We start from the raw sequence: 69,583 nt of genomic DNA, 5'->3' as shown, positions 1-69,583 counted from the left end.
CTGCCCAAGTGACATCTTTTGGTCCCCTGAAAAAGTCAGAGGGAGGTGGGAGGCGGCCTGAGACCTGCCTGGGGCGGGGAGGGCCTGCCTTCCTGGCTGCGGGCTCAGCGGGGAGTCTCATTCTTGGAACCTCACTGCAGCTTTGGGACCAAAGTCTTGCTTTCCTGCCGGCTTTCCTGTCGCCCTCCACAGCTGGAACCTCCCCATGGCAGAGCCAGCAGCAGGCCACAATCCTTCATTATACCTGCAAAGCTCCTTTTGTTTTTATGACATAGTCACAAATTCTGCGGGTGCCTTAAGGGTTAAGGTTAAGGGTCTGCCTTCCGCTCAGGGGTCCTGGGATTGAGCCCTGCCTTGGGCTCCCTATTCAGCAGGGAGTCTGCTTCTCCTTCAGCTTCCCCCTCCCCCACTCATGCTTGCTCTCTCTCTCTCAAACAAATAAATAAAATCTTAAAAAAAAAAAACATATTCATAAATTCCAGGGATTAAGGCATGGGCATCTGTGAGGGCCATTTTACCTTCCATAAAACCCCTGGTCTTCCCCTTGGCCCCCGGATTGCTGCTCTCTAGGCAAGACATTGTAACATCCTTCTCTGGTAATCTGAGCCCCCCAAGAGAAAAGACCCCAAAATACTGGCATCAGCAGTTCTCCCAATAGAACGGTCCATCTGGTCTACCTTACAGTAACTCCCACGCGCATGCACCCCGGGCAGGGGCCCAGAGTGCAAACAGGACGTGCCGGTGCCCCCTCCTTAAGTATGGGCGGACGCTGAGGGTCACCAGACGCTTTGGGGATGTACATAAAGTGAAGAATGAACACAGTCATAAACAGGAAGATGTGGAAGGAGGTGATGCTGCAGGAGATTAAAAAATTTTTAATATAATTAGAATCCTCAGAGAGGGGTGCCTGGGTGGCTCAGTCGTGAAGCCTCTGCCTTCAGCTCAGGTCCTGATCTCAGGGTCCTGGGATCGAGCCCCGCATCGGGCTCCTTGCTCAGCAGGAAGCCTGCTTCCCTCTCTTCAGCTCCCCCTGCCTGTGTTCCCTCTCTCACTGTGTCTTTCACTGTCAAATAAATAAATAAAATCTTGGGGAAAAAAAAAAAGAATCCTCAGCGAGATAGGAAACAGTACTGCATCTCTTAAACAAGCACGGGATTCCAGCAAGAGAAACAGTCGGAGAACAAGAAGAGGGTTAAGTCTGGTGACATTTGGGACCACTTGGGGCTTCTTAACTCCGGGGCAGGACTGACCTGGATCTTGGATATAATCCAGCCACTGGGCAGTGAGCTGGAGCAGACCCTCCCTGTGACATTTGACAAGATGGAGCGAGACCCCACCTGACCCAGGAGGGCCCCCCGCCCCCGCCGGCATCCCTAAGGAACCCTTGGCAACTACAGGAAGGGCACAGCCCGACACTACACGGACTGTCTGGATGCCTCTTTCTGAGAGAAAAAGATGCAAAACCGTGAATGCCAGATGAGGTACTGAAGTGAATATTAAGAGTAAAGAAATAATGATAAGATCCAAAAACTTAACACGGTTTCACCAGAGGTGCCCAATGCATCTCTATGATACTTTTTTTTGACCTATATACTCTCTGATCACCTCTTTGTAAAATGACCATCTTGAAATATCATTTTTAATAGACAGAACAGAATGCTAATTCAGCCTGATTCCAGCATGGTCGATTGAAGGTATTATTATTATTATTATTTTATTATTGATAGTTTTGACCACGCGTTGGTGACCGTTTAGTTCCCTGCATATGCTTTGACCTCCTGGTGTTTGGGAGAATATTCCTCCAACTGGCCTGTGGCTCTGTATGTTTCAAGCTTCGTTGAACACTGTACATTACACACCGCTGGGAGTGCCACATGCCTCCCCCGTTCCCCGTATGTCTTCTGGGCCTGGCCTGGGGGATGCCGTCACCATGGGACACCATTTGTGTGGCTGCACCTGGGGGGCCAGAGCGGTGAGTACAAACCACACAAATGCATCCCACCCAACCCAAACCGTAGACACCCAGACTCCGCTTCTCTGTAGCTGGGTATCAACATACTTTTGCCCACCCCAAAGCTCACCCGATGCCCACACCCAGGGAGAGCTGCAGAGGCAGGTGGGGTCAAGTGTGGAAAAAGACGGTGGGATTGACCGATTGCGATAGGAATGTCTCACTTCCTCGAATTTTGCAGAGAATATGCCTGTGTGCGTGCCTTCTCAGGGCGCTCCCCATGGTGTGTCGCAAGGTTTGAGTTTTGTGGGTTTTGCATAAATGCCCCTCTGGCTCAGGGCTGTGTGAAGTCATTTGGTCAAGGCAGTTCAAGAAACTTTCTTATAAAGTCGTGTGCTGAGTGGAAGCCAGAACAACACCACATCTGAAGTCAGACACGAGCAGACTGTGGGTAGATGGGCAGCGGACATGCTCCGGTCCGCAATTCAGGCCCTTGTCAAGCTGCCCGCCCAGTCAGCCCCACCGGCCAAGGCTCGGAGCCTCTGATCGGCCCTCGGGCAGGTCTCAGAGGCAGAACATGCTCAGGGGAGTAGAGGGCCAGGAGGGGAGGCTGTGGTTACCTTAAGAACCAAGTCACCAAAAAGGCCCCAGACGACAGGGCTCAGAGGTACACTAATGACAGACCACCAGGAAGGCCTGGGGACTCAGAGTCACGAAGTCACGAAGTTGTGTCCCAGGGGCCCAATGCCCAACAGCTCTCGGCAGGGACATGGCTAGTGTTGGGACAGTGCCTGAGATCCCTGAATTTCTCTCAGACCAGAGAAACCTGTGGCTAGCCCCAAAGGGTGATGGAGAAGCTTGCTTGGCCGGAGGTGGCCAGGGGACAGCAGTTTAGAGAGACGTGTCCTGTAGGAACCTGGGGACTTCACCAAAGACCCAGAGGCCACCCCACTCCTAGCTTCCTCTGTCAATGAGACTCATTTAAGAAAGAGAGCTGTTCAAGAACAAAGCCGCATGTCAGGGCTGTGGCATTAGTGGTCCCTGGAGGCCCTAAGGTGGGCACCGCAGCCTGGTCCCATCAGACATCTCAACCTGAGTCTATTCCCACCGAGCCAGCTTGGCCACGGGCCACCTGGGCACCACCTGCTGAGTCCTCCAAGGCCCTGGCAGGCAGAAGACAAAGTCAGGGACAAAGAGGGCTTCCCAGGGGTAGGAGGAGGGCACGCCACCTTGTTCCACTCCTTGTGCGACGCTGGGCATTACCCAGGAGGCCTCACCCTGCGACTTGCCTTTCAGGAGCCAAGGGAGGGCCCAAGCCACCAGGGCACAGGAGCCAAGACTCCCATGAAATGGACTGCGAGGCCTGGCTCCCCCCTGCCACAGCCACCTGTCCTGCCAGGCTCAGCAGAAAGCGCAGGCCCCAGCTATGGTTCCCGGGGGAACACTGCACAGCCTCTCTGGGTGGAGAACCCCAATTCCTCCAGGGTTGGGCGTCAGGTGAATAAAGAAGCTAGGTTCCTGTTTGCAGAACCTTGGGTGGTCCCCGTGGGCGACTCAGGCTGGCTTTGGTGCTTTGTGCAAAGAGGAGGGTTTGGGGGCAGTGGGGGAGAGGGCCTGGGACAGCGGTGTGTGCTGGTGGGGGTGGGGGTGGCGGCAGGGGGCGACAGGGAACGACATGGGAGTCCTTGCACGGTGGCCTGTCACCCGCTGAATCTCCCAGAAAACCGACTTTATCCACGCAAACTGTGTGGGGGAAGATTGGGGCAGAGGCCGAGGGTGGCCTCCCAGGGGGGTGAATGAGAGCGGAGTCTGCCGTGGGGGTCCCCCCAGACCCCGTGGAGGGGCTGGGGAGCGAATCTGAAGCTGGGAGAGCACAGATGGCTATACGGGCCTCAGAAATAGCCAGACGCCAGCGCTCCCGCGTGGGCGGCACCTTCTCCCAGAGTTTCTCCCCTGCCCCGGTCCCTCCCCCCGGACTGCTTCCTTGAACCGCAGGAGCCCCTGGCCTGCAACTCCTGGACTTGCCGCCAGGCGTCGCCCTCTGCGCCAGCCCTCCTGGTTCCGGGCTGGCAAGGACTTCCAGGAAAGGACTCTGATTGGCTTTCATCCAGTTGGAACCCGCCCCCCAACCAATCAAAAGTGACCTGAGGGTGGTGTCTCAGCTCCCAGAGTGCCTGGGTAGCTCAGTAGGTTAGGCATCGGACTTGGGCTCGGTTGTGTGTGATGTTGGGGTCCTGGGATGGAGCCTGCCTAGAGCTCTGCACTCAGCAGGGAGTCTGTCTCCTTCTCCCTCTGCCCCTTCCTCCCATTCATGCTCTGCTTCTTTCTCTCCGTCATATAAATAAATAAAATCTTAAGAAGAAGAAGGAGGAGGAGGAGAAGAACTGGGGCTCCCATGGGCCCACGCTGTTGGGTAGGGGTGCTCTGGGATGAAGGGGGAGGGTTCAGGGCAGCAGAGTGGTGGGTGCCCTCCAGAGGGAGGGGGCACATTGCCTGAGCATCTACTCTGTGCAGGGACTTTGAAACCCCATGAGATATTCTCACCCTCAAGACGCAGGTGAAGGAAGGAACCAAGGCTGTTAGACCATATGGGGTAGAACAGTTAGTAAATGGAGGAGCCCAGCTCAGAGCCCCCGTCTCTGGCTGCCAAGGCCTGCCTGGCCCCGAAGCACCCCTGCCTCATCTTTACAAACTTTTTTCCGGAGCCACATGCCTCCTTGCAAAATCGTGAGACTCCCAAGGTGGAGAAACCACAGCGGATCTGGTCTCCAGCCCCTAGAGCAAGGCGATTCAACAATCTGGGCAGACCCCTAGTCGTCTATCCAGGGGTCCTCTAGGGAGTTCACCCTCGTAGAGAAAAAAGCAACAAACATTTTGTGATATAAATTCACCAATGTGTGATGCGAAGTTGATAACGATACTTCGCAGACATCTTCCTGTGTTCTTAATAATCATTGCCCTCGATAATCATAGCACGGGGGGGCGCCTGGGTGGTTCAGTGGGTTAAGCCGCTGCCTTCGGCTCGAGTCATGATCTCAGGGTCCTGGGATCAAGTCCTGCATGGGGCTCTCTGCTCATCGGGGAGCCTGCTTCCCTCTCTCTCTCTCTCTCTGCCTGCCTCTCTGTCTACTTGTGATCTCTCTCTGTCAAATAAATAAATAAAATCTTTTATTAAAAAAAAATAATCATAGCACGGGAGCCCCAAGGACTGTCCTGGCCGGTTCACCTCAGCCAGATGCATTTGCATGTCATTTGCCTGTTAGAGTTTGCATGTGTGAAATCTGAGTTTTCTTTATCACTATAATATTGCATTATAGCCCTCCAACTCAGAGCCGGAATCCATGGCTCCATGTGACTCCCTCAGTCATAAATGTGGGGCTGCAATGAAACATAGGGATTCTAGAACTCCAAACAACAGGGTGAGCATGAACACGGAAGCAGGAGAAGGCTGGAAAACCAGACAATGAACTGCGTGCCCCGGGCAGCAAACCCGCAGGTGCAATGCTTCCCCAGAGCAGCCGGAGGTGGAAGGAGCTGGAAGGATGACAATGGGAAATAGACTGATTTAATCAGACCCTGCCCCCCACTGCGGTAGGGATGCAACTCTGCCAGTTAGGATAGGAGAGCTGGTGGCTTGTTTTTGAAGACGGCACCATGGCTTCTTCCCGTAAAGCCATAGCCTAGTGTGATTTCTGGAACAAGCAAAAAAAAAAAAAAAATCCTTGTTTCTACTACAAAATTGATTAATTTTGATGCCAAAGGCAGAGGAGATGTCCAAACTCTAGAGAGACACCAGGCAACGCTCCCTTCCTTCTAGCAGAAAAAGAGAAACTGATCTGAGAAGGTAGAAAAACTCTGTAGCTCAATTGTGACCCCACCCAAATTCGGAAGTTGAAATCCTAAACCCTGGTACCTCTGAGCGTGATCGTGTTTGCACATAGGGTCTTCAGATGCACCCAAAGGTCAAGGAGAAGGCGGCCGTCTACAAGCCAATGAGAGAGGAGGCCTCAGAAGAAGCCACCTTAGTCTTGGACTTCTGACCTTCAGAACTGGGGGACATAAATTTCTGTTGCTTACGTGCCCTGCGCATGCTGTTTTGCCACGGGGACCTGAGGACATGCATACACCCCAAGACAGACTGTCAGGTGTCATGTCCAGGAAGTATGACATGCGGCTTGCAGAATTCCTTAATGCAAATACGTGGTTGGAGGTCCCAGAATGTCAACTACGTACTGGGTGGAATGGGAAGGAAGACCACGTGAGGGGACTAGTAGACACTCTTGTCTTTTGGACGAAACCACTGGCGTCTCAGTTCTTGGCCTCTGACAGTTTGCAGATGAGCGAGAAGTGCTTGATGGCTTCTGAGTGTCACCGAGAACCCAGGCTCGGGAGAAAGCGTGTGTGTGTGTGTGCTGCGTGTATGAACCACCCCCTTTGTTTCAACAGAGGAAAAGTCATACTGACCTCGGTCTTGAGGGAGCACCAAATACAACTGGAATGAGAGGTCATGCACAAAGGTCTTTCCATTTTTCCATGACGCAACAGAGCCCTCCTTGCCTTGCTTTGGTGGGGAGGGAGATGGGGAAAGATAAGAATCAAAACAAATTGAATCCAGGGGCACCTGGGTAGCTCAGTGGGTTAAAGCCTCTGCCTTCAGCTCAGGTCATGATCCCAGGGTTCTGGGATGGAGCCCCGCATCAGGCTCTCTGCTCAGCAGGGAGCCTGCTTCCCCCCTCTCTCTTTCTGTCTGCCTCTCTGCCTACTTGTGATCTCTGTCTGTCAAATAAATACATAAAATCTTTAAAAAAAAATTGAATCAAGTGACGATGTGTCTTTCTAGCTTGCTGGAATGCCCCCCTATTTCAGGACTGGATTTCCACAGTCAGGTGTAAGCCTTGCGCGGGAACTCTGGAAACACCGGATGTGCTCCTTTTTTTTTCCCTTCCTGACACTGTTAATTCCCGTAAAAGCCATTTCCCCAATTTCAAATGACTTGCAAGCATGACATTTTTTAGAAGTAGTCTTGTTTTGCCTGACTGTGTAGATATCACAATTTTCATGTAAAGACAAGCTGTGGGAACTTCTAGAAGAGAGAAGAGAGACTGGAAATAGCTCAGTCGCAGACAGTTTGGTTCTTTCCCAATCTGCTCCAGCAAAACCAAAATAATAGTAATTTCAGCTAGCATTTAGCAAAGACGCCATTCCTGCGTGCAACGCACGGTTTGAGGCACCTCTTACTTCCACACTCGTGTGAACGTGAGTGTTGGAGGCAGGCACTTTTGTCTGGATTCCCGGATGAAGTGGGCTGACTTGCCCACAGTCCCTCAGCCATGAAGCCGGGACCATGGAAGCACCCTGGCCATCTGGCTCCACTGGGAAACTGATACTCTTCCTTTTGTCTAAGGGGCCGAGGATTACTCAATGACACAAATTATTAGCTGTATCTGAATGTTGTGGCAGAGGGACGTCCGGAGGCTCAGTTGGTTAAGCCTCTGCTTTCAGCTCAGGTCTGATCCCAGGGTCCTGGGATCGAGCCCCACATCAGGCTCCCTGCTCAGGGGGGTCGGCTTCTCCCTCTCCCTCTGCCCCTCCCACCCCTGCTTGCGCTCATTCTCTCTCTCTCTCTTTCTTTTTTTTTTTTTTTTTTTTAAAGATTTTATTTATTTATTTGACAGAGAGATATTACATGTAGGCAGAGAGGCAGGCAGAGAGAAAGAGGAGGAAGCAGGCTCCCTGCTGAGCAGAGAGCCCGATGTGGGACTCAATCCCAGGACCCTGGGATCATGACCTGAGCTGAAAGCAGTGGCTTAACCCACTGAGCCACCCAGGCACCCCCCCTCTCTCTCTTTCTAATAAATAAATAAAATTAAAAATAAAAGTAAAAATAAATGCTGCTGCAGAGCTTAAAGAAACCCTCTCCAAACTCAAATGCCGCTGGAAAGGCTCAGGACTCTGCTGGCCTGACACACCCCCAGAAGGGGGATGTGCGGCAGGTATAGTGGCCACACTGTGGCCTTGGGGACACACTGCAGGCTATCTCCTGGGGAGCCATCCCCAGCCTCGGAGCCCAGATGTGACCTGAACTCCCAGAGGGCCGTGTGTGAGTCGTGTTCTGGAACGCATAGGGCAAGCCCCCAGGAAGGGCGAGCAGGAACCTCCTTCGTGATCAGGAGCTGACACTGCTGTCCGCAGCTGGTTTCTTCATCCTCCCGGAAGCTTCCCTCAGCTCTGAAGCCCTTACAGTTGATGGGATCAAGAACCCCACCTCATCAAGTCAGCTGATCGCTGATGTTAATCACATCTACAAAATACCTTCTCCCTGGCACGTGGATCCCCATTTCATTGAATGACGGGGACTATGGTCCTGCCAAGGACTGCCGTGAAACTGATAGGAAACTGATCATCACAGGCTGAGAGTCAACCCCAAGAGCCTATGGGATTTTCCAATTTAGTAGGAATGAAGAATCAGGAACCATGATCTGAGTAAGGCTTATCAGGCAGCCTAAAGTGGGTACAGATGCACTCAGGAAAAGACTTTTGTCCTTATCAGCTGTGCCCCAGGGACAGGAACTGAAGCTGTTTTCCAAATTATTGCAGTGACTTTTTTCAAGGAAGTTTTTGAACTGCAGAATTCCACAAATACAGACATACCTATAGGATGAATTTTCACAAACGATGCCCTCTATGAGCAGCCCTGAGCCCCCCTGAGCTCCCCGCCAAGTCACGCTCCCCATGGGGTCTTCTCGAATACCCATCACCATCATCTGCTTGGCACTTTCTGTGCATCTGGCTTTCCTCACTCAATATGTCGTCCCCGAGCTCTGTCCTTGCTGGTGCTGGGTCACTCCTTCTCAGTGTTGTCCTCGGTTCCAAGGTGTGAAGACACCACAGTCTGTGGGCCCATTCTCTTGCTGATAGCCTTACGGGTGTTTCTGATCTGGGGTTATTATGCATGGAGCTGCGATGAACGATCAGATTCAAAACCCCGGGGCAGGGGTGGGGGGACATCGGTGAGATTCCTAGTGTACAGACCCGGGAGTGAGATGCTCTAGGTCAACGGGCGGGTGTCTTTGGTGGATGTTGCTAAAAGGTCTTCCAAAGCAGTCAGTGCACACTTAGCTGTCTCTTCCCTGGAACCCTGCTGGGGGGTAGGCATTGCTATGACCTTCCCTTGTGCTTTTACTTCTCACCTCCTTGCTGACTAACTCATTTGCTCTGCTCTGCGCCATTGCTTGCCGGCCACGTCCGGAGCCCCTTCTATGCGGTCATCAGTTCCCTTCTCCTGTTTCCCCTTGCTTTGTAGGACTCCCCCACAGATTCGAGAGGCAGAGACCTTCGCCATGCGATTCTGCGGCACACATCTTTTCTCCCTCTGTGGGGGACCTTCTTCTCTCTCTTCTGGAACAGAAATTCTTAAATTTAACCTAGCCCAATTAATCGATCATTTCCTTTACGTGGATGATTTCTGTGTCCTTTTAAGATGTCGCTGTATAACCCAAGTAATGAAGATACTCACTTGCGTTTTCTTCCAGAAGGTTAATTGTTTTACCTTTCTCATTGTTTGATCCTCAGTCCACTTGGAAGTCGTTTTTACATACGGTGTGGGGGATGGTGTCCAAATTCACTTCTGTCCCTAGGGCTACCGCCCGACACCCCCCCACCCTCGCCGAGTCAACATCATTTATTAAAGGCAGGTGTTTCTGTCACTATTGTTAGTTTTTGAACTCTTACCTTTTCTTACTCTTATCGCAACAACTGCGAGTCTTCCTAAAAATTTACTTAAAACTGAAGGAGCACAGTGACAAGCAGGGGCTGGGCGGCTGGCACCACGGAGACCTGTCCCCTTCACTCTGAGCCTGCGCCGTAGGGCTGGCACCGGCCGGGGCCATACACTTGCCTTCCTGGTAACAGCTCACCCTGCCTGCTGCCCACGGCTGCACCATTCTGCAGGGGAGAAGACTGAGGCTCGGAAGCCGGGGGACATGGCTCGTGCCCAGCAGCTCCAAGGCGATCGTGAAGGAGAATGGTGGTGACGAGCCTGGCCTCTGGGGTGAGGTTTCAGTTCTCAGAGCACTGTGCCTCCAGAAGGGGGCTGGTGACCCCGGGGAACTGGTCCTGGCAGGCCCTGGATAAGAGAGTGGGAGCTCAGAGCCCACGGTGGGAGGCAGAGCCGGAGGAGCAGGGCACACATGCGGAGACATTCCTGGGGTTTCCTGGAGGAGGCGTGGACATGACTTGTGGGATGAATCTTCCTGGACAGGATTCCCCAGCACAGCAAAGGCACTTGGAAATGACAGGAGCCTGCCTCTTTGATTTCTTCCTCTTACTCGGAAAAACCCCACCTCGAGCCAGGGAAACCCCGCCACGGGTCATAGAGACATAATTGCTACTTAATCCATTTGGAAGGGGCGGAGCCTCGAGGGAACTGGCCCTGGAGCGGATGCCGAGATAATCTGGTTAGGACTGCTGCGACCCAGACAGCCGGACCAGTCCTGGGAGGGCTGATGGAGGGAGGCTGTGGGCTGCAGAAACACAGGCCCCTGTGGCTGGTGGGTGGCCCTGTCCGGCTCCATGGGGCCCCCCTACACACGCCCCCCCCCCAACCAGTGCACATCCTGAGTCCAGGGGGAGGGGGGAGGGATGAGCCTTCTTCCTGGTTTTCCGATGAGGAGGGGGAGGCTCTGAGCACCCATAGTCTCCTGGAGGAGGAAGAGCTGAGTGGGCCCACACTGGGGTGCGCGCACGGTGGGGAAGACCGCGGGGTGGGTGGTGGGGAGTCCGCAGAGGCCTCCAGTCCCCTGCCCTGTCTTCCTCCTCCGGCTTAGAGGGACCGCAGGGCCCTGGCATTTCTACCACTCTTCTCCCCCCCCTACCCCCAAAGGAGACCAGGGAGGCGGCCTCTCCATGCTGCCTGAGGGAGTTCTGGGGGACACCTGCCACACCCTCCCACAAAGGTCTGTGACTCAGGGGACAGCTTAAAGTCCTCTCTTGGTTCCGGAATGATCGATGCACACTTGGCTGTGCTGTCCTCTGGCCTGCTTTTCTGAGGAACAATTTTTTAAGTTGATTAGGGGACATTCCTATCTCCTGATTGTTCTGTTTTGTTTCAAATAGAAAGTCAAAGCCATTTGGACTGGGGCAGTCGGGGAGAAAGCCAGATACACCCCAGGGGTGGCTTCATTCTGCACTTGGGTAGGAGACACCCACCCTGCTGAGGCTTCCCCTGGAGACTGGTGGGGTCCCCACAGAGCAGCACTGGGCAGCTGGTGAGTGTGGCCGGCTGGCACCCCACTCTCCACTCACCCTGGCCTTGCCCTCTGTTTTGGGGGTAGGGGGGCCTCTACTTCATAGGAGGAATTTCCTAAAACAAAATGTTGGCCATCGTGGGCTTGGTCTCGCTCCTTCCCGCTGGGTCTGGGCCCAGCTGCACAAACCTAGGGTTAAGAAGAGCCCGGCACTCAGCTTTCTCACCGAGCCCTGGGGCCCTGGCACCTGGCCCCTCGCCGGCTGCACCTGGATCTCTGTCCATCATCTGCATCACAGACCGTTGTCCAGTCCCACTGTCAAGGCTGTAGAAGAAGCAAAGCGAGCTGGGTGTCAGGCTCCCTCCCTGTGCGCTCCCGGTTTGTCCTCCTGGAGACTCATCTGTTTGATGAACAGACACTCAGAAGGCCTTGGAGCCCAGCCAGCCCCCCATGGACGCTCCGTTGCCAAGGGCCATGAACAGTCGGCAGGAGCCAGCGCTCTGGCCGATGGGAGAGCAGAACTCATGAGGTTACAGTTCGTAGTGATAATGGATGGGCTCTCTGGGTGCCAGGCTGAGGTCATTGGTCTCTGGGCCGCTGCGGGCTTTCCCCCGCCCGCCCACAAGAGGCCTGGCTGGGTCTGTGCCCAGCCCTTGGCAGAGGCACCCAGGCACCTAGAGAGACCACCCAGTGTGAGGGGACATGCTGGGGACACTGTCATTCCAAAGCGAGGATGGGCTGGATGGTGCACGGGCAGGAACGGGGTTACCCCGGACACGCACTGCTCTCGGCCTCACACCTGCCTCCACCTGGGGGACCCCGAGTCCACGACTGTGCAGACACGCGCCATCTGTGACACGGGGTCCAAGCTTAGCCAGAAGCTCCCATTCGATCGTGACAGCAGCCCTAGGAGAGACCCACTGAGGAAGCTGAGGAACAACGCGTGCTCTGCCAGGTTCCCAATTCCTAGCCCAAGCCGGGAGCGTCCCGCATGGGCCGCTCAGAGCCTCTGCCTCATCAGAAAACCGGGAAGAAGGCTCTTCCTTCCCTCCTGGACTCAGGATGCAGCACTGGTTACCCCGGGGGCCTGGCTAGTGACTCCTTCCGGCGAACGTTCCTTTCCCTGTGCCCGGCCCCAGCGGACCTGAGACCTTAGGGCTGGAAGGAGTCACTTTCAGCTCCCTGGGAAGGGTCAGGGTCAGCGCTCCCCACTCCTCCCTCCTTCCCTCACCAAAGAATCTGACCCTTGTTCTGGGGGGGGTGGCACCCCCGGCTGCACCCCAGTTGTTCTCCCCACAGCCCTTCCAGCAAGCAGGCCAAGGAGCCAAATTTCATCTTCAGGAGAGCAAAGCTCAGGTCCAGAGAGGGCAATGGGCTTGGCAAGGACCACACAGCGTCAGTGGCAGGACTCGGACCCAAGAAGCCTCCTGAGGTTGAGGACAGAGTGGGCCCAGCCAGGCCAGGGACTGGGCAGGGATGCAGGCCCCCCCCCCCCCCGACCCCGTGCGGGGCATGGTAAGAGCCACTGGGCACATGAGGCTGGGAAGGGTGCGTAGGCAGCTCTCAGGAGAGGACGGGGCTGGGGTGGCCCCAGAACAACCCCCGCAAGTCCCTGTGCTTGCAGGCTGCCAGGCTCGGAAGCCAGGGGTGCTGGCTCTGCAGGAGGGAGCCGCGTGGGGGTGCACAGGCCGCAGGAGCCCAGAGCAGGGGTTCGATCGTCACAGCTTTGTGAAAACACATCTAAGTTGAGGGTATTTTAAGTTACCCTGCTCGGTATATGTTGTGAATCTTCTATTTGTTGATACATGACTTGCACCATTTCTGGAAAATTTTCAGCCATAATCTCATTTGTCACCTGTCCTCCAAGCCTGCCTTCTGGAACTCAGGCCCCACGGTACCTTCTTATTCTATGCGATGTCCCTTAGTCTCCTTCACAGGTTCGATCTCCTTGCCTCTCTGAGCTGCCCGACAAGAAGCGTTTTTTCATCCCTGTCTCGTGGCCCGTCATTCATCCTGTCCCAGCGGTCAACAAAGCCCTTGTCCGCTGAGAATTTAATTTTTCTTAATTGTATTTTTAATACCTGCGGGTTCCATTTGTTCTAATTTTCAAGCACCCTGACCATGGCTGATGGTGTCTTGTCCCCTGATCACTAGTTAATTTCATGTTATGTTTCTAAATATTTGGTACTTGGCTGTTTCATGCTCTGCATCTGATGTCCACTGTCTGTAGTCCTCGGTGGGGACAGGGAGTTACGTCTGTATTTCCAGCATGTTTTACTTCAGCTGACTCATTCCTAATGGCTTATTTCCATGTGCATGCGTGTGTGTGTGTGTGTTTTGTAAACTCATATGTTGTTGAGCTTAATCTGGAAATGCAGACAGCCCAAACCAGGGATGCCTTCCCTTTAAGAGGCTTTGTACTTGCTTCTGCCAGGAGCTGGGCTCCTGGGTCATTGCTAACCTGAGACGGTCAGGAGTTAGCTGGACAGTGAGGTAGTCAGAGCCGGGGTCCCCAGCAACAGCAGATGGGGTAGGGACAGCCAGGATCAAGTAGCACTGACATCCTGTGCTGTAGCTTAGAGGGGACACGCAGTGACCTTCTGCTTTGCAGCCCTTGCAGAAGGAACTTCTGCAAAACACCCTAGAATAAGACAATTAACCACAAAGCAGTTGTCAATATCGCTGGCAAGGGGCAGTTAGGACCTAAGCCCCCTGAAACCAGCCACAAAAGCCCATCAGCGCACAGATGTTAACCGAACACGCACACAGATACGTGACCAGAGCCCTATTGGCACGACTCAGCACAGCCTGGGTCCTTAGGATAGTTCCGCAAGAGAGCTCGTAAAAACCCCTAAACTTAGAAAGTCTGGGGGCAGCCCTCTTAGGCCGCCTCCCTCTCCGCGAGCTTTGTCCTCTGACTCAGGAAACCTGGCCTTGCCGCCCCCCGCTCATCGTCGGCCATCTACCTCTTCATTCTTCGACGCGGCGGGACCAAGAGCTGCGGGCACTAAAGGCAGAGAAACCCTGCAGCGGGACCCCCGTGCCTTTCGAGGATCCTAGCTTCCTGTGGGGGGAACAGGTTTCCTTGCCCCTTTCACCCCACCTGGCCCCAGGCTGCTTCTCTGGGGTGTCCTCGGGTCCCCTCCACGCTCGCTCTCTGCCGTCCTCCTGTTGTGAGGGTCATCCTGCTCTCGGCTCGTCTCTTAATTTGAGAATTCCAGCCGTCGGGGGCTTCTGCACGCACCTCGCTGCTTCCCACCTCTGGGCTTTTGCTCAGCCTGTTCTTCCTGCCTGGAACAACTTTTTTTTTTTTGGAAGACTTTATTTATTTGTTTATTTGAGGGAGAGAGAGCGAGCCCGCAAACTTGTAAGGAAGGAGCAGAGGAGAGCGACAAGCGGACTCCATGCTCCGTGTGGAGCCCGATGCGGGACTCAATCCCACGACCCTTGAGATCATGACCAGAGCCGAAATCAAGAGTCGTCCGATGCTTCACCGAAGGAGCCACCCAGGCACCCGCTAGAACACGTTTTCCAGCCACTTTTCCTCTGCTTTCTCACCAGAAGCTTTCCGCCGCATGCCTTGCTGGGACAGACACCTCCTCTGGTCTTCTGTGGCCCCTGGACACACAACCCTGCCCCGTCCGCTGGCTCGCCGGTGCCCTCCCTAAACCGTGAGCCCCGGCCGCACAGAGCCTGCTCGGAGGCGCTCAGCATGGGTTTGCTGGATGAGTGAGTGAGCCGGGCTCGCCCCGTCCGCACCCTGGGAGGCTACGGACAGAATGACAGCTGGTCTGGCCCCAGCGCCCCCCTCAGCAGTGCTGGGCGTCCGGTCACACCAGGGAGCCCCGGAGCCTGTGGTCGATGCCTGGGAGTTGCGGGGGGGTGGGGGGTGGTCACAGGCCGCGTGGCGGGAGGCCTGGCTCCATCCAGTAAGAGGGGCTCCTGCTCCCATCAGGTGGCGGTGCCCCGGGAGCCTGGCTCCCACCTGTGTCCATCCCAGGAGGCCTGAGGCCCAAGCTTGGCTGTCACCCTCTTTCCCTCTGGGCTCTGGGGACCAGAGGCGGCACCCGGGGTCTTCAGTGTCTGGCCCAAACAGCAAAAAACCTCAGTCATACTTGGGGGCCAGAGTCAGTCTCTGGGGCTCCCTCCCTCAGCGCCTACCACCGGACCGTTTCCACATGCATCTCTCGCTCTCCGCCCCATCTCTGGGCCTCCGTGTCTCTTTACCGGCATTTCTTCCCACCCCCATCTCTCTCTCTCACTCGCTCTCTTGTCACACTCTCCAGTCCCTGTACCCCTCCTGGCTTCCCTACGCTCTCCAGACTGGGCCAGGGCCGCACCCAGCCTCCGGGGATGCTCCTGGGCCCCAGCCTGCCAGGCCAGAGGGAGGCCCACGGACACAAGCGCTGTCCTCTAGGCTCAGCTGAGACCAGCTGGAATCCCCCAAAGAAAATTTCCTGGGAAACTGCGGGCAAACAAAGGCCAAACAACGGAAAGGTCAGAGGTTCCAAAAGGGAGAGGCCAAGCGGGTCCCCCGCCAGGGCGTCCCCAGGGCTGAGCCTGAGCCTGGCTCCAGGGAGTATCCCAGGGGGGCCCCGGAGGCCCTCTCTGTTCCCCGGGGGACACTGGCAGGGGAGGTGAGCAGAGTAGGGCCAGCAGGGCAGGGGTGAAACCCCCAGAAGAACAAAGTGTCCTCTGAGTAATCAGGAGGCAGGCCCAGACAGAGAGCATCTGGCGCCCACCCAGTCTGAGGGTCCCCCTGGCCCAGACCCTCACAGTTGTTCAATCTCCGGGCCTGCAGGGCCCTCCCAGGGGGAGAGGGGGCTCCAAGTAGCCCCCAGGCGGGAGGGGCTCCAAATCATGGGTGTGCTGGCCCTGAGGTGCAAACGGGGAACCAGCCTCAGGGCCCCCCAAATCACCCTGGGCCTGCGGGAACCTCTGCCCGCACTGTAGCTGAAGGCCAGTCAGAGCCCAGACCCGGTGTCGCTGCGGACACGGCGTTAGTGTTTGCCAGGGGTGTAGAAGGTCAGAGGCGGAACCCAGAAGCCCTGGGAGGTGTCTTTCTGATGACACAGAGGTGGGATCTCAGGAAACAGGATGGCACCCCATGGGAGACAAGCCATAGGAGGTCTCCTTTCTCCTGCCTGGGAGGCTGCATGCGTGGGGTGCTCCTGCCTTCCCAAGATCTGGTTTTGAACGAGTTCAGAACACACCGCCCCCCAGTATGTCCCTTTGCCATATCGATTCTTTTGAGCTAAAGGTATAGCCGGGCAGGCCGGGGAGCAAGAGTGCCTGAGTCCGGGGACCCAGATAGACCAGGCGTGGCCACTCACTGCCGACAAGATCCTGAGGCCCGGAGAAGAGCGGTGGTGACACAGGAAAGGAGTTTATGTCAGCGAGGCCGATGCCGGGAAGACAGCACCCTGACATCTCAAACACTGTCCCCAGAGAGCTGGCAAGACGTCCGGGTTTACGGAGGGAAAAGGTGGGACAAAGATCCGTGGGAACGTGCAGGTGGGCGGTACAGGTCAAGCCGGTCATTGTCATGGGCTCAGTCACCGGGGGGACTTGCCGGCTCAAGGGGTGGTGGCTTGAGGTGGTAGTTGCCGTTCTGTCCCCGGCTGCTTTGCCCGTCGGTCTTCTGCCTGCGTTAGGAGAGACTCTGGAAAGAAGAACTTCATCAATGAGAAAGTTCTAGATCAAAATGGCAGCAGCTGATGGGCTCACTCTCAAAGGCGCTTAAGAAGCAGCTCTCCGGGGCGCCTGGGTGGCTCAGTGGGTTAAGCCGCTGCCTTCGGCTCGGGTCATGATCTCAGGATCCTGGGATCGAGCCCTGCATCGGGCTCTCTGCTCAGCGGGGAGTTGCTTCCTTTCCTCTCTCTCTCTGCCTGCCTCTCTGCCTACTTGTGATCTCCATCTGTCAAATAAATAAATAAAATCTTAAAAAAAAAAAAAAAAGAAGCAGCTCTCCGCCCTCCCCCTTTCTACCTAAAAGCCTGTCATCACATTTCCCTGGAGAAAGGTGCCCTCCCTCCACCAAGAAGAGAAAATTCGTATCACCAGAGCCCAGGGGGCGGATGCCAAATCGGAGGTGTACAAACAAATCTGCTAAGACAAGCCTCGAGCTTCTTGTGGACACTTCCTGGTTGGTGTCCCACAGCCTATGGCCCAGCCAAGCCCCTCGGTCTTGTCACATCCCTACAAGGTGTCATTCTTTGTCTCGGAAAGTATATAAGCCTTGGCGCCTAAGGACTTCTTAGATCCTTTTTTTCTTCTGAAGACTCCTGTGTATGCCTAGAAACATTGTAGAAACCTGTGCGCTTCTCTCCTGCTAATCTGTCTCATGTGCGGTAAATCTCAGGCCAGCCACGGAACCTGAGGGGAGCAGCAAGTTCTCTCTCTCCTACCGCTTGGAATCCTCTGCAGATGCCACCCAGCCCATGAATCCCGTTTGTGTCTAAGGAAATGAGATGGGTTGCTGAGTCAAGGCCTCCCAACCCTCAAACAAAACAATGGGGGTCGGGGAAAAGCCTTGCTGGAACTACATCAGAATAAAAACTCCTGCACAATGAAGGAACCAATCAACAAAACTAAAAGGCAACCTACTGAAGAGGAGAAGATATTTGCAGATGACCTAGCTGGTAGAGGGTTAGTATGCATAGTATATAAAGAACAGATACAACTCAACATCCGAAAACAAGCAATCCAACTAAAAAATGGGCAGGAGATGTGAACAGACATATCTCCAGAGACATCCAGATGGCCAACAGACACACGAAAAGATGCCCCACATCACTCATTGTCAGGGACATGCAAATCAAAACTACAGTGAGATATGACCTCATACCTGTCATAATCACTAAAATCAAAAACAAGGAAATAAGAGGTGTCGGCGAGAATGCGAGGAAAAAGGAACCCTTGTGCACTGCGGGTGGGAAGGCACACTGGGGTGGCCACTGTGGAAAACAGTATGGAGCTGCCTCAAAAAACTATAAATGGACCTACCCTATGACCCAGCAATTGCATTACTGGGTATTTACTCAGAGAATACAAAACTACTCATTCGAAGGCAGACACACACCCGAGATTTACTGCAACATTATTTCCAATAGCCGAGATATAGAGGCAGCTCAAGTATCCATCAATAGACAAACAGATAACAAAGATGTGGTGCATATCTGGAACGGAATATTACTCAGCCATAAAAAGGAATGAGAGCTTGCCGTTCATACCAACATGGATGGAGCTAGAAAGTATTACTTTGAGTGAAATAAGCCAGTCAGAGAAAGACAAATACCATATGATTCCATTCGTTTGTGGAATTTAAGAAATAAAATAAATGAGCAAAGGAAAAAGAGAGAGAGAGAGAGAGAGAAAAGAGAGAGACGAACCCAGAAACAGACTCTAAGCTCTAAAGGACACACTGCTGGTCACCGGGGGGGGGGGGGGGCATTGGCAGAAGCAGATAATGGGGATGAAGAACATGTTTCTCATGACGAGCACAGTTTAAGGTATAAGGTCTTGAATCACTAAATAAAGAAAAATGAAAACAAAAGCCTTCCTCCTTGCGCTCTGGCTCCTGACCCATCGTTCCTCCCTTTTGCATTTGAACTTGCACCGGGGGTAGACACTTGCTGTCTCCCCCTCATCCCTCCAGCTTCTCCTCCCTGAGGCCCACAGCACAGGAACATCTGCCCTTTTCCTCCTAGCCCCCCGCAGGGTCTGATGCTGGGACCCCCTCCCTCCCCTAAGGCCTCTCCCCCAGCCCCACTCCCGTCACTTGAGGGCATTCTCCCCCTTGCTCTGGGCCCCTCCTGGACTGTTGCTGGGCTTTGGGGCTCTTTCTGGGCCTTTCATTTCTTCTGGTCACTATCACCACTCCCGGCACAATCACAGACATCGAGTCTCCGTCACCAGCCCAGCCGGCTCTGCGGACCCCCATCTTCACAGGTGCCCCATGGACGTCCCTCAGAGGAGTCACAGCTCAGAGGCGACACCCCAAAACTGAACTCACTGTCCTTCCGGGAGCAGCTCCTCCTGCCCCTGTGCCCTTGTCTGGGCTGTCCCCGCTGCCAGGCACTCCCTCGCCACACTGACTGGCTAAGAACAAAAGCTTTTCATGCTTCAGGACTCAGCTCTAGAGCAGAGATGGTGGGTGCCCCCTGGAGCTGATGGAGCCCAGCCTCACGGACACGGGTCATCTCTGGCGACAGCTCGATCCAGGCTGCCAGTGTCTTCATCTGTAGGACGGGGACCACAACCTCCAACTCATCTGCTTCCCTGAGCCGACCTTTCAAGTGGGGAGTGTGGTTACGGTTCTTTTTCTTAGACCCGAGCAAGGGGCTTGAAACCAAACTGCTTACTTTGAGAAAGGCACTTTAAGTTGACTTTTGGGGGCGCCTGGGTGGCTCAGTGGGTTAAAGCCTCTGCCTTTGGCTCAGGTCATGATCCCAGGGTCCTGGGATCGAGCCCCCAATCGGGCTCTCTGCTCAGTGGGGAGCCTGCTTCCTCCTCTCTCTCTCTCTCTCTCTCTGCCTGCCTCTCTGCCTATTTGTGATCTCTATCAAATAAATAAATAAAATCTTTAAAAAAAAACAAGTTGACTTTTGGGGGGAAACCTCACTTCATTCATTCAGTCATTCATTCAACACTGCTGGGCTCCAATCGAAGCCCGACCCTCCCTCTAGGAGCCCTTGCTTAGGGCTGAGAAGGGAGAAAGAGACGGAGCCTCTGTTGAGTCACCAGGGCGGGGGTGGGGCAGGGAGAGGTGAAGCGGGGCCGAAAGGGGAGCTTCTGGGCCCCCGGAAGGACGTGAAGGCTGGCCTGCTGCGGTCCCCGTGTTGGGAGGCAGAGCTGGAAGGTAAACCCAGTTTCCTCTAAGACCTGCCGATGCTGGCCGGGCCGGTCTAGAGCAGTCATCTCCCGGCCCAGACAGCTGCGGGACCCTGTGGGATTTCGTTTCCCAGGGTGGGGCTCCCGGACTCGCAGCGGCGGCAGCCCCGCCCCCTCCGAACCTGCGGGAATGCAAGTCCCCAGGCCCCGCCCCAGGCCTCTCCCGAGTCTGAAACTCCAGGCGGTGGGGCGCCCCATCTGTGCGTTAACAAGCCCGCGGGAGGGCTCTGGTGTGCGCCCCTCGTTCGAAAGCCACAGTCCACGAGGCCAGAGGACCGTCCGAGGGGGAGGAGCAGATGGGCCCAACGTATGCGCGGGGGTTCTGAACCCGTGAGCTCCGGCAGTAGCTCCGACAACGTGCGCACCGTCACCGGCATGGGCCTCCGACGCTCGACGGGGTCCCGTGGCTAGCCCGGGGCAGAATCCGCCCTCAACTCCGGTGACTGTGACCAAGAAGCCTGGCCTTAGCTCAAGCCTTAACCATCAGACCCAGCTCTGTGCAGGAACCAGCGCGCAGACAGGCCCTGCCCAGCTGCAAACGGCCTTCCCGGGCCTGCGGCTTCTGTTCCGTCTTCTCGAAGCGCTGCGGCCAGGAAGGCGGCTCTGTGTGCTGCTGGGCTGCTGAACCGGTGACTCACAGCGCGCACAGCGACCCTGACAGAGGGGGCAGGGCAGACAGACGTGCAGCCACATGCCACGTCGGGTGTGCTGAACTCGGGCAGGTCAGGTGACCTCCCTGGGGTTCAGTTTCTTCATCTGTAAGCCAGGGTGGTAATGGCTCCCACAGAAGCTGGCGGGGAGACAGATCATAGAGGAAGGAACCACGTCCAGGGCGCCTTGATGGCTCAGTCCATGGAGCACCTGCCTTCGGTTCTCTGGGATCGAGTCCTGCCTCGGGCTCCTTGCTCAGGGCCAGAGTCTGCTCCTCCCTCTGCCCCTCCACGCCCCGCCCCCTGCTCACTTCTGTCTGTCTCTCTCTCTCTCTCAAATATAAATAAATAAAAATCTTAAAAAGAAAGAAAAAAACCACTTCCACTTTCTTCCAAAGTTCAACCAAAGTGACGCAAAGAGGGTGTCTTTAAAGGCAGGACTCCTCAGGGACAGAGCCCCCAGGAAAGCGAGGGTGGAAATACTTGGGAAGCCAGAAGGCAGAGAATGAGACTAATTCCTCTAACAGACCCCCTAAAAGGGGAACGCCAGACTGATGCGGGCCACGCCCAGGGGCTGCAGAATCCCGCAGGACTCGGCTCAGAAAATGGGGGTGCTTGAAAAGGGGGGAGATGGAGATCTCTGCTTCTAGCTCTGAAGGACAAGTTGGCCACAGACCGACGATGCCGCCCAACTCTGGGATCTGGGAAACCAGGTATGATGCGCAGCCGGCCCAAAGCTCGACGTGAAAGCGGTCTGCGGGCGTTCGAAGCTACAAAAGGAACCGCGGTGGAGAGGACCCGATCCTGGAGAAGGGGAGCCACCTTCTAGAGCAGATGCTCCCTCTGGTCTGCTTCTCACTTGGGAGGGGGCGGGGCGGGAAGCTGGGTAAACGGCCTGGGCAGAGGGCCGCAGAGAACGCAGAAGAGCTTTCGACCATCTTGTGAACCTCAACAGCAAAATTGAGAGCCTCATGGGGCACCTGGGGGGCTCAGTGGGTTAAGCCTCTGCCTTTGGCTCAGGTCGTGGTCCCGGGGTCCTGGAATCGAGCCCCGCATCGGGCTCTCTGCTCAGCAGGGAGCCTGCTTCCTCCTCTCTCTCTGCCTGCCTCTCTGCCTACTTGTGATCTCTGACTGTCAAATAAATAAATAAATCTTAAAAAAAAAAAAAAATTGAGAGCCTCGAGAGCCAGGACCCCAGAGAGAAGGGAAGGGCAGAGAACAGAGCCCCATGCCCTCCCTGTTTCCCCCCGAGAGTCGTGGATTTCTGGAGCCATCCAGGACAGTAGGTGGAGAAGACAGGCAGAAGCCTCTGGCGGACAGAGCGGAGGTGAGCTGGGTGGGGGAGGGGAAGCCGCGCCTCCACACCGGCCACCACAGTGGGGAACAGAGGAGCTCCGCCCTTTGCCAGAGCAAGGACACTGGTGGCACCTGCCCAGCAGGAGCTGGTCAGGGAGCCTGGGCCATTCTCATTCCCTTCCTCTCTGAGTGAGGGTTTTTCTGTGGCAGTGATCTTGTTCACCGCATAACCCCATGCCCCGGAAGTTTTGAGGTCAGATGCTTGTCTCTTGGCCTTCAGATTAATTCCTCCCCCAGACATGGAGTGGGAAAATAAGAAACAAAAATAATGAAGACAGAGTGGAAGGCAGAAATGACATAATCAAGGAGGCTTTTTTAATAGAGATTATTGACGGGCCCCTGGCTGGATCCGTCGCAGGACTACGCGACTCTGGGTCTCGAGGTGTTGAGTTCAATCCCCACATTGGGCGTAGAGATTACTTAAATAAACGAGTAAACTTAAAAAATTGAGATGATTTGGGGCGCCTGGGTGGCACAGTGGGTTAAAGCCTCTGCCTTCGGCTCAGGTCGTGTTCCCGGGGTCCTGGGATCGAGCCCCGCATCCGGGTCTCTGCTCGGCAGGGAGCCTGCTTCCTCCTCTCTCTCTGCCTACTTGTGATCTTTGTCAAATAATTAAATAAAATCTTAAAAAAAAAAATTTGAGATGATTGAATTCGGTACTCTGAAAACAGAACACAACTTTCTTGCAGGCACCAGTGGGTCATTCACAAAAATCTACTGTAAGTACTGCCGCTGATGAGGGAAGACTTGACAAATGTCCTCAGGAAGATGTGGCCACAGATAATAGTTCTCTGAGCATCCTGCAGAAAGACACAATCATACGGCGTGTTAGTCTACAAAGCACCACAGACTAGGGGTGTTTAAACAACAGAAATTTGTTTTCTCCTAATCCTGGAGATCAGAAGTCCAAGGCCAAGGTGTTGGGAGGGCTGGTTTCTTCTGAGGCCTCTCTCCTGGCCTCTCTCCCCCGGTCACCGTCTGATCATCCCTCCCTGTCTGTCTTAATCTCTTTCTGTAAGTACACCAGTCCTGTTGGATTAGGGCCCACCCAGATGACCTTGTCTTATCTTACCTTGATAAAGGCACTGTCTCCAAACATGGTCACATTCCGAGCTACTGGGGGCTAAGACCTCAGCACATGACCTTGAGGAGCAGGGGACACAATTCAGCCTGTACTGTAAAATGAACAGCCCAACCTCCTGGCAAAGGTCCTACATCCAGAAAACTCTGAAGCCTCTTAAACAATACTTGGGAGAAAAGAAATCAAAATCCAAACTTCAGTCCATCAGAGAAAGACAATTATCATGGATCTCATTCATGTGTGGAATTTAAGAAACAAAAGAGAAGATCATGGGGAAGGCAGGGGAAAAGTAAAAAGACAAAGAGAGGGAGACAAACCCCAAGAGACTCTGAATCATAGGAAACTGAGGGTTATTGAAGGGGCGGGGGGTGGGTGCCCCGTCCCTGTCCATCACCCAGTAGTATCTAAGACTAAGGAATCACTGAACTCTACCTCCGAAACTAATAATGCACTATATGTTATTAACTGAATTTCAATTAAAATATCCAAACTGTGGAATTTGAAGATTTTATATATTTATTTGACAGAGAGAGAGAGAGAGAGCACAAGTAGGCAGAGAGGCAGGCAGAGAGAGAGAGGGGGGAAGTAGGCTCCCCACAGAGCAGAGAGCCCGATTCGGGGCTCGATCCCAAGACCCTGAGATCATGACCTGAGCTGAAGGCAGATGCTTAACCACTGAGCCTCCCAGGGGCCCCAAACTGTGGAACATTTAGAAAAGACTAATAAAAGCCCATGTCAGAACCTTTGGGATAAAGGGTAGGATAAGGGGTAAAACGTACTCTCTCTATTTTAAAGGACAGGAACCTATTTAACAAACAAGAGAGAAAGAATGAAAAGTTAATCACCGCCCAGAGAGGTAATGGAACACGCCTAAGAATGTGGATATTTAAATTTCACTACTGGGGCGCCTGGGTGGCTCAGTGGGTTAAAGCCTCTGCCTTCTGCTTGGGTCATGATCTCTGGGTCCTGGGATCGAGCCCCACATCGGGCTCTGCTCATTGGAGAGCCTGCTTCCCCCTCTCTCTCTGCCTGCCTCTCTGCCTACTTGTGATCTCTCTGTGTCAAATAAATAGATAAATAAATAAATCTTTAAAAAAAAATAAAGGGTTAAAAGAGGGGGCAGCAACAGGGGACCACTTAAATAACCGTATAATAGTGAAGCCAGGAGACACTACACGGCAACACACAAGGCAGCCCGGTTGCCCAGCTCCAGGGCAGAGCTAAAATCATGAATTAGCTTTTCTCCCAGGCATCTAGGAAAGTATCAGCTGTGGCTCATCACTGGGACAATCCAGAAAAGGGGCCTCCAAATCATTTTCCGTAGATCTCTCGGGGAACTTGGCGGAGAGAGACTTTGCCGGTTGTTTTACCGTGAAAACCCTCCGAGGTATGTTGCTAAGAGAACAAGCAAGACTCGAAACCACGCAGCCAAACCACTGCCATGTACGTGCTTGAAGGACAGATATGCTTGTAAATGCAAAGAATATTTCGAGAAAAGCAGAGAAATCTGCTCACAGCAGCTCCCTCGGGGCAGAGGGAGATTAGGTGAGTGAGGAAATGAGAGGTAGGGAGCGATGAGAAGCCTCCCTTCCCGCCACGCGCTTTGAAGTTTGGACCATATGCAAGTATTTCCTACTCTGATAAATTTTCGGTCTTTTTTTTTTTTTTTTTAAAGATTGATTGATTGATTGATTGATTGACTGGGAAGAGAGGGAGAAATCACATGTGGAGGGAAGGGCATAGGGAGAGAATCCTCAACTGAAATTCTCTGCCCGGCATTGGAGCCCAGTGTGGCGCTCGATCCCATGACCCAGGAGATCCTGACCCGAGCCAAAATCAAGAGTCAGACGTTCAACTGACTGAGCCGCCCAGGCACCTCTGGTTTTGTTTTTTATAGAGCTTTTTTTTTTTTTTTTTTTAAAGATTAAAAGCACTTTTTCTAGTGATATCTATACCCAACACGGGGCCTGAACCCACAACCCTGAGATCAAGAATCACACGCTCTACTGACTAAACCAGCCAGGTGACCCTTGTATTTTGTGGGACTTTTCAAATTAACAGATTTTCTGTGGTTTCCATTTACAGCAAATTGAGCTCAGATAGTAGACGTTCCTAATCAAGTTGAGGAAGTTCCCCCAATGCCAGTTTGCTGAGTGGATGTAGGGTTTTTTCTAACCTGCTGTCTCTGCAACTAGTAATATGGTTATATGATTTTTCTCCTTTAGCCTTTGATGAATCAATTGAATTAACTGAGTCTTGAATGTTGAACCAGCCTTGCATACCTGGAATAAATTCCACTTGGTCCTGGTATATAATTCTTTTCATGCATAAAGTTGCATTCAAGGGGTACCTGGGTGGCTCAGTGGGTTAAGCCTCTGCCTTCAGCTCAGATCATGGTCCCAGGGTCCTGGAATCGAGCCCTGCATCGGACTCTCTGCTCAGCAGGGAAACGCTCCCCCCCCACCTCCCTGCCTCCTTGTGATGTCTCTCTGTCAAATAAATAAATAAAATCTTAAAAAAAAAAAATTGCATTCAATTCGCCAATATCCTGTTGAGGATTTTTGCATCCACATTCATGAGAGATATTGGTCCATTGTTTCCCTTTCTTGTAAGGCCTTTGTCAGGTTTTGGTATTAGGGTAATGCTGGGATCATAGACTGTTAGGAAGCATTTCCTTTGCTTCTGTTCTCTAGAAGGGTTTATAGATCATTGATGTCATTTCTTTTTCAAATGTTGGGTAGAATTCACCAGTGAAACCATTCGGGCCTGGTGCTTTCTGTTTGGGAAGGTTATGGAGGAGAAATATTCCACAATATTATAATCAAATCTTCCTGGGTTTTGTTGTTGTTTTTGGAAGGCCACCATCCTTTCGTGGTGACCTTCAGAGGAGTTTCTCAGCCATTTTTTTCCCCTTCCCTTATGTAGGACAGGAAGGCCAGAAGATGTGGAGTCAGCTCGTTCCCCTTTCTCTGGTGGGATGAAGTTCTAGTACAGTCCCATCTTGAAAAGTTGGCTTTGCTACTAAAGGGCTTCAAATCACCCCCTTTCCCTCCTCCCAAAGATGCTGCGTTGGCATACTGAATACGCTGAGTTAAAAGTACTCAAAAAGCAGATGCCAACAGGGTACACTCTGACCTTCCCTTTTTCCTTCTGAAAGCAGGAAATAAAAGACGCATGTCCAAGGTGACTTCTCTGTACCAGGAGGAAGAAACGGAAAGTTAAGACCAAGAGAAATGTGTCCCTCCAGACCTCGTTAGAATAACTCTTACCTTCCTTCAGTCTCCCCACATATTTTAGTGACCTTTCCATAATTACTACTTTGTCTTCAACCTTGGATCTTGGGTCTCGCATTTGTTTTGTGAGAACACCCAAGTACTCATAAATAAAATCTGTATGCTCGCGGCACTTGGGTGGCTCAGTGGGTTAAGCCTCTGCCTTGGGCTCCGGTCATGATCTCAGGGTCCTGGGATCGAACCCTGCATTGGGCTCTCTGCTCAGTGGGGAGCCTGTTTCCTCCTCTCTCTCTGCCTGCCTCTCTGCCTACTTGTGATCTCTGTCTGTCAAATAAATAAGTGAATGAAATCTTTTAAAAAATTGTATGCTCTTCTGCCGTTTACTCTTTTTGTTTTTGTTCCTGATTTTTTACAAGATTTATGGGTTTCTTTTAGAGGGGGGAGGGGCGGAGGGTGAGGGAGGGAGAGTCTTAAGCAGATTTTGAGCTGAGCACAGAGCATGACTCGGGGCCCTGAGATCATGAGATCACAACCGGAGCCAAACCCAAGCGTCCAGCCCTTAACTGATGATACCACCCAGGCACCCCTGGTTTTGTTTATTTCAAGTAGGCTCCATGCCCAGCGCAGAGCCCAGAGTGGGGCTTGAGCTCACCATCCTGAGATCAAGACCTGAGCTGAGATGGAGTTGGACGCTGGACCCCCCGAGGAGCCACCCATGTCCCCCCATCTGTCTTGTGTCATTCCCAGCTGGAAGCCCTAAGCGGGTAGAGGAAAATGTGTGCTATCCCTGCATTATGGAGAAAAGAAAGAACAGAACGTGTGTGATGTATTTGTTTTTTGTTTTTGTTTTTGTTTTTAAAGATTTTATTTATTTATCTGACAGAGAGAGATCACAAGTAGGCAGAGAGGCAGGCAGAGAGAGGGGGAAGCAGGCTCCCCACTGAGCAGGGAGCCCGATGTGGGGCTCGATCCCAGGACCCTGGGACTGTGACCTGAGCTGAAGGCAGAGGCTTCACCCACTTAGCCATCCAGACGCCCCATGTGTGATATATTTAAAAATAGTTGGTTTTCCCCTTTTCCTGACCAAAGCTCGGCATGAAAGTTTGGGGGTTTCCTTGAGCTTTCGTCTCTCGAGCTCGTGTAGCCGGAGCCCCAGCAACGATCAAGTACGGCTCACGGGCTTTCGCTCCTTGGCAGCGGGGACTCTCAGTCGGTATCTGCCTCTCTCTCCAGTCTCTGGGGCAGTGGTTTGCCCTGTGACCCCAATTCTCTAATGGATCTGAGAAGAGTTGTTGATTTTCGCTTTGTTCAGCTTTTTGTTGTTATTGCTCTGAGGATGGGAGCCTTGACCTCTGAGCTCTTTACATGCTGCCCTGGAAATTGAATATTCTCATGGTTTTTAAGAGGGGGAAAAGAGACAAACCCTATCACTCTGATGGTAAGTACTGGGTGACCCTCTTGACGTGCCTTTGAAGCCTGGAGCTGCTCAGGGCTCCATCCCGATACCCATCACTGCACTCCAGCCACAGATCTGTCCGTGGAGCTGGAGCTCCGACGCTCATCTGCCTTTGACCTCACGCCCGGATGGCACAGGTGCCGCACGCCTGGCTGGAATTCACCATGATTCTCCCCCAAACCAGCCACACCCAGGTTCCCTAGCTCAAACGACAAGCATCCGGGGACCCAAGCCAGAAACCTTCCTTCCGGATACCCGCCTCTCCTTGCCCCACAGCCCTTGGCTCGTTTGCCCACGGCCACGCCAGGCACCTGCTGTAGACTGCTCCCAGCATCCTTTCTCTGGGTTCTCTAAGTGGTTTCCTCGTTGGCCCCTGCCAGCACCCTCTATGCCTTCCCACTGCTACATGGGACATCTTCCCCCTAAAACATCCACTCCTGTCCCACCCCAGCATGCAAACGGGCCACCAGGGGTGTGCAGGATAAACTCTAAACCATTTCTCCTGGGTCACAGCACTGGGTTAGAGGACCCTGGTACCTGCTCTGTTCGCCGACCAGAAGCCCCTCCCGGTCCCTAGCATCCTCCCCTTCCTCCTCTTCCGAACCCGCCTGCTTCCTATCCAGAATACACCATGTGCTTCTGCCTGCCTGTGTAGTTAGACTTCAACAGGCAGGTAGAATCTTCCAGGTGAAGGGCAGCACCTGCCCCTCTGTCCGCCTCCCCCCGATCCCGGCAAGCTCAGCTCAGACGTCTCCTCCGGAAGGCTTTCCCTGTCTCCCAGACTTGAGAGAGCATCAGCAAAGGAACCACTTGCCCTGGTTTATAGTGTTCGTGGTGTGAATAGTCCTGCCGTGGCTAGTTTCACACTACCAGGGTGCTATCTGTGAACGTGAGCTGGGAAGAGATGCCCCCCACTGGCTCTCTCCAGCAGACGGGAGCTGGTCCTAGCACGTAACTGGTGGGTGAGTCTCTCCGGGCCCACATCATACCTGTGTTCACCTCCATCGAAGTCCTGATCACAAGGAAATGCTAGAAAACAAAGCTCTGGCCGCCCAACAGAAGGACTGAGTAGCTGTACCCCACCTGACATCTTCCTGGCTATGTGGTCTGAGCTAAGTGACCCAGCCTCATGAAGCCTCTGGTTTATCACCTGTGAAATAGTCAAAGCCCTATGTTCTCCCTACGCTTGCATAGAAATTAAACAGATGAAGGGGGCTTCTGGGCGGCTCAATCAGTTAAGCGTCAGACTCTTCGTTTCTGATCCGTGGTGATCTTGGGGCGCTGGATCTGATCTCAGGGCACTGGAGCTGAGCCTTGTGGTGGGCTCCACGTTCAGCTCCGAGTCAGCTTGAGATTCTCACTCCCTCTCCCTCCCCTCTGCCCTTCCCCCACATGCACAATAAATAATCTTAAAAAAAAAAAAAAAAAAAGAAGAAGAACTGCTAAAGATGCCAAAACTGTAAGATCCTGTTAAGCTGGGAGGTCAGTCGAGGAGAGCAGAAGGCTGTCATATGGCTGAGGACCAGCAGGAGCGAAGAGAGAAGCTGGAAAGATGTGTCCTCTTTGTTGGAGGAACCTGTGGATTCAGGTTAGGAAGGCAGAGGACAGATCCAGAAAGGTGGGCTTTGGAGGACAGTCTGAAGGGCCTGGACCGCATCCTCAGCCCTGGGAGCTTTGGCAAGTTCAAAAAGAAAAACTGGACCAAATCCCAGTCAAGGATTTGGAGCAGTCCGGGGCGGCTGGGAGTGGGCACGGACCTGGCTGGAAAAAATACTTTAGGAGTCTGGGGCTGGCTGTAGGGACAGAGGAGGGGGCTGGAGGCAGGGCTGTTTGTTTTCACCCCCAGAGATCGGTTGACAGCCTTGGGTATCTTAGTTATCAAGCTCAGGAGATAAGAGGCTCGCCAAGCATCCTGGGAAATTTCCTGATATAGTCAAGGACGGGGAGGGTGGGGGGGAAGCCCCATGCTGGGGAGGAGGCTTCGATGAAAGAAACCAAAGTCCATTGCATTTGCCTGGAAGAAAGACTTAATTTGAACTTCATCCAAGGACCCTTCTTCGGGGCCCTCCACGGCTCTCTGCTAACCCTGTGCGGCAACGCTCAAAAGCCCTGTGTGATCTGGGATCTTGCTACTCGACGAGTGGGTCTGGGACCACCGGTGGCAGCAGCTCCTGGGAGCCTCTTAGCGTCTGCCCTGTAACCGGTCGGTCCCCAGGGGTCGCATGCGTGGTGACGCTTACAGAGTGCTGGCTTCGGTCCCAGGCCTGCGTCCATCTTGCATTTCCAGGACCTCAAACATTGGTGACGCTTACAAAAGCCTGCGTGGGGGGCTGGTGATGGGTCGAGGGCCGCCTTAGGGCGTGAACGGAGCAGGCCTGTTGGAGATCGCCCGGACTCAGCGGTTGGCTACCTCGCACAGGGGCGATGGGGTGCTCAGCTTCGGACGGGGGCCAGGGTAGGAAGGAGGCCAGCCCCCATGTGCGGGAGATGCCTGAAGGGGGCCTGGAAAAGGGCCAGGGACTCCAGAGTGGAAGGGACGGGTGCAGAACGAGGAGTCCCCCCGAGGCCGGCCAGAGGGCAGGAGGCTCAGAGCACAGAGAGCTTGTGGTCAACGGCCAGATGCAGCCCAGCCCGTAACCCCCCCACAGTGAATTTGCGGAGGGAGCTCTTACCGTCGAGAGACCTCGGTCCCCAGAGGGGACAGCTGCAGCTCTGTGGACATCCTTCCCTAAAGTCCTTCTATGTCATAGACGAAACTTAGGAATCCAATTCATCTGGAGTATCCCAACCTTGATGACAAACTTGATTAAGTAAATCTCTGTCAACAATTTAAACCGCAATTACCGATTTCTCATGGCGAGGTCCGAGAGCAGCTCTGCCATAACATTCATACTCAAAACCCCTTCTGAGAGGTCAAGGCTACGGGCATCCTTTCCGTCGTACTTTTGTTTCTTCTTGGGGATTCTGCCGTACTGGTTTGCTTTCTCCCTGGAGCTTTGGTGAAGAAATTTGGATACCGTTTCATGTTCGCAGTGACCTCCCGAGGCAAGCTGAGGTCACTGGGTCTGCATGTTTGACTTGGGTCCTCAGGGGCTGGGACAGAGGGCTTAGCCTCCTCTCCTGGGTTGAGACTTGGCTAACGAGCCATCGTGGACATCCTCCGTGAAGCTCTGTTCTCCCGGACAACGGACAGTGACTCCCACCCCACACTCTGCCCCTGAGGTAGTCTCGCCCACCCCAGAGTTTCCGTGGGGTCTCCAGGGCCCCCAAGTCTGCGCTCCTTTTTTTGGTGTATTCTAGGCCTCCAGCCCAGAGCTCCAAGTTTATTCTTTTCTGATTACACAGATAAAGCAAACACATCTCTCTAATTTGTTAACAACAGTAAAATAAAAAAAAAAATCAAGATACACAGACCAATGCATCCCAGTTTAAGCTCAACAAAAATTCAAACAAGTCATAGGACAGTCATCTCGCTTACATCACAACTCTCTGGGAATGCTTTATAGTGACCTTTTCCCTCTGAGTATCATTATAGCCATGACCATTCACAGAGTGGACTTATTCAAGTTAACCGTGAGTATTTCAATGGATCATTTTTGATGCTCGTGTTATTATAGCTTGGTTCGTGTTGGGGGAGACTGATCGTTCTGTTGTCTCTCCTCTGCTCCCCAAACTTCTGAGGGTGGCTTCACTTCCTGGCCACAACACGGTGTTCTGGTCCATTCTCATTTTCTCTTTATGTTCCAAAGAATCCTGGTTTCCAGGGCGCCTGGGTGGCTCAGTGGGTTAAAGCCTCTGCCTTCGGCTCAGGTCATGATCCCAGAGTCCTGGGATCGAGCCCCACATCGGGCTCTCTGCAGAGAGCCTGCTTCCCTTCCTCTCTCTCTGCCTGCCTCTCTGCCTACTTGTGATCTCTGTCTGTCAAATAAATAAATAAACAAAATGTTTAAAAAAAAAATAAAGAATCCTGGTTTTCTTTAGGGGAGAAGGTCTTAGAGACCAAAGTCTGGGCACTGGGGTGTCCCCGAGACATGGGGACAGTGGTCAGAAACTCCCGCGGCTTAGGACATTCTTCTGTGTTTGTAAGGTCCTACGTTTTCAGTAAATTCCTGTCGTCTGTGGTTGTGTTGACCAAGGGTAACAATATTGTTGTTGTTAATCCAATATTAACAGGATTGACAGGCAGGTCACTGTCACGCTGGCAGGAGCCCCCAACCCCAGAGGGGGACAGGAAGCAGATGAGAACGGGCACAGGGGACCAGGAAGGGAAGGGTCACAGCAGAGCCAGGATGAGTCTTGAGAAACAGGACTGAAGGTAGGAGAGAGTCCGAGGTCACGAGGTAAAGGAGGGCGTTGTTTTGTTTTTTGGTTTCTTGTCCTTTTTATTAAGATGGGCGACGGTCCAGCTTGCTTATGGGCGGGGCAGCAAGTATCAGTGAAAGGCTGAATCAATTTGATTCCTCTGTGTATAAGGGAGAAAGAATCTAGCAGATCTGGTTAAACCAAAGTGTAAAATGGGGACGCCCGTGGGCCACGCAGGCCAGGTCATGGGGACGCACAGGCTCTAGTGATGCCCCGTTGCCCTGCCTGTGTCTCACGGCTCAGCCTCCCCAGGAGGTGGGCTCTGTTCTGAGATGGGCCTTCCCCTCGTGTGGGGGCCCCAGTCTACACACTCCCTACTCCGCATCCAGAAGAAAAACACACCCAGAGCCCATGCGGAAGAAAAAGAACACAACTTTCTCCCGACTTCTAGAAAAGACTCAAGACGGCCAGAGGGTGCATCCCTGGCAGCACTTTAAACATGGGTCAACTGAGGCCAGAGCAGGGCTGACACGTGGGCTCTCCATCCCCACCCACTTCCTCCGTGCCCTCCCCCTCCGTTCCCCCCAACACCCAGGCCCAAGCAGATAAGGGGGGTTTGACCTCAGAGTCTGCCAAAGGCTTGGGGTCAGGCCAACTCCAATTCCAATCTCTATCCACCCTGACATGCTCTGTGAACTAGGCGAGTTTCAACTCAGCCTCAGTTTTCTCCTCTGTAAAATGAGGATGGTGACAGCACGACCTCAGAGGTTTGTGAGTTAAAGCAGCCACTAGGAGGGATGGCTAGAAGGGATAGAGGTTGTGGGGCTGGGCCACAGCCCAGGAGAGGGCTCCCCCAAGAAAGCTATTTCCATTCAATTCTCTTTCAATTCTTCCGCTTAGGTCCAGGGGCCAATCTGTTCTAGGTGCTGGCCTGTCTTTGATACCTTGCTACACCTTGTGAATCTCACACGTTAATGAGGAGAGAGTAGGAGGGCAAAGGGGTCCCCAGAGCAGTAGAACATTTTTTTTTAAATTTTATTTACTTATGAGAGAGAGAACATGAGATGGAAGCATAAGGGGGGAGGGAGAAGCAAACTCCATGCTGAGCAGGGAGCCCGACGTGGGGCTCAATCCCAGGATCCTGAGATCAGGACCTGAGCTGAAGGCAGACCCTTAACCAACTGAGCCACCCAGGTGCCCCCGAAGAACACTGTCATTTTTCCTGTTGTCTTCTATTCTAGGCTAATAATAGTGGTGTCCTATCTAGGGCAGTAATACAAAGTTTCCTTTTAAAAATACATTTATTGGGGCGCCTGGATGGCTCAGTGGGTTAAGCTGCTGCCTTCAGCTCAGGTCATGATCTCAGAGTCCTGGGATCGAGTCCCGCATCGGGCTCTCTGCTCAGCAGAGAGCCTGCTTCCCTCTCTCTCTGCCTGCCTCTCCATCTACTTATGATTTCTCTCTGTCAAATAAATAAATAAAATATTTAAAAAAAAAACATTTATTGAAATGAAAAGGCCAATACAAAGAAAAGGCATTGTGAATATTAGCAGTGGTGAAATCCTACAGGTTCATTCATTCTACACATGTGCGCTGAGCATCCAGTCACTCTGTTCCAAACACTGTTCCAGGAGGGAGACATAGCAGTGAACAAGTCAGCAGGAACCCTTGTTCTGGAGAACTCACAACCCCAGAGGACTGGCATTAAAATAAACGTGTAAGTGAAACAGAGCATGTCGCGTGGTGATAGGTGTTCGGGGGAGCACAGGATATGCATGTCCGATCTGAGACAGGGAGGTCAGCGCATCCTCACTCAGAAGCTGACAAGGAAGCTCTGACCTGAAGGAGGCGAGGGAGACAGCCGCGTGGGTATCTGGGCAAGACTGTTCCAGGCAGACAGTCTGTTCCAGCGAGAGCAAGGAGGGGGCGAGCACCAGCAAGGCGGCCAGAGAGGCTGGGCGGCGCCCGCATCCGACAAAGGGAAGAGGCCAGGGCGAGGCAGGGGTTTTTCTTCCGAGAACAGCGAGGAGCCCCTGGAAGGGCTTGGGCAGGGGAGGGATGTGGAGGGATGGGGTCTGACCTCTGCCCACCTCCCTCTGGCCACTGTTCGGACAGGGGAGTCCAGGAGGCAGGAGCACAGGCCAGATGAGGTCCCTGGGGGGAGGCTAGTGGTTGGACAGGGGGAGGGGTGAGAAGTGTCAGATTCTGGACATATTTTCAAGGTGGATCTGATAGGATTGTCGCTGGAGTGGGTGTGGGGAAGGTGGGTGGCGGGCAGAGAGGAGGCACGGTTTGGGGCCCAAGCGGCAGGAGAGGGAGATCCAGGACAGCGTGGGGAGAGATCAGCCTGTGGGCCGGAGCCCTGGAAGGGAGCACAGTTTGGAAACGTGCCTTCACGGAGAGGTCCGGGCTGCAGGCCACATTGGGGCGTCATCGGCAGAGAGATGCCTCCAAAGCCGCGGGTCTGGGTGGCAGCATCAAGGTAAAGAGTGGGGAAAGGAGCAGAAGATCAAGAGCTGAGCAGAGCCGTGGAAACTTCTAGAGGCTGGGGAGAGAAGGGGGTCAGCGAAGAGGGTCAGCAAAGGAGGATGGGGGCAGCCCCAGAGGAGAAGCGGTCCCAGGTGACGACTGAGAAGCCAAAAGAGGAAGGTGCTTCAGAGGACAGGAAGGGGGCAGCAGGGCCAAGTGCTGCCGCGAGACAAGGACCAGGCTCCACGTGCACCCAGGAACGTGGGCAGGGCTGGGGACCCAAAATGACAGATTTCATGGGCTACTGGGGGAGGGGCTTCAGGGACAAAGGGGAGAAGCAGGAGACAGCCCAGAGAGGCAACTCTTGGAGAACTTTTGCTACAAAGGACAAACGTGAGGCAGTAGGGAAGGGAGCAGGTTGGAGGACCCTGAGGGGTTCTGGGTTTCTTCTTTTGCTTTGAAGATGGGGGAGCACCAGTGTGAGGGGTGACAGAATGAGGGGGCAGGGGTGAGAGGGGAGAGGTGCTGAGTCAGTGTGCGCATGAAGGGTGGCAGCTTGTGGACGGGGGTGGGGGGGCGGGGGGGTGTTGGGGTCCGGGGGTCCTGGGAGGGAAGGCTGCGCCCAAGTACCAGGCCAGGAAGCTGCGGATGGGTGCTGGGAGGCCACGCGGATCTTCTGGAAGCCTTCATTCACAGGTGCCTACTAAGTGCCAGACTGGTCCAGGGCTGGGATGGAGAGTTTCCATGTCCTCCAAGGTGGCCAGGGCGCCAGGGGATTGGCTGAGGGGGTGGGGGAGCCGGGAGGAGGGAGGACCGCACAGCCAGCCCCCAGGGGACCCGGAGGAGAGTGGGCGGGGCCAGGACGCCGCAGCAGCCGCAAGGACCCTCGGAAGTTGTGGCGGTTCAAGCGCATCCGTGAAATTCAGTAAAACACAGCCATGCGGGCCAAGCGTTTAGCACCAGACACAGTTGGGGCGTGGGATGGGGACGTTCATGAATATATTCTAGGCGGTGACATCAGGCCCGGGTCCCAACACTGACAACTACCCCTCCTCAGCCGCATGACCTTCAAGTGACTTAAGCGGCCGAGCCTCAGTTTTCTCATCTGTTAAATGGGGAAACCCGACTCTAAGCCCGCACAGTCGGCGACAGGGAGGCCCGGGCAGCGCTCCGTACCTGTGGACGGTGGTCCTGGCCCCGCGCGGAGAGCCGCGGGGACCCAGCGGGGCGGGCGGGCGGGGCGGCGCTGACCACGCCCGGGCCGGAGGGGCGGCGCTCTCGCCGCCGGACTCCGGGCGCTGCCTCCCGCCGCCGCGCTGCCCGCCGGCCCGCGGGGCCAGCTCGTCCGCCGCCGCCGCCGCCGCCGCGGGAGCCGGAGGTACCGGGGACCGCGCGGAGGGGGCGGCGGGCGGGGGCTCCGGGGTGCGGCCCTGGGGACGCCGGGGGCGCGGGTGGGAAGGGGCGCCGCGAGAAGGCGGGGCGAGGGTGGGCTGCGGAGGCGGCGGGGAGGGCTCGGCCGCCGCCCGGGCCACCTGTTCCGGAGGGACATCTGCGTGCGCGCCGACTGGGCGCGGCGGTCCCCGGCCAACTGCGCCCCGAAGTTGAGCGCGGCGGCGGGACCCGGAGTCCGGCTCGCGAGGGGAGGAGCGGCCCCGCCCGGGCCCGGGTCCCGCGCCGGCGGAGAGGGGCCTTGGGGGCGGGAGGCCCGGGGCCAGGCCGGGTGGGGAGGCGCGCGGCTCGCTCCGGGGCGCGGAATCGCCTCGGGAGGCCTGGCCCCGGAGGGGGTGCGGCCGGCTGGAGGGGGGCGGGAGGCGTCGGCCCCGGGCCAGGAGGGGATGCCGAGGCTTCGGAAGTGCCGGGGCGGGGGCAGGGCCCTGCAGGTGGAGGGAAGGGCCCGGGTCGGAGCACCCCCTCTCTGGGATCCTGACCACCCCTCCTTCCAGCTCGCTTCGCTCCCTCCCTCTGGTCCAGATGGGAACCGCGGAGTGGGAGTGGGGACGGCTTGGGAGAGGCTCCCGCAGGAGTCTCCGCGTCCACTACCCTTCGCTTCTGGGGGGCTGGGGAGCTTGCCTCAGTTTCCTCATCTGACACCCTGCAATAGAAGTTCCCACCTCCTGGGCAGACTCAGCTGAGCCTCTGGCTCTGAGAGAGTTAAAAGCCCCCCCACCCCCGCATCCACCCTTCCCTCAGGAGGACACCCTTTCCCCTCCGCCCCGGAGATGCTGAGTGATTGCCTGCTCCTCGCTGGCGGGGGTTGGCAGAAGCAGGACCCAGGCTGGCCATGACTGTACCCTCCATACCTAGGTCTTCGCTGGGTGTTCCTGCTCAGAGATCCCCTAGGCGGAACTCCCCAGGCGGCCCAAATACAAAAGAAAGGGAGAGGCAAGATGGAATCCTGTTCCTCTTCCTCCCAAACTTGTTCCTAGTGCCTGGGGCACCTGTCTGCTAGGACAGCACGGTATTAGAGGACAGACTCCCAAATAGAAATTCTGAAATACGTCTCCTTTCCTTATACCGATGGAAGCCCTTCTGGCTGTCTAGGTTAAAGGTCCCAACTGGGATAGGAGGCCGAGTAAGGAGGGGGCTGCCGGGGACATTTGGGACAGGACTGGCACAGGAGAAAAGGAACTTGAAATGTGGAACAGCTCTTTCCTCCCCCCACCACCACCCTCCCCACCCACTGCCGCCCCTCCAGGCAGCTGGGTGTAGGGCTCCACCAGCCGAGTCACCCGAGCTCTGCACTCGCGCGGCTTTCACTCCGGAATGCACTTCCACCCGTTGGACCTCCTAGGTGAGCTCGAAAGCCCTGCTAAATGCCCTGTGTTTGCATTGTTTCACTCCTCTCCAAGCTGGAAACTTCTGGATGAAAGGAACCGTAGTACCTGAAACCCCAGTGCATAGTTAGTGCTCCCGCAATGGAACTTGAATGAATTACCTGTAGGAAGTAAGGGGAAGATACCCTATTTGCACCCCTGGAGACTCCTGTTGTGAAAATTCACCACGTTTGCTGAACTTTTATAAAAATACTTTTTAAACATATTTGAATATATCTTGTCTGTAGAAATTTTTTCAAATTCCTCGCCTCTCTCAAACCTTTTTTCACTGTTTACTTGGGTTACATTGTGTTAGTTAATGGATCGCGTTTGAAAGTTAGGCGCTTTGGGATAACGCTACATTGAACTTGCGCATGTGTCCATTGCCCGATTTTTCCTGGAAAGAGCATCCCCTAGTCGTCACTGCATTTGAGCCCTACCTGGAGTCAGCTGGCTCTCCAGAGGGCCTATACCATTTCACGTTTCCTCAGGCTGTGAGCGTGCAATTCTTGTTATTTACTAGAAAGGAAATTACTGAGTCAAAGAGTATGAGCGTCTAGGATCTTTGCGTGGTTCCCCCCACCCCTCCGCCACCCCCACCCCTTTTCATGGAGCTGTAACTGATAAGCAGCACCAGGTACGCTGAAGGTGGACAGGGTGATCTGACATATACGTACCTTGTGAAATGACAATATCTGAGTTTCTGATTCATTTGTTTGAGCTCATCAGCGAGGTAATTGCTCTTTGGTCTCTTGGTGGCAAAGACTTCCCCGATTATCATTCGGCTTTTTTTTTTTTTTTTTTTTTGCTGCTGCTGCTGCTGGTGTGTGTTCTGGAAGAGCACCTTTTTTATTTCTACTTTCCTTCATCTGTGTGGGTGCTTTTCGATCAAGGAGACTTGGCTGCATTTATGAGCTGATGGGAAGAAGCCAGAAGTCGGCGTGGCTGAGTCCCGGCGGAGAAGCCCGTCTCCTGGATTGAGGTCCCAGAAGATGCAGGAGCTGGGGGTGTCCGGCATTGGTCGAGGGAACTTCTGAGCAAAAGGAAAAATGGCCAGGCTGACACCTTATGAATTGGCTTTGATCTTCATGTAGGGAGGTGGAAAAGTTCAGTGGGGAGAAAAGGTTCTGGTCCTCAGGCCCCCAGCTCCCAGTGCTGTTTGCCAGCCTCATCCCCTGGGGTCCTCCCTGCTTCCCTGGGAGGTAGCAGGTGTTACCAGCTCCCCACCCCCCACCCCCAGTGGACAGACTCACCGGGGAGGGAAAGTGCCTTGTTTGGGTTCAGTCAGCTGCAGAGTAGCCGGGATGCATCCTGAGTTGGCTCTCCAGGCATTAACCGTGTGCCCCTGAGAATCGCTCCCCTCTTGGCGCGTCCGTTTCTAGTAGATCTCAGGAAACTGCGCCCATCTTAGTGAGTGAAAGTCCCTTCCTCTCCCGTCTGTCTCTGTTTGTTTTCCCTCTGGACAGACCTCAGTGACTCCAGAAGCTTCCAGTGGAAGCCAAGTTGGCCACAGGACGGGAAGAACCCTTCCCTTCTGCCTGGTGCCCACCCACCGTGCCCTGTGCCCACACTCTCGGGCGGGAACACACTGCACATTCTGGAAGTCAGACCTGTGCAAAGTCTGACTTGGCCAACGGGGAACGTGAGAGTGAAGCAGGAGAAGTGGTCTTCACATTCCCCCAACAGACTTGATTTGAAAGAGCAGAATCCCTCATCCCGGATGAAGACACAGAGCGAGAAAGGTCCCTGCCCCCGCCCACTATCCGGTGGTCTGAGGTCTTCATTTGTACCTTCCTACAGGGTCTCCAAAGCAGCCTCCTGGGGGGGGTGGGTCAACCAGCCGTGGATTGAGACAAAAACAACGCTCTGCCAGCTTGTGCTATTTGACCCATTTTACAGAGGAGGAAACTGAGACTTGGGGTTAAGCACTTTTCCTTTATGGTGGTGAGTTTGCGTTTCCAGCACCAGAGCAGTCCCAGGTGAACTTGGCTGGCCCACAGGCAGACTCCTTCCACCTGGCAAGGGGCGTTGGAATCCCAGCTGTGCCTTGGTTCCCCCAACTCTTTTCTTTCTTTTTTTTTTAATATTTTTATTTATTTATGTATGTATTTGACAGACAGATCACAAGTAGGCAGAGAGGCAGGCAGAGAGAGAGGAGGAAGCAGGATCCCTGCTGAGCAGAGAGCCCGATGCGGGACTCGATCCCAGGACCCTGAGATCATGACCCGAGCTGAAGGCAGAGGCTTTAACCAGCTGAGCCACCCAGGCGCCCCGGTTCCCCCAACTCTTAACCCTAGTTGATAACATGAGCACCTGCCTCACAGGGCTGTCGGGAGCATTAAATTGAGTTACTCCAGGAAAACCGCTTTGACCAGTGTTTGTGCACAGTAAGCCCTTAAGAAATGTATACTGTTACTATTAACCACGGAGCTCTAGGCCTGATGGGGAGCCTTTCAGAAATGTCAGCTCAAGCAGCTCCCCACTCCCCACGGGAAGGTAAGTGAGTTCTGACACTGGAGAGAATATGGACTTTTTAAAGATTTTATTTATTTATTTGACAGAGAGAAATCACAAGTAGATGGAGAGGCAGGCAGAGAGAGAGAGAGGGAAGCAGACTCTCCGCTGAGCAGAGAGCCCGATGTGGGACTCGATCCCAGGACTCTGAGATCATGACCCGAGCCGAAGGCAGCGGCTTAACCCACTGAGCCACCCAGGCGCCCCTTAATTTTTTTTTTTTAAGCTTACTTATTAGAGAAAGTGTGTGTGTGTGTGTGTGTGCGCGCGCGCGCGCGCGCGCGCTCATGAGGTAGGGGGAGGAGCAGAGGGAAAGGGACAAGTCGGGGCTCGATCCCAGGACCCTGAGACCTTGACCTGAGCCAAAGTCACATGCTTAACCCACTGAGCCACCCAGGCGCCCAGAGATCGTAGAATTTTCAAGACCTTTCTGGAGACAAGATAGTGATCTGTACACACAGCTTTAAATGATGTTTCCTGTGACCCAGGAGGCTCATTTCTAGGAACCAGTCCTAGAGAAGTAATTAAGGATGTGCTCAAAGACTGAGTGCAGAGATTCACCCCCGTGTTGCCCATAAAAGCAGAGAGATGGAAACCACGTTTCCGGGAGTCAGGACAGGAAATAGGCAAAGTGAAGGGTGGATCCGCCATGGGAGATACTCTGTATCCCTGCAAGATTGGGGTACAGAGCAGTGTTTGTGGACACGACATGGGGGCGTAGCATACACTTCCAAGCAGGCTTCATCTATGCTTCACCGCAAGCGCACAGCCTGATGAGTTTTAGGAAATGTGTACAGTTGTGCCTCTATCTAGTTTCAAAACAGAGGGGCCCTGCATGTTTTTAAATGAAAAATAAAGCAAGGTGTAGAACAGAACGTCGGATACGTGCTCCCTCCGTGTGCACATGGCTGTGGGTCAACTCCGCTCCGTGTCTGCGAGCGTGCCAAGTGCCAGGTCCCCCGGGCACATGGAAGCATGGAGAAGGGATGGAGAAGAATCTTCGTCACGTGCTTTTGCCTTGGGTCTTAAGTGGCCTTACACCGTCTTCAGGGTGGGGTAAAGCAGGGGTCACTGCGGGGTACTGACTGGACGTACAGTCCTGTTGGGGACAGGACGCGAAGGCATGAAGCCACGACTGCCATCCCCTGCCCGCCATGCAGCTGGGAACGGGGTTTCGGTGGACCCGGTAGCCAATGGCAGCTCCTCGTTCCTGTTCTGGTTAGGCGGCTGCTGAGACGGGATGGGGGGGATGTCTTGGGACATGGGAAGCATGTGCTACAGAAACGTGGAATTCCCAGAGCCTGGTGGAAACCCGTGGAGTTGGTTTTCCTTTCACGTTTTTAGCATCATGTTCAAAGGCACCTGGAGTGTCGGCATGGTTTTCCTTCACACCTCGGTCCTCGCACAGTGATGGTGCCGTCCCTCCGTTACTGTCGTTTAGAGCCTCAGGAGAGTGGGCAATGTGTGGCTCAGTGACCACGTTTCTCAGCTCCCAGTATCCTCCACGGCCAAATGCACCCTGGCCATTCCCGGTGGGACTCACCCAGGGCCCTGAGGGTCCAACCCTGGTCTGGGCTGTGGACTAGGCCTGGGATTAGGGGTTCAGGGCTGCTCACATGACCATTTGTTCGGAAGGTAGCCACGAGTGCCAGTACGTGCAGTGGGGACCCAGGCCACGGCCCACAGTGGGAGGCGTGCTGAAATCCAGGCAGCTTCCCGGAGGTGGTGTGCTCCACTCACCTAGGTCAGGAGAGATTCAGGGAGGAAGCAGCATTAGAGGACTCAGAGCAGACATCCCTAGGTGCAGATCCTGCCTCCCAGGCTTACTGGCCCTTCCGCGGTGGGAGGGTTGCCTCTCCTCTCTGTACCTTCATCTTCCAGCACGTGAACGGGGACCATACTGGTTGGCATGATGATGTAGGAGAGTGATCAGTGCTTGGCAGGATGCCTGACATGTGGTGCCTTTGGCAAGCGGCAGCTCTTCCCTTGTCTGATGGTTGAGAGGCTGCGGGGCGGGGAGGATGGAGGGAGGTCTTGAGGGAAGGGAAAGAACATATTGCAGAAATCTGGAATTCCCAGCGGCTGATGGCTTGAGCAATCTGGCAGAGGTCAGCCTGGCTGGTCCGGGGGTGGTGGGCCTGGGGTGCGGGGGCGGGGGGCTGGTGCAGGGGCTGCAGGGGACGTGCCCACGAGGCCTGGAGATCTGCTTGGAGCAGAGGCAGGAAGCCAGGGAAGAGGCTGGGGTTGTGGGTCTTGAAGCAGAGGACAGAGTCCTGAGCTGGGCTGTGGTCATGGGGCCGACGTGGGAAGGAGAGACGGGTCAGAAAAGTGTTCCAAGAGGGTCTCTCCCCCTGCTTCCCAGGGGAAGAATTTCTCCTCCACTCCTCTTCCTCTGGACTGTTGCAAGAACCTCATAACTGCTTTCTTGTTGACACACATCCCCTGTGGTTTAGTCTCAAAAAGTAGCCAGATCCCGAAGAACTGTAAGACAATGGCACACGATAGCCCTTTCCTCCTCAGAAGCTCCCGAGGGTGGCAGCCCTCCCAATCGGAGAGACAGGTTCTTCCAGTGGCCCTCAAGGCCCCCTATGACCTGGTCTCATTATGTCTCTGACTTGCTCTCCTGGTGCCTTCTCCCTCCCATTTTACTTACTCTGCTATTCCAACACCTTAGGCACACATGCCCCAGGGCCTTTGCACTCACCAATTTCCCTCCTGGGACACACTTCCCCCAGATAGCCCTAAGGCTCAACCCCTCACCTCCTTCAGCTCTTGGCACAATGTCAGCTTTTCAGAGAGGCCGTCTTCACCCGCCTGTGCCTCCCAGTCCACGCTCCCTGCTGCATTTTTCCACACAGCACATGTCATCCACCTGATGTATTTCTTTACTTGTTAATTTTCTCCCACTGGAATTTCAGCTCCAGGAAGCAAAAGACAATTGGCTTTGTTCCTTGCTGTCTGTTTCCAGATGGTGGAGTGGGGCATGGCCCATAATAGGTGTTGAGGCATTTGTCGAATGAAGGATCAGGGGACTGTGTGTGATGCCAGGGGCTTAATGGGTTTCTTTCCAAGAAGACTTTTGTAATTAGGTTGAGCCTGAACTCTCTTATCTGTGAATTGTCATCCTTTTGGTCTCATTATATGCCTGTGCTCTTGGCCTGGCACCAAGGGGCAGGTGACCCTGAAATACACTGCCTGGAGAGGTCAGTGAGAGCCACTTCTGCTGGAATGAACAGAACTGGTAGCAGAGACACCAGCTTTGGAAGGTCTTTCTAGAAGGGTCCTTGGAGATTATCTTTCCCAGCTCTTTATTTTACAGATGAAGAAGTTGAGGCTCGGAATTGGGAAGAGAGAGGTCAGACTCCACGATCACAGAGCAAGTGTGTCCAAGATAGAAAGCAGTCCCTTGCTCAGGCAATATACCGTTAGCGAAGGTGGTTAAGACAAAGCAGACCCAGTATGGTCAGTGCGGTCTGTGTGCGCAGACTGTGCGGGGCAGGGTCGACGCTCTCTTTTGCTGCCAATTATTTGTAATCTTTCATACAGTAAAAAAAAAAAAGGAAAAAATGAAGCAACCTGGGAGCTTTCTTTCAAATACAGTGAGCTCAGGACTCTTAACTCAGGCTGGAATTTACAAATGCCTTTTCCGTGGGCATTTCATTTGCCAGGCGGGATCTTATCTGATGAAGAGTTTTCCCCTGCTTCTTGTGCCTCTGTGACCGCTGGGCATAGAAGATGACCAGCACAGAAAGCTCATCCATTCCCACCATCCTGGCCCTGCAGACCAGTAAGCGTGTGTGTGTGCACGGGCCAAGACTGCAAATGTGCAGGAGTCAGGATTCATGGTGGGTTATGTTGCCTGGACTGAGCACAGAGCTGGGGGGGGTGGGCAGCGTGTGGGGTGGGGGTGGGGAATGACTTCACCCTGCTCTTGAGAAGCCAACCCCAGGCAGAGCTGGAGTGACCCTGGAGGGAGGGATGGCCTCCGGGAAAGAGGAGAGGTCTGTGCCTGATAATCCTGGGTACAAATCCTATCTTCTGTGCTTACCAGCCCTGCCCCCTTGGAAAAGTCACCTTTCCTCTCTTGGGACCAGGAAAGACTCAGGTATTTAAATATGACAATTCAAAAGTATGTGACCTTGGGCCGCCTGGGTGGCTCAGTGGGTCAAAGCCTCTGCCTTCGGCTCAGGTCATGATCCCAGGGTCCTGGGATCGAGCCTGAATCTGGTTCTGTCTGCTCAGCAGGAACCTACTTCCTTCTCTCTCTGCCTGCCTCTCTGCCTACTTGTCATCTCTGTCTGCCAAATAAATAAAATCTAAAAAAAAAATAAAGTATGTGACCTTATTTTGTACCCTCAGATGGTGAGGCAGGACATGTCAGTTACACTTTCTAATAGGCATCCGCATCGTCTGCAGATGGCATTCACCGAGGTTAGTTACCTGGTCTGATCTTGGCTTTGTGGGCAGTTTAGGGATCATTGACTATTTGTTCAGAAATTATACTTTGGGCCCCTGCTATGTCTGAGGGCCTGTACTGGCCACAGGGAATGCAACAATGAGTAAAAACAGCCTTCCTCCCTGCCCTCTGGAAGCCGACGTTTACATCAAATCAGTGTATCTTTGTGTCTTTAATCAGTCCCTTCAAAAAAGACCTTGGGTTGTTTTCAGCCATTGGCGATTGAAAATCTCTGACCTCTGTGAATGCGCTTATCTACAGATAAATTCACACTGTTACACCGAGAGAGGTTAAGCATTTGTGTAATTTTGAGAGGTGTTGTTTACTTGTCCTCGGCCACTGGAGTTCATACCATCTGGCAAGCCTACGAACCTTGGGCGAGGCGCCCGTCCCCTCACAGCCTGGCCAGAAGAATGTGTTGTCCAAGTTTTGGATTTTGCCCATCTGACAGGTGAGAGATGCTGTACGAAGTGTTTTGATTTGCCTTTCTCTTACTTAAGAAAGAGCCTCACTCTTGCTTACATATTCAGGGGCATGTTTTACGTGTGTATGTACGGACTTTGGCCACTTTTCTTTGGTGTCCCGGGTTGTCTTCTCCTTGATTCCTGGGAGCTCTTTAGAGGTTCGGAAAGATCGGACTTTTTGGGATCCGAGGGGCACAAAACTTACCCCAAGTTGTCACTTCCATTTTGACTCCACTGATGGGATTTCGGGGGGCAAAATCCCACCATGAAGCAATTGGGGTTTTTCAAGGAGTCAGATGTATTCATCTTTTCTTTTACGGCTTCTGGATGGATTTCATACGTAATTAACAAAACTTTCCCAACTCTGAGGTTATAAAGGAATTTGCCCATGTTGTTTTGGTTCTAAATGTTTATAGGGTCTGTTATTTTACATTTGGACTTGATCCTGGGGCGAGTTCTGAGATGTGAACACAGCCTCTACTCCCGTTTCCCAACACCTTAGAAGACCTAGTTTAGTTTACTAACTGGAAATCCTGCAGTGGTTGGATATCCGGGGACCTGACCATGGCAATGATAGCTTTTGTTTCTTTGCTAAGAGTGCATTGTTTTTGTTTTCTGGTTTTTGTGTGTTTTTTTTTTTTTAAAGATTTTGTTTATTTGACAGAGAGAAATCACAAGTAGGCAGAGAGGCAGGCAGAGAGAGAGAGAGAGGGGAGGAAGCAGGCTCCCCGCGGAGCAGAGAGCCCGATGCGGGGCTCGATCCCAGGACCCCGCGATCATGACCTGAGCGGAAGGCAGAGGCTTTAACCCATTGAGCCACCCAGGTGCCCCTGGTTTTTGTGTTTTCTAAAGACTGCCTTGTTTCAAGTATGGAAACTTCACAGCATGTTTTCATATCTAAAGAACTTGAAATCCTTCATTTTTCCCCTCCTTGTCAGAATTTTCCTAGACGTCTTTGCTTGTTTATTTTGGCACATGAACTTGAGAATCAACCTGTCAAATTCCAGAATCACATAGGTATTTTTGCTTTTGTTTCCTTTGTGAGAGAAGACATAATCGAGAAATACGTTTCTACAGCTGAGGTCAAAGAAAGGACTGTCTGTGCTCTTTTCTAGAAATTTTATGGTTCCATGTCTCACAGCTCGGTCTTTAATCCCTTGGAGTTTATTTTTGTGGATGATGTAAGAAAGTGGTCCAGTTTCATTCTTTTGCTTGTAGCTGTCCAGGTTTCCCAACATGACTTCCTGAAGAGACAGACTTTTCCCCATTGCATATTGTTGCCTCCTTTGTTGGAGATTAATTGACCATGAAAGCATGGGTTTGTTTCTGGACTGTTCTGTTCCACTGATTTATGTGCCTGTTTTTGCACCAGTTTCCATACTATTTTGATGGCAACAGCTTTGTTGTACTTCTTGAAATCTGGGATTGTGATCCCACCATCTTTGTTGTTCTCTCTCAAGATTGCTTTGAGTGTTCAGGGTCTTGGTGGTTCCATACACATTTTAGTAATATCTTGTTTAACTTCTGTGAAAAACGCTATTGGTATTTTTATAAGAATTGCATTAAATCTGTAAGTTGCTTTGAGTAGTATGGACATTTTAACAGTATTGGTTCTTCCAATCCATGAACATGGACTATCCTTGCATTTGTGTGTGTCATCTTTCATTTTTTTTAATCAATATTTTATAGTCTTCAGAGTACCAGTCTTTCACCTCCTGGGTTAAGTTTACTGCTAGGTGTTTTATTCCTTTTGGTGTAGCTATTAACGAGATCGTTTTAATTTCTCTTTCTGCTACTACATTATTAGTGTGTAGAAACACAACAGATTTCTGTATATTAATTTCTGTATATTCTGTGACTTTACTGAATTGATTTATCAGTTAGAGTCATTTTTTGGTGGAGTCTTTAGGGTTTTCTATATATAGTATCATTTCATCTGCAAATAGAGTTTTGCTTCATTTCTTACCTATGCTGATGCCTTTTCCTTGTCTGATTGCTGTGGCTAGGACTTACCATGCTGTGTTGAATCAAAGTATTGAGAGTGGACGTCCTTTTCTTGTTCCTGATTGTAGAAGAAAAGCTGTCAGTTCTTCCCTATTGAGTGTGATGACAGCTGTGGGTTTTTCATAATGGATTTTATTATGTTGAGGTATATTCCCTCTAAATCTATTTTGTTGACAGTTTTTATCATGAATAGATGTTGTACTTTGTCAAATGCTTTTTCTACATCTATTGAGCTGATCATACGGTTTTTATCCTTTCTCTTGTTAATATATGATGTTGATTGATTTGTGAATATTGAGCCACCCTTGCATCTGGGGAATAAATCGCACTCGATGGTGGTGAATTATTTTTTTCCTCACCCCACCCCCCATATTGATTTTTAAAAATATGTTGATGGATTTAGTTTGCTAGTATTTTGCTGAGAATTATTGCATCTGTGTTCATCACACACATGTTATGGTGTTTTTATCTGGTTTTGGTATCAGGGTAATGCTGGCCTCATAAAATGAATTTGGAAGCTTTCCTTCTTCTATTTTTTGGAATAGTTTTAGAAGAATAGGTATTGGGTTGGCTAGGTGGCTCAGTCAGTTTAGGCGTCTACCTTCCTCTCTGGTCATGATCCTGGAGTCCTGGGATGGAGCCCTGCATGGGGCTCCCTGCTCAGCAGGGATCTGCTTCTCTCTCTCCCTCTGTGCTCACACTCTCTCTTTCAAGTAAATAAATTTTTTTAAATCTTAAAAAAAAAAAAAAAGAAATATAGGTATTTACTCTTCTTCAAATATTTGGTAGAGTTTGCCTGTGAAGCTATCTGGTCCTGAACTTTTGTTTTGGGGGGCTTTTTGCTTACTAATTCAGTTTGATTACTAGTAATCAGTCTTTGCAATTTTTCTGTTTTTCCTGATTCAGTTTTGGAAGGTTATATGTTTCTAGGAATGTGTCCACTTTTTCTAGGTTGTCCGATTTGTTGGTGTATAATTTTTCATAGCATTCTCATATAATCCTTCGTATTTTGGGAGTGTCAATCAATTATCTCTCCTCCTTCATTTCTGATTTTATTTATTTGAGTCCTTTCTCTTTCTTTCTTTTTTTTTTTTTTTAAGATTTTTATTTATTTATTTGATAGAGATCACAAGTAGGCAGAGAGAGGGGGGGAAGCAGGCTCCCTGCTGAGCAGAGAGCCCGATGTGGGGCTCCATCCCAGGACCCTGAGATCATGACCTGAGCTGAAGGCAGAGGCTCAAACCACTGAGCCACACAGGCGCCCCTAGTTCTCTTTCTTTCTTGATGAATCTAGCTAAAGGTTTATCAATTTTGTTTTTGATTTTTATGAATGCTTTATTGCTCTTAAAAAGAAAGTCTAGGGCGCCTGGGTGGCTCAGTGGGTTAAGCCGCTGCATTTGGCTCAGGTCATGATCTCAGGGTCCTGGGATCGAGTCCCGCGTCGGGCTCTCTGCTCAGCAGGGAGCCTGCTTTCTCCCCTCTCTCTCTCTGCCTGCCTCTCTGCCTACTTGTGATCTGTGTCAAATAAATAAATAAAATCTTTAAAAAAAAAAAAAAAAAAAAAAAAAAAAAAAAAAGAAAGTCTAGGATAGAATTTGATGCAGTATAGAAACTTACTCATTATTTTATCTACATCTTTTGAATTCTTATATTTGATCTACTTATTTCTTGGGCTAAGAGAAGGGAATTAAAATCTCTTATTAGTGTGTTTCAATCTATTTAACCTAATATTTTGTACTTTCTAATTCCTGGAAATCACTGCAGTGTTACTTGGTACATTGTAAATTATACCTTTACATTCTATATGGCCCTTCTTGGGCTCATTTAGTGATGGTTGGCTTGAATTCTCAGTCTTGTTTTGAGATCATGGCCTTAGCTTTGTTTTTGTTCGTATTTGTCTTTCTACCTTTGCTCTTTTACTTTCAACTGTTCAGAATCCCTTTGATGTATATTTCATTCTCTCAGATACAGGATAGAGTTGGATTTTTTGCTTGGGATCTCCATCAAAAATCTTTCTTTTCATAAAGATAAGTGAGTTAAGCCTGCTTACCTATATTGATATCACAGGTTTCTCATTTCAATGTCATATTGTGTATACATATGCAGATATGTCTTCATCCATGTAGAAGGGCTCTATTCTTTACTCTTTCACTGTGTTTAAAAAAAGAAAGTCCTCCTGATATCTGGGAAAGCTTGTGTTTTTGTTCGAGTGGCTACCTTTATATTCACACCTTTATATACTACTTAGTTTCTTCTTTCTGTAGACAGTATTGTTTCTCTTCTAGGAACAATAAACTTGTTTCCTCTTTTTTGTTTCCCTTGCGCTTGTCATGGTCCCATTTCGGCTGACACTGTACTGAGTGATGAAGGCGTATCTTCTTTCCGTTCTGACCATCCCAGCGGTTCTTGGTCAGGTGACACTCATGAACACTCATGTTGCCATTGCCACGAAAACCTGAAGAAGTGTCAGCAGCTAGGGAGAACGTTCTAGAGACAACAGTGAAGCACTTTCGAGAAATGCCACATGACCCACACGTGATGGGTACAGGAGGTGATCCTGTGTGGGAAAACCTCAAGATCGAGAGCCACGTGCTCTTCCAACTGAGCCAGCCAGGCGCCCCTTGGTGATTGTAAAATCTGACGAAACCATTTTTTCAAGATAAAAATTCTGCAGGATAAGAAAGCAGACTGACATTGTTTAATGGGCAGCATTTTAGTTTTTTTAAGTGGGCACATAACAATGCGTCTTATTAGATGCGGTAAAATCGGCAATGTTATCCTCTTGTTGCCGCCTTTGTACTTGAAATGTGCTTAAACTTTTGCTGTTGGATTTTTTAGCTCTTACTGCTTGAGATTAAAGATGAGGTAACCACAGAGCGCATTGCATTTTCAACCTCCTTTCCCGCTTGCCTGCCAAGTTTGGGGTAGTTAGATCATTTCCGTATTGTCTGGGTAGGTACCATTTCCTTTCCATCTGTCCTCTTTATTCTTCCCCTTTCTTGGGAGAGAGGATGCCGCAGTTAAATACATTCAGTTCTCTTACTACCGTTCTTTAAAGCACCAGCTTGTTGGCTGGAGTTGATTCTTTGGTCTTCCTCAGAGGAGCAATCTTGCCTAAGTCCTTGAACTTCGAAACTCTTGGCGTAATCTTTACATGGATTTATTTTTTAAAAAAGATTGTATGTATTCATTTGAGAGAAAGAGAGAGAGAGAGAACGAGAGGGACAGAGGGACAGATTAAGAGGGAGAAGCAGACTTCCCAAACCTGATGTAGGGCTCGACCCCAGAACCCTGGGATCGAGACCTGAGCTGAAGGCAGACACTTAGCCGACTGAGCCACCCGGGCGTCCTGTAATCTTTCTATTTAAAGAACACTGTGGCTCTAGGTTAATCTTGGCTCAAACTTCCTTTCTCTGATGACCCTGTAGGTGTTGTTCCACAGTCTTCTGTTTTTATAAATGCTGCTACAGAGAAATCAGATGCCAGCCAGATTCTCTGTCCTTTGTCCGTGCCTTGAGCTCTGTATGTAGCTCCCCAGAGATTTACGTTTGTACCTTTAAAGCCCAGTGATTTTACTCTCCTGTGTCTTGGGATTTATTGTTCTGGGTCACTGTTCTCTAGCACATGGTGTGCCCTTTCAGTTGGGTCTGTGAAGTTAGGCCTTCCCCTATTTCTGGAAGGTTTTCCTGAATTATAATTGCAGCAATTTATTCTATCTGTCTGTTTATTTCTTCTTCAGGAGGTCAGTTGTACGTGTGTTGGATCTCCTCTGCAGTCTGTTTCATCTTGTTTTGGTTCTTTGATTCTTTCTGCTGAATTTTGTGACTTTTTCATTTTAATCTTTGTAGCTCTTCCTGTACTTTGTCTGGAATCTGTTCTCCTGGGTATTTCTTACCATCGAGTCTTCGTTTCTGAAATAGTCTTGTATTTTCCTTCTAATTTGTTTCTGAGGTCTGTTAGTTCTCACATCACATACTGTCTCATTTCTTGCAGCTCTTGTATTTCTGCTTTTTGGTCTGCCTGCATAGCTGGGACTACATGTATATATACATATATATGTGTGTATAATTTTATTTATTTTTTTGACAGACAGAGATCACAAGTAGGCAGAGAGGCAGGCAGAGAGAGGAGGAAGCAGGCTCCCTGCAGAGCTGAGAGCCCGAGGCAGGACTTGATCCCAGGACCCTGAGATCATGACCTGAGCCGAAGGCAGAGGCTCAACCCACTGAGCCACCCAGGTGCCCCTATATATATATATAAATAGGGCACCTGGGTGGCTCAGTGGGTTGAGCCTCTGCCTTCGGCTCAGGTCATGATCTCAGGGTCCTGGGATTGAACCCCATATCGGGCTCTTTGCTCAGCAGGGAGCCCACTTCCCTTCCTCTCTCTCTCTGCCTGATTCTCTGCCTACTTGTGATCTCTCTCTGTCAAATAAATAAAATAAAATAAATTTTTTTTAGATTTTTGTTTTTATTTATTTGACAGAGATCACAATTAGGCAGAGAATCAGGCAGAGAGAGAGAGAGGAAGGGAAACAGGCTCCCTGCTGAGCAGAGAGCCCAGCGGGGTTCGATCCCAGGACCCTAAGATCATGACCTGAGCTGAAGGCAGAAGCTTAACCCACTGAGCCACCCAGGCGCCCCTTTTTAAAAATTTTTATCTATCTATTTGAGAGAGAGCGAAAGAATGAGATGGAAGAGAGCCAGAGGGAGAAGCAGGCTCCCCGCTGAGCAGGGAGCCTGATGTGGGGCTCAATCCCAGGACCCTGGGATCATGACCTAAGCTGAAGGCAGATACTTAACTGACTGAGCCACCCAGGCATCCCTGGAATTACTTTTTAAAGTTTGTGTGTTTGTGTGTGTGTGTGTTTCTTTTCTTTTCTTTTTAAGGTTTTACTTATTTGACAGAGAGAGAGACACAGCAAGAGAGGGAACACAAGCAGAAGGAGTAGGAGAGGGAGAAGCAGGCTTGCCTCTGAGCAGTGAGTCCCATGTGGGGCTCGATCCCAGGACCCTGGGATCATGACCTGAGCCTAAGGCAGATGTTTAACAACTGAGTCACCCAGGTACCCCTGTTTGTTCTTTTTTAATTCATGCCATAATTTTGTATTAGAGTTTTTTTTCATTTTGTGGGAATATTTTTATGGTGATTTTTCTTTGTACGTAAGAGAACATTAGTATTCCTTTCCCTTTTCATTCTTGGAGTATCTTTGTATGGACACTGTTTTTTTTCTTTTTTTTTTATTCCTTTAACCATTTTTTTTTTTTAAGATTTTATTTATTTATTTGACAGAGAGAAATTACAAGTACACTGAGAGGCAGGCAGAGAGAGAAGGAAGCAGGCTCCCTGCTGAGCAGAGAGCCCGATGCGGGACTCGATCCCAGGACCCTGAGATCATGACCTGAGCCGAAGGCAGCGGCTTAACCCACTGAGCCACCCAGGCGCCCCTCCTTTAACCATTTTTTAAAAAATAATGAAATTGGTTGAATCTTCCTGGATCAGCATTTAATAGGAGGTTTTGGTGGAAATTAGGAGAGAAACCAGGCTAGTTCTCGAAGTTTCTCCCATTTTTACGGAAATTGATTATTCCTTTAAAATATGACCTTCCTTGGGGTGCCTGGATGATGCATTTGGTTAAGTGTCTGACTCTGGTTTCAGTTGAGGTCATAATCTCAGGGGTCCCGAGATCGAGCCTTCTATTAGGCTCTGGACTTAGCATGGAGTCGGCTTGGGATTCTCTCTCTCTCTCCCTGCCCCTCCTGCTGTGTTCTCTCTCTCAAATAAATAAATCTTTTAAAAATAATAAAAAATAAAATAACATATGACCCTTTTCTAGATCCACTGTGCTTTGGTCTCACAGAACACAACTGGCTTGAGTGGGCCACCTGCCTCCAAACTTGAACTCTCCCGGTTCACTCGGAATACAGCTCACTCTTCTGACTTTCTCATCTTCCTCTAAGAAGTGCTAATTTCTGTAGGCTTCCACTTCGGGTCCCCTCTGCACCCTGTTCCTCCCCGGCTCACTGCTATATCTAGTGGACTCGGGAGCTTGGGGCCTCATTTACATGTGAGTTGGGGTTTATGGGTTTTCCGTGGCCTTGGTGTCCCTGAAGCTGAAGCTTGTGGTTTATTTTCTGTTTCCTGTGCTCTGTATGACATCAGCAAAGGAAGAAAAATTCAGAACCAAGAATCTGCCCTGTTCCTTTCGGAAAAACAAGTCTCTACCTCCCTCATTTTGTTGGTAACCTTGCCCAAAGAGCAAACCACTGTGGACCCGATTCTGGCTTTAGAACATCTTAAGGGCTTCAGAGAAGAAACATTGTATAAGTTCTGCTCTGAAAAACTGCTGTTTTATAAAAATCACCTTCTAGTAACTGTAACTCCGACTTCTTTTTTTTTTTTCTTAAGATTTTATTTATTTATTTGACAGAGATCACAAGTGGAGAGGCAGGCAGAGAGAGAGTGGAGGAAGCATACCCCCTGCTGAGCAGAGACTCCCTATGTGGGGCTCGATCCCAGAACCCTGGGATCATGACCTGAGCTGAAGGCAGAGGCTTAACCCACTGAGCCACCCAGGCGCCCCTAACTCCTACTTCTTAAGTAGAAATATTTACTTATGACTCGAAAGATGGGAGAGGGGTACAGGGCCAGGACTGTGAATTCTTCAAGCAGGATTTTCTAGATCTAAGTTTTGATCTTCCCACCAAGGAGGGTCTGAGTTCCTGATCCTGTCCTGTCTCCAAAAGTATCCCTACTTTCAGCTTGGTAGACTTTTCCTTCATCTCTTTCTTTCTTTTTCCCCTGTGTATGTGTGTGTGTGTGTGTGTGTGTTGGTTGGTTGACGTAACAGGAAGTCCAGGATGTACCAGTTTCAGGCATAGCAGCATCCAGGTGTAATGATGACATCATCATGCATCTCTTTCTCTCCAGTTCTTGTCTCTGCCGGCCTTGGGGCCAGCGTCATTCTCTGTCAGGCAGGCAGGCTCGCCCTCCTGGCTCATGGCTCCATCTTAGCACCTCCATTAGAAGGCACGTGACTCTGCTTGGCCTGGATTGGGTTAACGTGCCCTCCCCGAGCTGCTCACTGTGACCTAGAGAACATGGCACAGTCATTAGGCAGACTTGAATCGTGTGCCCACCCCAAGAACTAGAGAGTGAGGTCTGTGAGGTGGAGGCAGTTCCTCAAAAGAAATCAGGATACTGTTGTCAGAATGGATGCTGGGCAGGCAAAGCCAGCAGACAGCCACGCCGTCTGCACTGGGAATCACCAGTGCAGGTAACATCTGCCCCTTTTCTCTGGCCATGCAGCGAGGCCCACCTGGGGTCCAGAGGAGCTGCCATTCCAGTGATGTCCCAGGCAGTGTGTGACCAGAGGGTGGTTCTGAGGCTCCAGGACAGAGGGGACATATAAAGTGGTGTTTGGGGATAAATAGTGGCCTGAGAGGAGATGTGTCGTGTCCTACCCCTGTGACATGTGACTGTGACCTCCTTTGGAAAAAAGGGTCTTTGCAGGTGTTAAGGATCTTGAGATGAGGAAACGATCCTGGCTTAGCCGAGTATGGGCCATAGTCCAATGACGAGTGTCCTTGCAACAGAGGAGGAGAAGAACATACATGGGAAAAGGCCGTGTGAGCGCAGGGGCAGAGGCTGGAGGAAGCAGCCCCAAGCCTGGGGGGGGGGGGGGGGGCTGGAAGGGGGCACCAGAAACTGGAAGGAGCAAGGAACGGTTCTCCCCTAGAGCCCGAGAGGGAGTTGGGTCTGGTCAACACCTTGGTTTCAGACTTCTGCTCTCTGGAGCTGTGAAAAAAGTTGGCACCTGTTGTGGTCATTGGTCTCAGCAGCTACAGGAAACCAGTACAGCGAGTGGATCAGAGTTGGGTCCCTCTTCTGTTTCCTTGGTTTTGTGGTTTGTGACTTCTGCTGGGCTGTCTGCCTCCTGAAGCATCTCCAGGGAGACCTGGGGTGAGGCAGTCCTTGCTGGGGTGGGGGGCAGGAAGGGCTCCCTGAGGGCACCAGCTCCACCCTCCATGGCTGTGTGACCCTGGCAGAATCCCTGTCCCTCTCTGGACCTCTGGGAGCCAGTCAGCACCCATCCCAACAGCCCGCGGTTCGGTGTGGACCATGTCTGACCGTCACCGTGACTCTGCTCCGGTCAGGGTCCACCAGCACCAGGCTGAGCTGGATGGACACGGGAGCCAAGGAAAGGTCAGAGGTGGGGTGGCCCCTACTGTGGGCCATGAAGGAGGGACAATTACCAGGCAGAGAAGCCATTTCTAGGCACTTGGACCTGGTCCCTGACTCCGGTGCCCCTGACTGGGGGGGGCCCACGAAGCTGGTGCTGAGAGCCCAGCAAGCAGGGAGCGGTCGGGCCTTTGGGCCTTTGGGCCTTTGACCCGCCGGCTGGGTGCTTCTCACCCTCACTTCCTGCCTGAGCTGGATCACGGGGGTCCTGATGATGGGAAGCCGCAGAGGAGCTCAGAGCAGGGTGGTGGCTCCGCAAGCTAACTGGAAACGGCTCCTTGGGGCAGGGAGGCAGGAGGAGGCAGTGGCCACGTGCCAGGCTCTGCTGACAAGGGCCAGGACTTGGGCTGCAGCTGTGAGGCCCATCCCGGGGGGCCAGGAGCATGCTTTGGACCTGAGGTCACACGGGGATTGGGCTGTGGCCAACTTGGCCCTGTGCACAGTTTCTATTCCTGGGTCTTGGGCTCCGGGACCAAATAACGACACTGCTTGGGACTGGCACTCTCCATGGGGGCGGGCGCGGGCTCAGGGGGCACATCGGGCCTCCCCAACAAGCCCAGACCCCACCCCACCCCACCCCAGAAGAGCCAGATCACCCCAGTGCTGTGGGGCCCCTGGGAGGCCGGGGCCTCGATCTGCACAGCTCTCTGCCCACTCCTCGGTGTGGTTCACATGGGGTTAAAAATACTCAGGACCAAAATAGCCTCTCCTCGCAGGGGAACAGGAGGTTCTTGATTTCTAGTGGCGCTGCTGCCCATGACCCAGCCGGGGATCCCAGGCCGCTCCCCGGCTCTCCAGCCCCCTCTCCTTGCTCACACGCTCTTGACTGCTTTTGTCATTTGCCAATTTGCTGACTCGCTGACCAGCCCATTCATTAATTCGCTCATTCATTCATTCACTGATTGTTCATTGATTCCTGCCCTGGTTGATGGGCTCCTTCCTTGACTGACTCACCCCCACACTGAGTCTTTGCTCGGGGGCTGCGGACTGCATCCCTGGGCCCCTCTACTCGAGATGCTGAGGAAAACCAAAAAAGACCCGTCCCCGTGGGGTGACGTTCCGCATCAGTAACCCACACAAATGAGAACGAAACGTCCCGTATGGCAGAGGAAGTACCGACGACTGTAAACTCCAGAGGAGGCCGTGAAGGGACAAGGGAGGTGGAGTTTTGGGGCCTGAGAGGCCCCACAGGAAAAAGATGATTTATTTTTTTTTTTAAGATTTTATTTATTGAGAGTGAGAGTGAGAGTGAGAGCACAAGGGGGAGGAGGGAGCAGGAGTAAGAGAGAGAAGCGGACTCTCTGCTAGCGGGGAGCCCCATGTGGGGCTTGATCCCAGGACCCCGGGATCATGACCTGAGCCGAAGGCAGACGCTTCACCGGCCCAGCCACCCAGGCGCCCCAGGAAGATGATTTCTGAGTGAGAACAAGAGGGAGGTAAGGGACCGAGCCAGGTGAACAGCTGTGGGAAGAGGGTTCCAAACAGAGGGGACAGCATACACACAGGCCCTGAGATGGCAGTACGGGGGGCATGGGTTTGAGAAAGAGTGAGCAGGCCCGGGGTGGCTGGGGGAGAGCCGACGACCCCGAGAGACGCCGGGTGTGAGGCCGGGATGGGGGCCATGCGGGACCTGGTGGACCCGGGCTTCCCACATCACTGAAGATCTCCAGACAAAGTGACATGGCCTGGCTAGTGTCCTCGGAGTGTCCCTCTGGCCACCGGGGGAGTGAATCCATGAGTGAGCCGATCAGCGAGAGGGCGAGTCGTCTGTGTGTGCCTACTGTGTGTCAGGCTCCGAGCCGGGCTCTGGGGGGGGAAGGCGCACAGGGCCCTGTGGCGCTTCTGGAGGCCCACCAGGCTAAGGCTCTTCCAGCAGTGTCCCTTTCCAGGAAGCCACCTTTCCCTGGCTCCGCTGGACCCTTTGCTGCATTTCAGCGGTCACCAGCCTTGTCCGTGTCTGTGTCCAGATGGCCCTCCTGCCCGCTGAGAGCTCCCCGGGGGCAGAGCTGCACCTCTCTCTTAATTTCTCCCAAGCACCCTGTGGGGCCGAGAGAGATCAATGAGCCAGTGAGCCCGTGTGGCTGGGGCATGAGGCCTCCGTGAACCCGCCGCCCTCCTCACTCTGTGTCTCGCCATCTTTTGCAGATGGATTTGTGGGTGCGGAGCATTTGTGGAGGGGCCGTGTTCCTGTCGGCAGAGGAGTGTGGCTGCTGAGCCAGGGCGTGTCCCCCGGAGAGCTGCCTAGCTGCCCGGATCCCTACCTCGCCGCCATGGGCCACCCAGGCTGGTCAGTTACCAGCCAGAGACGTCACCGCGGGTCCCAGCCTTCCACCAGGGGGGCAGGCCAGAGGCTCAAGTCCCAGCCTCCTGGCACTACCCTCGGGCTAGGAGACCCTTCTGTCCTGGGGAGGGGCTGACTCCAGCCCCCGTTAACCCCCAGGCTGCCTGCCCAGTCCCTCCATCCCTCTGTGTGTCCACGTTTCCTGGCCTCTAAAGGAGAAACAGTCCAACCACCCTTGGGGCTACGGAAAGCCAGAAGAGGTGCACACGGGCCCCAGGAATTTAGAAGGCGCTGGGTAAAGGGTGGCCGGGGTCCCGTGAGTAGCGGTAACAGCCTGGGGGTAAATGTGTACTCAGTCGCCGAAGTGCCAGGTGTGTTCCCACGCCCCCTGTGCCACTTCTCTCCCAGGCTGGACCGTGGCCTGGCTTCAAGCCCCCGCCCTATCACTTGCCTGCCCCGGGACCGCTTGTGAATCACCAGACTTCTCCGTGCCTCGTGGTGGTGGGGCCAGTGATCCCCACTGCATAGAGCAGCTGGGAAGGTTTAGAACGTTTCATGTGTGTGACTTTCCTAAGCAGGCCACCTGGCACGTGTGGAACCCTTTAGTGGGTTCCGGTGTTCTTGCCTGCAGGTGGGAAGCGTGAGCTCAGTGAATTGCCCCATGTCTTAGCTGGTTCGGGCAGACGTAAGGTCCTGTGCCTCCCCGGTGTTCCCGTAGCCCTGCCCTTGGGGACAGAACCCAGGCCTGTTTCATTTCCCCCAGTTTGTAAGGCCCCCAGGATGTTCTTGTCTGCTGGCCAGGTGGACATCACCAGGAGAAGGGTGAGGGTCGAAGGGCAGCAGTCCTAGGCGGGGTTACTGGCTTGCAACACAATCTCCCTGCCCCTCTCCCTCCAGACCTGTGTCTCTAGGGAGCACGTCCCAGGGTAGAGGCTGGGAAAGCCAGACACTTAAGAGACTCCATTGTGTCCGAGACAAGGACTTTAGGACCCAGCATGCATCCCTGGGTGCCTGGAGCCCACCAGCCCTCCAGGCTTTGGGTGCCAGTGCCCAGGCCTGCCCAGGCCCCAGGCTTTCCTGCTGAAAAGCCCTAAGGCTACTTGGCAGTGTGCCCTCTTAGGCCTGGCTTGTGGAATTGAATGGGGCTGAGGGGTCCATGTGCTGGGCATCAAATCACGGGCTGCCAGTGGCCCAAGGGGCCCAGGCCTCACCAAACAGAGAGGCCCGAGTGCCTTGTGGTGGCAGAGGCATCGCTTCTGACAACCCTCGTCTGTACCAGACCCTGGCCTGGGGCGTTATGGCCGTGTGTTGCAGGTAGCACTGGCTCAGTTCCTGGGAAGCTCCCAGGTGTGTCACAGAGAGCAAAAGGGACTCTTCCCAGCCTGCGGCCTCTGGCCTGCCATTCCGCTTTGCAGGTAGAGGAGGAAGGAGGTGGCACTCGGAGCCAGCAGATCCGTGGGCTTTTGGAAGCTAACACTGGCCATCACTGGTGCTTGTGGGAAGTGTTCTTGGGGCCGGGGATGCCAGCGGTCTGCCCGAATGTGACGCTCGTCTCTTACAGACCGGCCGGTTCCTGCCACGGGCGCTTGGCGTCATCCGGGGAGAACATGCCCGGGCCCCCTAAGTGCCGGCTGTGGCTGCTTCGGGGCGCCCCAAGACAGCGGCTCTGCACCCTGTTTATCATCAGCTTCAAGTTCACATTTTTCGTCTCCGTCATGATCTACTGGCACATCGTGGGAGAGCCCAGAGGCCAGAGAGAGTTCTCTCACTTACCTGCCGAGGTCCCCTGCCCCCAACTGGTGCCCCCTACGCTGCTGTCCAGCACCCCGCCCTCGGGCAACATCTTCTTCCTGGAGACCTCAGACCGGACCAACCCCAACTTCCTGTTCATGTGCTCGGTGGAGTCGGCCGCCAGGGCCCACCCCGAGTCCCGGGTGGTGGTCCTGATGAAGGGGCTGCCCGGCGGGAACGCCTCCCTGCCCCGGCACCTGGGCCTCTCCCTCCTGGGCTGCTTCCCCAACGTGCACCTGCTGCCGCTGGACCTGGAGGAGCTGTTCCGGGACACGCCCCTGGCGGCCTGGTACGTGGCCTGGCGACACCGCTGGGAGCCATACGCGCTGCCCGTGCTCTCCGACGCCTCCCGCATCGCGCTCATGTGGAAGTTCGGCGGCATCTACCTGGACACGGACTTCATCGTCCTCAGGAACCTGCAGAATCTGACCAACACGCTGGGCACTCAGTCCCGCTACGTCCTCAACGGTGCCTTCCTGGCGTTCGATCGCCACCACGAGTTCATGGCGCTGTGCATGCACGACTTCGTGGCCCACTACAACGGCTGGATCTGGGGCCACCAGGGCCCGCAGCTGCTCACGCGGGTGTTCAAGAAGTGGTGCTCCATCCGTAGCCTGGATGACAGCCACGCCTGCCGCGGCGTCACCGCCCTGCCCAGCGAGGCCTTTTACCCCATCCCCTGGCAGGACTGGAGGAGGTACTTCCAGGAGGTCAGCCCCGAGGAGCTGCAGCGGCTGCTCAAGGTCACGTACGCCGTCCATGTGTGGAACAAGAAGAGCCAGGGCACGCGCTTGGAGGCCACGTCCCGGGCGCTGCTGGCCCAGCTACAAGCCCGCTACTGCCCCACGACGCATGAGGCCATGAAGATGTACTCGTGACGGGCCTGTTGGGGGCACCCTCCCCACACCACGGGGGGTTCCTGATGGAGCAGGACTCCCGGCCACCTTTCCTGGGCAGGGGGGGCGAGATGGGAGGGCCCGGGACAGGGAGGCCTGAGTGGCCACAGCCTAGGATTTGGGGCGGGCCCAGGGGAGGGTGGGCAGCTGTCCGCCCCCGAGGTGTGCTTGCTTGGAGGACCCACGGCAGGCCCCCAGGTCCGCTCCTTCCTGGGCGAGGCTGGTGGGACACCCCGCCCAGCCTGTGTGCTTTCTCAGGGTGCAGGCAACGAGTGGGGGGTGGGAGGGCCCCAGCCCCGAATCTGCTGTCGTGCACATCTGGGTCTTTTGGACAGCACACCAGAGCTGTGTGCACTAAAGCAGCTTCTGGGCATCTCGGGGCAGCCAGCCCAGTGGAGGCCAAGGTGCCCACAATGAGAGCATGGATGGAAAAACCCCAGAACGGGTAGGAAGGAGAGGGGATGGGGGAGGCAGCAGGAGTGCATACCTGGCCTCATGAGCCCGGTTGGGGGTTGGGGCTGGCAGGGGCGTTGCTCTTTCCTGCCTTTGGTTTCTTTGTCAGAGGCGCTGAGTGGCTGAGCGGCTGAGCTGGCCTGGGGAGACCTGCCTGCTCACCCCATTCTCTTTCCAGAGATCTTGCAAGGGTGATGTGCACCTGCTGGCTACTCCAGGGCATGGGGGCGGGTTTTAAGAAAACCAACCCCCTTCCTGCCTACAATAAACACAGGATAATAAACATAATATAAGCGGCTCCCGGACACCGAGTGCTTGGTGGTTGATACAAGAAATCCACTGCACAAACCCACAGTAGCCCCATTCTGCAGATGGGAAGCAGCTTGGGCCAGAGTGGTCATGATGTGCCTGAGGTCACTCAGCCCTGCCTGGAGAGCAGAGTTCTGGGACCCTGGATGGGGGAGGGGACGAACAAGACACCCCAGGAGCCCATTACCCCAGTAGGTGCATGCTGTCCCAGGCCTAGAAGGGGAAGGTGTTAGGGACTGTGGGGTCCCCCCTGCCTCACTTAGATGCCTGGCTCAGATCCTGGGAGAGAGCAGAGGCTCCCTGCTGGCAGCGCCAAGCCTGGGCCAGAGGAGAATGCTCTCTGCCAGGTGCAGCCCTGGCCCCGGCTGGTCTGCACCGGGGAAGCCCCATCTGAGAGCTGGGTGCTCCAGCCAGGCTGGAGAAGCACTTCCGTGCGGGACCAGGGGTGCTGCCAGGAACCCTGGGGCTTGGCAGGTTGCTCTTTGGCAGCCAAGAGGGAGATGTTCAGAGACCTCTGGATGCTGCCTATAGACTGTCTTGGGCAGCCTGGTTAGGAAGTGAACTCCTCGCTCTAGCGGTATTCAAGAACAGGTGATATTTTAATGACAACAATGGATTATATGTCCGTTATATCTCCAATCAGAGCATCATTCCCCTATTTTTTTTTTAAAGATTTTACTAATTAGAGAGCATGCACACACAAGCAGGGGGAGGGGCAGAGGCAGAGGGAGACCCCATGCTCCATGCTGAGCAGGGAGCCCAACACAGGGCTTGATCCTAGGACCCTGGATCATAGATCATGACCTGAGCAGAAGGCGGACAGTTAATGACGGAGCCCCGCAGGCACCCTAACTATATATACATAAGCAAGACAGACAGACACCCTCTTAGGCGTGAGCCTTGTGTAATCAGTCACTCGGCATGGCACGTGAGTGCCTACTGGGCGCCAGCACACAGAGATGAGGCCAATAGCGTCACCTGCTCACCCTCGGTGCCTCTGCGGGTGACTGTTGCCCACAGAACAGAGCCTAGCTCGGGCCACGTTACAGGCCCGCTCGGGTCCTGCCTCCCTCTCCAGCCTTATCTACTAGTCCTCCATGCACGCTGAACTGCATAGTTGTTGTTGTTTTTTTAATATTTTTATTTATTTGAGACAAACAGTTGGGGTAGGGGCAGAGTAGAAGCAGACTTGCACAGAGCAGACAGCCCAAAACAAGACTTGATCCCAGGACCCCAAGATCATGGTCCGAGAGGAAGGCAGACAGACGCTCGATGGACTGAGCCACCCAGGTGCCCTAAACTGCATATTCTCGACTCTTCTCTGTCCCCCAGTGGCCATGTTGATCCTCTGTGCCTATGCGGCTGCCTGCAATGCCCTTCCCAACCATCTTCACCAACAAACTCCTCTTGTTCCTTCCCATACGGCTGATGTCTCCTCCAGGGAGCCCTCTCGGACTGCCCTCGCTCCAGCCCCACAGCCCCCAAGCACCTCCTTGACTGTTTTGTTCTGGCCTGTTCCCCCCAAAGATCTTGAAGGCCAGAGGCATGCCAGAGCCCTCTCAGGGCTGTTCCTGGGTTTGGTCTGAGGCTCCCGGCGGGGGTGCTCAAGGAGTTCGGAGCGGTCCATGCAGAGCTGAGGGACCAGCTCCAGATCCCCTTTCTCCGGGAGCATCAGTAAGATCGCTGGGCCCTTGGCCATCCCTGACATCTCCTAACCCAGGGGCCCTGGGCCAGTCAGCAGGAGCTGAAGCCAGTTCTGAAGGAACACAGCTTGGCCAAATGTTTACAGACCTAGAGGAGGACCTCGTTCTGGAAATGGGGCCCAGGAGGGAGCCTTGGCCCCAGACTCGCCTCCCGTCATGCCAGGCAGGGCCCAGAATGGGAGAACTCTCAGATGTTCCTGGCATCCTTTCTCCAAGGAAGCGGGCAGGCGGGGGAAGGCCGAGGGCCCAGACGTGATCTTTGCCTCCCCCACGTTCCACGAAGGACCGTCCTTCCATCAGCCTGACGGCTGGGTCGGGGGACTGGACCTCGCTGAGCCTGCCCCACCCCCAGCCCTTACTGCTGCAGACAGAAACCAGTCAGGATCTTGCTGGCCAGAAATAACAGCCCCGTCCCGGAGAGAAGAGACCGAGGGGATGGGCGTGGGCAGGCAGAGGGAAGGGGGAAAGGCTGGTTCATCACCCTGCTGTGAGGCCACAAGGTGCCACCCTCACCACCCAGCCCTGCGGACCCCAGCCTATGCCCATCCTGGTGGAGGGTTTGGGGCTAAGAGGAATCGTCTTAATGCACGGGGCAGAGCAGGGAGCGTGAGGATCCCCTTTCCTGCCTCCTGGCCCCTGGGCCCTGGCCAGGGCTGTGTGCCTTGTTCCCTCTTCTGCAGAAATGGATGGGACCAGCCTCCTTGCGAGATTGTGGCGATTGCATGGGCCAGCCCCTGAGCTGTCCTGAGCCCCAGGCTACAGGCAGGAAGGAGGCAGGCTTCGGGAGCTAGAGAGGCTGCTTTTTTTTTTTTTTTTTTTTTTTTAATAGGGCTTTTCCTGTACGCCCTGTGCAATATCCACAGACCAGGTACCCCTCCCCCACACAGACCCATGCACACACCCCTTCCTGGCTCCTCTGCCTCTCCCCAATTCCCTGGAGACCCTGGACTTGGTGCTGCCCCATCCCAAGCTTGCTTTGTTAGATGCTCTCTGGCAGCCTCGGGCTGTCCCCCTTCGTGGTAGGAACAGGAACATTTGCTGGGCAACTGAGTTCTCCAGTTCTCGGAAAAGAGAAAGGAGGGGCCGGCTCCCATGGAAGCCTGCCCTAGGGACAGTAATCAGATCCTAGGAACCCTGCGGTTTGTTTCTGGCCGGTGGTGGGTGCGTTTGCAGATGCTCTTGCCTGGGAGTTGGGGAAGATGAGGACCCATTCCTTCATGGGGGATCAGCAAGGGGTCCCCCAGGGCCTGAGGCAGATGTGTTGTCAGTAATTGAATGAATCTTCCCAGCTGACCAAGCACAGGCAAGGAGGCCGGTAGCCTGCCCAGCCGCGCTGGGGTGAGGGAATGCTTCCCTTGCCTCTGTAGCAATATTCAGCTTCTTGTTTAAATACTAAATTGGAATGCCCTCCATCTGAGGGCCTAACAGAGACGGAGGATGAGTGAGTAAAAAGTGTTCCTGAAAGTCTGGCTTCATGGTTCACCTACTCCGAGATCTCTTCTAGTCCTGAAAGGTTCCCCAATAATGGGTCCGTGATTAAAGGAGCGAGACTGATACAAAGCGAAGGTCAAGCAAAGCTTTATTTTACGCCAAGCACCAAGAATCAAACCGACCGTTCCGGCCGTGCCTCTTACAGAGAGTGCGACCCCTCCCTACCTTACAGACTAGCTTTAAAGGGCAAAGGCCCTGTGGTTGGGCCTGGCCATGCATAGGTAGCCAATGAAATTGTAACAGAGAAAGCTGCACAGTCATGCTAGGTCATACACAGGTGGCCAATTGAATTACAATTTACCCTAGTAGATACTTGAACGAGCCTATCACCTTGGTCAGAATTGGCGTCCAAAAGGCGGGACCCACACTCCTTGGTAGCTAGGGAGACAGTATGTGCCCCCACTGATTGGATACCTCCACCTGGCCTGACCCACCCTTGTATTTGGGCTTTGTTACCTGGAACTGGTTTCCTGGGCTTGCTTTTAAGTAAGTCCCTGAGGGGGGGGGCGGGCACAGTCAGTTTAAGTTTTACTGCATAGACAACAAAATCACTGTTGAACCCAAGATGGAATCCCTCTGGCTAAATAGGCCCTTACAGTCCCAACAGGGGCCAGCCCAGTGCAAGGCATGCTGGGAATTCAGCTGTATGGTGCGGGCTTGAGACTAGACACAGGTTTCGGGAACTGACAACCTGCCGTGGACTCAAGGGTGATCCAGGCTGTGGTGGAGGGAGCACACACTTTCCTGGGCCGGGGGCCATAGTAGGAAGAAACCAAAGTCATCACGTGTATTGGTGGGGGGGGTCATAGCCTTGTGCCACCACCAACACAGATCAGAACCCAGCACCCCCCCCCCCCGCCCTACCAAGTTCTGAGGAAAGAAACAAGACCAGAAAGGGGGCCACCGGCTGCTAGAAACAACTCCGGGTGATTGAAACCACAAGGCATTTATCGCCCCATGTGATGCATTGGTTAAGAAACCCAGGAAGCTGTTACAATGATAAGATTCCAAAAGACAGTTGCATGCAGAAGGCAGAAGATGGTTCCTGCCTCAGGTCACAGTCCCCAGGTGAGTACTCCGAGGCCCAGGGGCCACCCAGCCCCACCCCCACCCCACTCCACCCCACCCACCGCCGCCCCAATCTGGGGCATAAAAGGGTGCAGCTGCTGCCATTTTCCCGCCAGCTGGAAGGAGGGAAGACAATGCCCAAGGCCAACGGCTCTAATCCCAAAATTTGCATACATCACTCCTGCTCGCATCCCATTGGCCAGGACTTAATCACTTGGCCACACCCAGCTGCCAAGGCTAGTCTGAAGCCCGGGAGCACACACCCAGCTAAAACTCAGCTCGTCCTACTCCTAAACAGATTGAGAGGGGGAGGGACAAAGAGAAACTGTCTGCAGTGTCTGTCACACACAAACAGCAGGCTAGTGGCACAGTGCTTCGAGGGCTAGCCAAGTCAGCCCATCAATAGCTTAGTATCTTTGAGGATCTCGTGAGTTGATTTTTGGTCTCGAGCTTGTCCCCTCATGGCTTCAAGATTGTTGCCACTGCTCCAAGCCTCACACCCTTAGGCGCTAATGCAAAAAGGCAGAGAAGAGAATGTTCCTCTCTTGTGTCTGTGAAAACTTTCTCAGAACCCCTCTCCTCCAGCTGATTTCCCCTAATTCTCATTGGCCACATAAGCAGTGTATGCCCATTCCTACCCCAGATACTAGCAAACGGAGTCCAAAGGCTCAGGACAGAGCAGGGGAGCATAAAGATCCCTCTTCCCTGCCTCCTGGCCCCTGTACCCTGGCCGGGGCTACGCCTTGTCACCTTTTTTGCAGAAATGGATGGGACCGAGGACTGGCTTAGACCCACTGACATTTACCCCCAAGGCCTGGGAAGGGTGCCCTACTTCCCTTCTGACACAAGGCCACCTGAGGGCCGAACAAAATCAGCGTTCCCTTTGCAAAAGAAGAGGGGGAGGTATGGCTGTCGGGAAAGAGTCTCTGCGGGAACTGGTACTTCCTGCCCACCCGCTCTGCGCCAAGCCCCACGGTAGACACCTTCCTGCACCCAATTTCATTCACCTCACCCCTGGCAGGAGGACACCAGCTGCAATTTATGTATGAGGGATGGAGACTCGGAGAGGTTACAGGACCTGCCTCAGGGCACACAGCCAGGCTGAGCTGCAGTTCCAGCCCCCGTGGGAGGATGAGCCAACCAGAGAAGCTCAGAGGAGACTTGAACATGTGGAACTCTAGATCCAGGCCCCTCCCAATGCCCGATAGCCCCGCAGAAGTCCGGTGACAGGGCCTTCTTAGTTCCAAGACCAGCAAAATTAGATCTCGCGAAATATTTTGTGGTGATGTAAACCTGGGGAGACTCCGGGTTTAATTCTACATTGTAACTGAATGAATGCACACTTCACAGTATCCTAAGGCTCTTTGCAAAATCGTTTTTTTTGTATCTGTTTTATTAGGTGCCATGCACAGTTTTACTCTTTTGGTGTCTCACTCATTCCATGGCTGGTTGAGACCATTGGAAGATTCATTAATCATAAAGGAAATTAATCTGTTGGGGTCCATTTCCACAGTAAACAGTGACAACAAAGTAAATGTGGCTTAAATGGGTAAGAGGTTACTTTCTCGCTTGCAAAGAAACCCAAGGTGGGCAGTGCAGGGCTGGTGTGGCCACGCCACAGAGTCCATGAGCCAGGCAGGTCCCCGTCAGCTTGAGGTTCCACTACCCACAGCACATGGGTTCTGCCTTACAGCCCAAGATGGCTGCTCAAGCACCAGCATCACATATGTATTCCAGCTGGAAGGAATAAGGAAGATGGAAACTTCCATCTGCCCATTAGAGGGAGTCCCCCAGAATGGCAGGTGACATTTATACCCCATAGTATTTTCAAGAACTTAGTCCTAGGACAACTTAGCTGCAAAGGACAAGTTGTCCTACGATGCCATTCCTTTCCAGCCTTGGCACCCACGGGGCTGGGATGGCCCTGCAGGGTTGTCCTGAGTTGGGGTGAGGGGCCGGGTCTTCACAGCCCATGCTGATTAGTCATTGGAGGCAGGTTGGCTGCAGAAGACACGACCTTGGACAAGGCTACTTTTTTTTTTTTTAGCCCAAAAAGGCTAAGAACTGAGGACCAAGTTTCAGCTGCTCTCCTAGCAGCTGCAGAATGAATTCTTCATTCCAGGAGGGGAACCAGGGCATCTCCTCACAACATCCATCCCAGTCCTATAAGATTCCACTATGGGATGCTCAGAGACAGGCGGAATAATCCATGGTGTTAGAAGTCAGGATTGTGGCGGCGCTTGGAGGGGGTTTTGGGCTCTGGTTACTGTTTCTTCATCGGGTGCTGGCTGCATGGGGGTGTCACTCTGTGACCCTCCAGGGATCGTACACTTACGATTTGTGTGCTTTCGTGAAATAGCAAGACAGGCTGGGGGGGAGGGGAGAGGGTTGCAGAGGCTGTTGCGCCACACAGTGCACCGGACAGTGTGAGGGGCTGGGGTGCCGCCTGGCTACAGGCTCCGGAAATGGGAAGATGAGCTGACAAGAAGCTCAGATGAGACTTGAACATGAGGGGCCCCTGGAGATGTGGCTCTGGCTCCACGACGGCCCAGACTGAGTCAATGCAAGGCCAGGGCCAGTGATGCCTTAGAAAGGATAAGCTGGCCCCAGGCGAGGGTGCCAAATAAGGAGCCTGGGGGGCCAAAGACCGGTTTTAGGGGGATGCCTACCCCCATAGAGTAGGTCCTGGAGAAGCAGCTGGAGGAGGTGGAGAGAGGACCGGAAGCCAGCAGAGTCCAAGAATTGAGCTTGGGGTGGGGAAGGGGGAGTCACTCTGGAGCTCACCGAGGCCCCCCCAGAGCTAATAGCTGGGGCTCTCCCACTCCCCCCCACCAGCATGCCCCGCACTCTCCCTTTGGGCACAGGCAGGGAGCTGGCTGCACCTGCCCATTTATGAAGAGGGTTGGCAGCAGTCAGGGAGGCCTCGCAGGAATCCCAGGCAGAGGAGGTGCTGGCGGACATGCTGGAGACTTGGCCGGGTCCCTGCCTGCCCAGCCCATGCTCTAAGAGCAGAGGACGGGCAGGGAGCCAAGGCGGGCCCGGCCAGATGCAGCCCGGGCCAGGCTGCGTGGTATGGAGGACGGAGCTGGGCCGAGGGGCAGCGGTGGGCTAGGCGCCCAGATCAGCCAGGAGCAGAAGGACTAGGCTGGCCCCTGGGATTTGGGGCCTGGGGGATATTCACCCCAAATAGTACCTTAAGAAGTTGAAAGAGTCCGTCGGGGGTGTGCAAATCATAGTGCATAGAGACCCCTTGGAAGGCTGCTTTGCAGGGCAGTGGAAACAATTATGTTCCTGGGCTGCAAACCTCCTATGAGACTTGAGAAAATCACATCCTCTATGAGCCTCAGTTTCTTCATCTGCAAAGTGAGGACCAGAAACCGAGGAGCCTTTAAGCAGCTTCTGGCTCTAAAATCCCCAAACTGGGCGCCTGGGTGGCTCAGTGGGTTAAGCCTCTGCCTTCGGCTCAGGTCGTGATCTCAGGGTCCTGGAATCGAGTCCCGCGTCAGGCTCTCTGCTCAGCGGGGAGCCTGCTTCCTCCTCTCTCTGCCTGCCTCTCTGTCTACTTGTGATCTCTCTCTGTCAAACAAATAAATAAAATCTTTTAAAATAAATAAATAAATAAATAAAATAAAACAAAAATCCCCAAACCGATGAGAAACTTCAAGGGTTCTCAGGGGCTAGAGCTGGGATGTGGTTACAGGCCCCTGTTGAGACCTCTATGGGACAGGGGCCTCTGACCCCAGCTGCCTAGATGCGGGGGTGGGATTGCCTGTATCAGTGCCTGGGAGGAAGTTTCTGGATCCAGCCTACAGAATCGTTATAGAGCTTCAATGCCAGGAGACCATATGCCTCAAAGCCTAGAGGCAGTGAAGTCCCGAGGGCTGTCCCCAGATGGCAGACAGAGTGCAAGGGAGTGTACTGAACGCTGCCCCACCCAGCTCTCGGGGATAGGATTGTGACTGTGATCTTGCCAAAGAGCAGACAGGTGCCCAAGAGGGTTGGTGTATTCCCAGTCACACAGCTGGCTCCTGCCCACCCCAGAACAGCTCAATATTTTTAAAAAGATTTTATTTATTTTTCTTTGCAAGAGAGAGAGCATGAGCAGGGCAGAGGGACCAAGGGAGAAGCAGATTCCCTGCAGAGCGAGGAGCCAGATGCGGGATTCGATCCCAGGGCCCTGGGATCATGACCTGAGTCAAAGGCAGATGCTTAACCAACTGAGTCACCCAGGCACCCCTGGAACAGCTCAATCTTGAGTACAGCCTCCAGCCTGGCCCTATGCCCCCTCTCTGTCCCCCTGTGCACCCCAGCCCTTCGTGCACAGAGCACTTTCATCTTCCCTCCAGGCTACCAGAGCATCAAGGACAAAATCTTCTCCTTTTCATGGGTGCAGGATCTTACGTTTTACAAAGTGTCCACTCCTCCTGTTAGGCAAGGATTGTCCCCACTCTTACCAAGGAGACA

At 53.4% G+C, this 69,583-nt stretch overlaps 2 protein-coding genes and 1 long non-coding RNA gene across 7 annotated transcripts; 1 reads left to right on the top strand and 2 right to left on the bottom strand.

Moving 5' to 3' along the window:
• Positions 1–33,658: 33,658 nt before the first annotated feature.
• On the bottom strand, positions 33,659–36,719 carry LOC131839851 (uncharacterized). The gene is made up of 3 exons (XM_059187544.1): positions 36,702–36,719; positions 35,812–36,671; positions 33,659–34,711 (listed from the first exon to the last, which is right to left on the bottom strand). The coding sequence occupies exons 1-3, from the start codon at positions 36,717–36,719 to the stop codon at positions 34,705–34,707; spliced, it is 885 nt and encodes a 294-aa protein (XP_059043527.1). The 3' UTR covers positions 33,659–34,704.
• A4GALT (alpha 1,4-galactosyltransferase (P blood group)) lies at positions 35,891–60,853 on the top strand. 5 transcript variants are annotated; one of them, XM_059187169.1, is made up of 3 exons: positions 35,902–36,013; positions 57,273–57,414; positions 58,824–60,853. In XM_059187169.1, exon 3 carries the CDS (start codon positions 58,929–58,931, stop codon positions 60,075–60,077), a length of 1,149 nt encoding a protein of 382 aa, XP_059043152.1. In that variant the 5' UTR covers positions 35,902–36,013; positions 57,273–57,414; positions 58,824–58,928; the 3' UTR covers positions 60,078–60,853. The 5 variants fall into 5 exon arrangements, with proteins under 5 accessions (XP_059043156.1, XP_059043152.1, XP_059043155.1 ...); XM_059187172.1 differs by having other exon boundaries at positions 35,903–36,013; positions 58,970–60,853; XM_059187170.1 differs by lacking the exon at positions 35,902–36,013 and adding an exon at positions 43,632–43,807.
• On the bottom strand, positions 36,800–38,899 carry LOC131839576 (uncharacterized). Its single transcript, XR_009356997.1, has 3 exons — positions 38,702–38,899; positions 38,126–38,481; positions 36,800–37,517 (listed from the first exon to the last, which is right to left on the bottom strand). It is a non-coding gene; the product is annotated as an uncharacterized LOC131839576 (long non-coding RNA).
• Positions 60,854–69,583: the final 8,730 nt, after the last annotated feature.

Source organism: Mustela lutreola, chromosome 8, assembly GCF_030435805.1.
Source record: "Mustela lutreola isolate mMusLut2 chromosome 8, mMusLut2.pri, whole genome shotgun sequence".
Taxonomy (NCBI): Eukaryota; Metazoa; Chordata; class Mammalia; order Carnivora; family Mustelidae; genus Mustela; species Mustela lutreola.
Note: the sequence above shows the minus strand (reverse complement) of the source record. Positions and strands in the feature narration are given on the sequence as shown.

What these genes read in the sequence shown, in the direction of transcription:
- A4GALT (XM_059187169.1), top strand. Translation starts at nt 58,929, where the DNA reads ATGCCAGCGGTCTGCCCGAATGTGACGCTCGTCTCTTACAGACCGGCC.